This window comes from Serpula lacrymans (genome assembly GCF_000218685.1).
Source record: "Serpula lacrymans var. lacrymans S7.9 unplaced genomic scaffold SERLAscaffold_19, whole genome shotgun sequence".
NCBI lineage: Eukaryota > Fungi > Basidiomycota > Agaricomycetes > Boletales > Serpulaceae > Serpula > Serpula lacrymans.
Genome location: NW_006763308.1, coordinates 483,826 through 554,138, shown reverse-complemented (window position 1 = coordinate 554,138; position 70,313 = coordinate 483,826). Strand labels below are relative to the sequence as shown.

The 70,313-nt window shown below is 42.2% G+C and overlaps 14 protein-coding genes across 14 annotated transcripts; 5 read left to right on the top strand and 9 right to left on the bottom strand.

The window, feature by feature from the left end:
* Positions 1-7,564: 7,564 nt before the first annotated feature.
* On the bottom strand, positions 7,565-8,614 carry SERLADRAFT_443815 (uncharacterized protein; the record flags this gene model as incomplete). The annotated part of the gene is made up of 2 exons (XM_007324438.1): positions 7,565-8,248; positions 8,585-8,614. 2 exons carry the CDS (start codon positions 8,612-8,614, stop codon positions 7,565-7,567), a joined length of 714 nt encoding a protein of 237 aa, XP_007324500.1.
* A 2,438-nt stretch (positions 8,615-11,052) lies between these two features.
* On the top strand, positions 11,053-11,214 carry SERLADRAFT_403600 (uncharacterized protein; the record flags this gene model as incomplete). The annotated part of the gene is made up of 1 exon (XM_007324437.1): positions 11,053-11,214. The coding sequence occupies one exon, from the start codon at positions 11,053-11,055 to the stop codon at positions 11,212-11,214; it is 162 nt and encodes a 53-aa protein (XP_007324499.1).
* A 798-nt stretch (positions 11,215-12,012) lies between these two features.
* SERLADRAFT_412053 (uncharacterized protein) lies at positions 12,013-13,942 on the top strand (the record flags this gene model as incomplete). The annotated part of the gene is made up of 6 exons (XM_007324436.1): positions 12,013-12,040; positions 12,107-12,235; positions 12,263-12,385; positions 12,496-12,936; positions 13,650-13,748; positions 13,875-13,942. 6 exons carry the CDS (start codon positions 12,013-12,015, stop codon positions 13,940-13,942), a joined length of 888 nt encoding a protein of 295 aa, XP_007324498.1.
* An 850-nt stretch (positions 13,943-14,792) lies between these two features.
* Positions 14,793-16,120, top strand: SERLADRAFT_374898 (uncharacterized protein; the record flags this gene model as incomplete). Its single annotated transcript, XM_007324435.1, has 5 exons — positions 14,793-14,976; positions 15,033-15,255; positions 15,385-15,516; positions 15,576-15,768; positions 16,052-16,120. 5 exons carry the CDS (start codon positions 14,793-14,795, stop codon positions 16,118-16,120), a joined length of 801 nt encoding a protein of 266 aa, XP_007324497.1.
* A 3,898-nt stretch (positions 16,121-20,018) lies between these two features.
* SERLADRAFT_374897 (uncharacterized protein) lies at positions 20,019-21,093 on the bottom strand (the record flags this gene model as incomplete). The annotated part of the gene is made up of 4 exons (XM_007324434.1): positions 20,019-20,453; positions 20,552-20,785; positions 20,876-20,938; positions 20,971-21,093. 4 exons carry the CDS (start codon positions 21,091-21,093, stop codon positions 20,019-20,021), a joined length of 855 nt encoding a protein of 284 aa, XP_007324496.1.
* A 5,775-nt stretch (positions 21,094-26,868) lies between these two features.
* SERLADRAFT_443811 (uncharacterized protein) lies at positions 26,869-28,068 on the bottom strand (the record flags this gene model as incomplete). Its single annotated transcript, XM_007324433.1, has 3 exons — positions 26,869-27,036; positions 27,092-27,388; positions 27,436-28,068. 3 exons carry the CDS (start codon positions 28,066-28,068, stop codon positions 26,869-26,871), a joined length of 1,098 nt encoding a protein of 365 aa, XP_007324495.1.
* Positions 28,069-28,494: 426 nt separating this feature from the next.
* On the bottom strand, positions 28,495-29,824 carry SERLADRAFT_443810 (uncharacterized protein; the record flags this gene model as incomplete). Its single annotated transcript, XM_007324432.1, has 4 exons — positions 28,495-28,709; positions 28,925-29,606; positions 29,676-29,717; positions 29,774-29,824. 4 exons carry the CDS (start codon positions 29,822-29,824, stop codon positions 28,495-28,497), a joined length of 990 nt encoding a protein of 329 aa, XP_007324494.1.
* Positions 29,825-32,029: 2,205 nt separating this feature from the next.
* On the top strand, positions 32,030-33,349 carry SERLADRAFT_443809 (uncharacterized protein; the record flags this gene model as incomplete). The annotated part of the gene is made up of 7 exons (XM_007324431.1): positions 32,030-32,130; positions 32,184-32,410; positions 32,519-32,583; positions 32,639-32,715; positions 32,916-32,931; positions 33,002-33,175; positions 33,215-33,349. 7 exons carry the CDS (start codon positions 32,030-32,032, stop codon positions 33,347-33,349), a joined length of 795 nt encoding a protein of 264 aa, XP_007324493.1.
* Positions 33,350-34,133: 784 nt separating this feature from the next.
* On the top strand, positions 34,134-35,661 carry SERLADRAFT_443808 (uncharacterized protein; the record flags this gene model as incomplete). Its single annotated transcript, XM_007324430.1, has 8 exons — positions 34,134-34,251; positions 34,305-34,348; positions 34,403-34,801; positions 34,855-35,022; positions 35,073-35,225; positions 35,279-35,355; positions 35,405-35,497; positions 35,550-35,661. 8 exons carry the CDS (start codon positions 34,134-34,136, stop codon positions 35,659-35,661), a joined length of 1,164 nt encoding a protein of 387 aa, XP_007324492.1.
* Positions 35,662-37,817: 2,156 nt separating this feature from the next.
* Positions 37,818-38,748, bottom strand: SERLADRAFT_443807 (uncharacterized protein; the record flags this gene model as incomplete). Its single annotated transcript, XM_007324429.1, has 3 exons — positions 37,818-37,964; positions 38,027-38,181; positions 38,247-38,748. The coding sequence occupies 3 exons, from the start codon at positions 38,746-38,748 to the stop codon at positions 37,818-37,820; spliced, it is 804 nt and encodes a 267-aa protein (XP_007324491.1).
* Positions 38,749-40,693: 1,945 nt separating this feature from the next.
* SERLADRAFT_340633 (uncharacterized protein) lies at positions 40,694-40,957 on the bottom strand (the record flags this gene model as incomplete). Its single annotated transcript, XM_007324428.1, has 1 exon — positions 40,694-40,957. A coding segment is annotated over one exon (264 nt), but the record flags the coding sequence as incomplete, so codon positions are not given.
* Positions 40,958-41,392: 435 nt separating this feature from the next.
* Positions 41,393-42,337, bottom strand: SERLADRAFT_443805 (uncharacterized protein; the record flags this gene model as incomplete). Its single annotated transcript, XM_007324427.1, has 1 exon — positions 41,393-42,337. The coding sequence occupies one exon, from the start codon at positions 42,335-42,337 to the stop codon at positions 41,393-41,395; it is 945 nt and encodes a 314-aa protein (XP_007324489.1).
* An 18,125-nt stretch (positions 42,338-60,462) lies between these two features.
* On the bottom strand, positions 60,463-60,988 carry SERLADRAFT_374896 (uncharacterized protein; the record flags this gene model as incomplete). Its single annotated transcript, XM_007324426.1, is given in 5 exon segments — positions 60,463-60,532; positions 60,612-60,637; positions 60,657-60,683; positions 60,739-60,855; positions 60,911-60,988. The coding sequence occupies 5 exon segments, from the start codon at positions 60,986-60,988 to the stop codon at positions 60,463-60,465; spliced, it is 318 nt and encodes a 105-aa protein (XP_007324488.1).
* A 6,769-nt stretch (positions 60,989-67,757) lies between these two features.
* SERLADRAFT_412049 (uncharacterized protein) lies at positions 67,758-69,163 on the bottom strand (the record flags this gene model as incomplete). The annotated part of the gene is made up of 8 exons (XM_007324425.1): positions 67,758-67,836; positions 67,892-68,004; positions 68,095-68,190; positions 68,246-68,356; positions 68,507-68,539; positions 68,593-68,676; positions 68,736-68,855; positions 68,909-69,163. 8 exons carry the CDS (start codon positions 69,161-69,163, stop codon positions 67,758-67,760), a joined length of 891 nt encoding a protein of 296 aa, XP_007324487.1.
* Between the last annotated feature and the right edge of the window lie 1,150 nt (positions 69,164-70,313).

Sequence of the window (70,313 nt, the reverse complement as noted above, 5' to 3'; positions counted from 1 at the left end):
GGAATGAAGAACACCGGGGACGTCATAGGACTTTTGGAAGGTCTGATGTAACCCTTCCTAAGTTGTTCATCTATGAAGCTAGATACCTCGTCTCTTTCGGGAGCAGAGAGCGGTATCATATGTCCCTTCCTTGGTTTGAAGGTGTTTTTCAGATCTATAGCATGGTCCCAAGGCTTAGCCTCTGGGAAGCGCTCTGATTTGTGTTTAGAAAAGACTTTCCAGAAGTCGTGGTACTCGGGAGGTACCAGCCTCTTAATCTCTTCCTCAGGATTTACCTCATCATCGTCATCGTCGATCTTTTCCAAAGATCTGAGCTTGTATATGTGACTAGCGTTTAACTTTTCGAGACGCTCATCGTGACGGACTTGATTAGGTTTACCCAAGTTTACACATTCCTGGGGACAACGTGACAATGTGACAACCCCTGTCTGCCAGTTGATCTCAGGATTGTGTTTAAATAGCCAGGTCCAGCCTAAGATTAAATTAATCTTCCCTAGTTGGGTAGCTTCGGCAGTGACTCGTTCTCTGTGTCCTTGGTATTCGACCACAAAAGAACATTTGTGCGTGATACAGCCACCTGCGTTAAGCGTACCATCAACGTTATAGACGGGAATAGACATTTCTAATTTTACAAGGGGGAGTCCAATTTGCTCCGCCCAGACCTGATCAATGAAGATCCCATTAGCGCCTGAATCAAGCAGTGCGCTCGTCGAGTGTACTTTGCCCCTGGCAAGGTTTTCCACGCCAACGTCTAAACGGATCTCCTTTTGGAATAAATACGTGCGCATCAACACACGTCTTGGGATTTTGGGAAAGGGTGGCTCCAAAGAAGAAGAAGAAATAGGAGAAGAAGGGGAAATCTCAAATGACACATGTTTTTCTATTTTTGTTTTACCAGAATCAAGCACCCTAGTGTTTGTCTCGCCGGGGCCACGCTCCGAGGGAGACACTGGTGCAGCGGTAGTATCATAAATATTACAATTGCAGTTCTTCATACAAGTACAAGCTTCTGATAACAAGTTTAAAAATCTATTTATAAATTGGGAAGCCATCCCCGTCATTCCGTTATTGCTCGTGCAACACCCCGGAGCAGGGGCCACCTTGTTGTGGTTTACTTCATTTCGAGGGGGAGCTAAGGTACCCAAGTGACCTAAGCTCCGAATGCTTTTCCCTGGGCCTTCATTTCATTGACCTGTTGGTCGTAGAAGAAAGCCCGGATTTCGTCGTAGGAACGACCGGCTAATGAGTTAAGCCGATCGTCCGGTTTTTCTGATTCTAGTTGGCGCGCCTGGCGCCCTTGGTTATTTTTTTGTTGGGCGGCCTGCGCCCCTTTTCTGCAATCTCGGGACATGTGTCCCTCTTGGCCGCAATTATAGCAGGCCCCCTTGAATCTGCGCGTCTGTCCTCCCTGGACCGCGCCGATATCCATTGGGGCTCCCTGCCCTGGTTGCAGCCCGAACGGCCTAAACCCGTGAGAATGATTTTGAGTTTGGTTTGATGACCCAGGGCGCCTCTGGGATGTGGTGGTTTGTTTGGTGGACCCGCCACCTTGGTGCATAGCGTAGAGCTCTAGGGCCCTACCGACTCGTCGGACTTCCTCGGCTGCCAGAGCCAGGTCGTCACTTCTTGTATCCTGCAGATAGATCTGCTCCGCAATGCGAGGATTGACATTGCGCTCCAGCAGTTCCACTGCGTGTTCATTACCCAACCCTCCTTGGATGGAGAGGGCCAGGAACCGGGTGACGTAGTCATCCGTCCTCAGGTTTCCCTGTTTGAACGAACAGATTTATTGCCGAGCCCAGTCACGCTCAGCCTGTGGTTTAAAGTATTTTTCGATCTCCTTCTTGAGATCATCCCAGGTGGGCCACACTCCCGCGGTGTAGCACTCCTGCAATCTAACTTGGGCGTATCGACCCACCACAGGTCCTTTTAGCCGAGATAACACCGCAGTGGCTACCTCGAAGTCATCGGCGAATGCGTCCCAATTCGCCTTGACCCAAATTTGGAGCTTGATCCACCATTCGGCGAATCTAGCCCTGTCTCCCTCGAAGGCGCCAGGGTCAGCGACGACTTCGACCTTTTTGTTGAATTTCTTTTCAACCGAGGGGGTTGCTGCAGGGGGATTGGCCTGCATCTCGGCGAGTTGTGAGGTTAACGCCCCAATCTGCGTGCGCATTGCGTGCAGCAGGGCGTTGATGTCTTGGGGGGGAGGAGGTTGCGACAACATGTCGACTTGTTTCTGAGGGTACGTAAAAAGTAGGTAACTGGGGGTCCCCGCTTGCTATCTGCGGATCAACCTCTTCCCAGCTGGATATCGGATCTCAATCTCCGACTACCCACACTATAGTATTTGAAATTTGTATATAAAATGTAATTCGTAGAAACCCTGGTCCGAACGGTTGTCAGGGGGTGGTCCGCTTGTTAAGCTGTCAACCCTTCTCCAGACTGGCGGAGGCAAGTGCCCGGCCCGGTCAGAGGTATTCGAAGAAGAAGTTTTGTATTCTAAAACTAATCAACAGCGGTTCCACACCGACTGCTGAGCTAAGTACTCCCCTTAACGCTGGGGGCCGCGTATTGAAGGTTTGGGTTCTTCTCCCTGAGCACTACAAGGCCGTCGCTAGGAGCGCACCTATCTGCTATTTGGGATATTCCTAACCCTAGCCAATCTCCTTCACCCTGGAGTCCGGGTGCCCAATGGGACTTTTGCACTAACGTGCGAGAGAGTAATGAGAGCGAGTCCTAATGTAACAACCAAGAGTGATCTACTCCGGCGCACACAGAACACACTAAAGTGAAGATGAAGTTTGGGGAGTGGTTACCCCTTGAGCTGCAGTGAGTTAGTTGGTAAACAACAGGAGGACTCGCTGAGGAGTCTCCTGGGTCTATTGGGGTATATATACTACTACAGGTTGTTTGTACATGTGTACTATACAGTTGATGAAGGCAGTGGCCGAATGATGTCATAGGGCCTAGCCCGTATGGCCAGCTCCACTGCGTGAGAGAGTTAAGTCTAAAAGTAAAAGGAAGGCAACGCGGCGCGAGAAAGGGAAATGCCGCGTGGCAATTAAAGTATAAAGTTAAAGCGGAGAATAAAAGAGAAAGGAGATGTCCGGAAATTGTGTTATCGTAACAATACGTCGAAGCTTCCAGAAACAAGACGACGTAGTAAAGAAGAACTTGAAAGAGAAGCCGGATACCTGGAAGATGAAGGATAGGATCGTCTGGATCAAAAGAGAATACGCGACGAGTTCCTACCTGATCCCATTAGCTGACTGCGTATACGTTCCCCAAAACCACGAATTACGGGCGCAAATATTGAAAGATCATCACAATGAAGTTCTGGCTGGACACCCAGGAGAAAGAACAATGTTTGAACGAGTAAACCGAGAGCTCTGGTGGCCGAGTCTTTGTACAGATATCAGACAATATGTACGAGGGTGCGAGAGTTGTCAACGCACCAAGGCACATTGGACAAAGCCTAACGCCCCTCTACACCCAAACCCGATACCAGATTGGCCTTGGCAGATTATCACCACCAATCTCATAGGTGCATTACCGGAGTCCAAGGGCTACACCGCCGTTCAGGTCTTTGTTGACAGATTTAGCAAAATGGCCCATTTTGTCCCTACGTTTGTCACCCTCAACTCTGCTGGTTACGCACATCAACTCCAAGACAATGTAATACGGCTCCACGGAATCCCTGAAAAGATCATCTCGGATCGAGGTCCTCAATTCATGTCTCGATTTACGAAAGACTTTTATGATTTAATGGGCATAACACCAGGCCTTTCTACAGGCTACCACCCTCAAACAGACGGACAGTCCGAACGGATCAACCAGGATCTAGAGCACTACCTCCACGTTTTCATAAATCATCAACAAAATCATTGGGCAGACTGGCTTTCCATCGCTGAGTTTACATACAACAACCATCTCCACACCGCAACAAATCAAACACCTTTCTTTTTGAACTACGGACTACACCCCAGAACAAATATCACAACCACACCATCCCCTCAATCCGCTTCTGCGGCAGAATTTGGCGAACAGATGAAAAAACTCCACGACATCACGAAATCTTCCCTTCTTTTAGCAAATGATAATCTAAGAAAATATTCCGACTGTAAGAAATCCCCCTCCCGGGAATATCAAGTTGGTGATAAAGTCTGGATAGAAGGACACAACATCACAACGGATAGACCAATGAAGAAATTAGACGATAAACGCTTCAGGCCTTTCCAAGTCACCCAAAAAGTTGGACCCTCCGCCTATCAACTCGACATCCCTAAGAGCTGGAAGTCCATTCATCCCGTATTCAACGAAGCTATTCTCTCACCATACCACGCTCCCGAATTCCTCAATCAACCAATTTCCTCGCGACCACCACCCGAGATTGTGGAAGGAATAGACGAATACGAAGTAGAGAGTATAATCGCTTCCAGACCAACTAAACTGAAAGGTAGTAAGCTCGACTACCTAATTCACTGGCATGGTTATCCAGTCTCCAAACGCACTTGGGAACCCGACACCAATCTTACACATGTCGCTAATTTACTTGCCGCTTTCCACAAAATGAATCCCGCCGCCCCTCGGATCATTACTGCTTCTCTTCACTTCCGTCCTTACGAAAACTACACCGCCACTTCTAAATCTCCAATGCTTTTTGACTGGATTACCAACAAGTTCCAGAGTGCCACATCCGGACTCATGAGGACACAAGCCTTATAAAAGGGGAGCTAATGTGAGGAATCGATTTTTCTTATTGCATTCCCGTCATGTCGTGGTTAGCAGACTCGATCCCTGTCACTCCTCTTGCCCTTGGACTAGAGATTACAGCAGGTGTCTTATTACTTTTATCCTTTTTCTTCTTATTCTCTATTCACACTCACGTCCTATCGTACCTACAACAAAGGAGACTTGTTGTAGACCCTCAAGAAGATATCCAAATGACATAGTAACAATCCAGTGCTATGTCTGGGAATACTTCGGAGGAATATTGATAAGTGAAGAAGGTTGTGAGTCAGCGCCTTCTCATGGGCTTACTGATACAGCCAATTGCACATCCCTTACCAATACATTTTCTCATACGATTAGTAAATACAATAGATTGGACCACCTTCTCCTTTTTTCTTATTGGTTAGCTGGCTGGTCAGACCACTTTCTCAATTCTTCCCTTTATTGGTCTGACCATCTCCATTCACTATATAAAGAAGTACATACTTGATGTACTGTTCTCTAGTTCAATATTAGTTTGGATTTGCGCTCATACTGATACTCTTCAACCTCATACCCTGATTCACCGCCTTCCAGCAAGGACTTGACCAGGCATTGTGTTTTGTTATATAGCTTCGTATTTGTTGCCTGACAATACTCAAGTCCTGACTGTTGAGCCACGAATGCTTGTTTTCCAACGAATGTATTGAGTCTATGGCTTTTAGGAGTTCGTCAGCTATGAGGTCTATGGCAAGGAAGGTATGCATGGAAGAAAGAGTGTGATACACATGGGGGCAGCGTTTTTTGGTCTCGTAAAAGAGATAGGTATAGGCGTCTTTTGCCGACATTAATTCTATGGCGTCAGTGACGTCGGCTTGGTTGTGTTGTTGCCCACGGGCAAAAGACACTCGTTCGTCGGCTAGCAAGTTGGCATCGCTGGGTATTGAGTAGGTGGTGATAGGGAAGCCGGTGGAGTTAGAAGTAGACATGTTTTGTGTTGAGAGGCATTGGTTAAATGTTCTTCCGGTTCCCATGAGTTTTCGGAATGAGGGTAATGGCGCCATTTAATCAGGTAGCGGCGCCCGCATTTCCAGGGTTTGTGTCTAAGAATACTTTCTACTTCGTATTCCTCTTCTTCGTTGACCAGGTCAGGTGGTGGTCGGATAAAGTTCAGGCCGTGAGTGTTGGTTTCCGTATACGGTGTGAGAAGGGATGCGTGGAAAACATTGTGTATCTTCCAATGGGGAGGCAGGGATAGTCGGTAGTTCACCGGGGAAATCTTTTCTTGGATGTGGAAAGGTCCAATGCGTTTCATGTTGAACTTCTTGTATTCGGTAGCATTTTCTCGCAGGTTGGTGTTCTCTAACCACACCTTTTGTCCTTTGGAGAATCACGTGAACTTTCCGTTGTTGCGTTTCATCATCTTACTTCTCACGAGTTCGTGTGCTTTTAGGGCGTTTTCCCTTGCCCTAAGTAGTTCAGATAATTGTCTTTCCACTGATGGGACATTTGTGGATCTGTGTTTAGTTGGGATTCCTCGGGGTTCATATCCCATGAGGAGGTAGAATGGTGATTGGTTGTTTGTGGAGTATGGTCTTTGGTTGTGACAGAATTTGGCGGTTGTAAGGTATTTTGCCCAGCTATGTGGTTGGTTCTGGCAAAATATGCGGAGGTAGATCTCCAGTTCTTGATTGGATCGTTCTGTTTGTCCATCTGTCTGGGAATGATACGCAGAGGAGAGTGCAGTTTCAATATTCAGGAGTTTGTGGAGTTCTTTGGATACTTCAGAGGCAAACTGTGGTCCCCTGTCGGATATGAGTTTATCGTGCAATCCGAATCGTTTGAAGATAGAATTGTGAAAGATTCGTGCGGTTTTGAGTGCGTCAATGGTTTTATGACAAGGTGAGAGGATTACCCCCTTACTAAGTCCTTGGTCTACCATGACCATTATACTGTTGTATCCTGAAGATTCTGGTAAATCAGTTATGAAGTCTACGGATAGGTACTTCATTGGTTCTGTGGTTTTTGGGGTCTGGTTTGGGATTAATAGTACGGTGGTGGGATGCGTGTTTACTTTTGCTTGTTGACAAGTTGCGCATCCTTTCACATATTCTTCCACTTGTTTCATCATCCCTGGCCACCAATAGGCCTTTTTGATCAACTGGTAGGTTTTGAGCCTTCCTGGGTGTCCTGCGGACAGGGAATTGTGGCGATCTTTGATGGTCGTCTTTTATTCTTCTACTTCGTCAATCAGTAATTTATTCTGATAAAAGAACTGTCCTTCTTCTTTTCTCCAATCATCTTCCTTCGTTCTTCCTGGATAATTATCGTTTGTGAGCATGGCTTGCTTGATTGTGTTTTTAATTGTTTGTGTGTGATACAGGAACACTGAGGTGGGTATCATTGGTGTGTCATTGTTGTCTCCTTCTGTTTTGACGTATAAATTAGGTCTTCTTGAGAGTGCGTCGGGTACCACCATGTGGGTTCCTGGTACGTGCTCCAAGGTGTAATTGTATTGTAACAACCAAGAGTGATCTACTCTGGCGCACACAGGAACACACTATAGGGAATATGAAGATGGGGAGTGGTTACCCCTTGGGCTGCAGTGAGTTAGTTGGTAAACAACAGGAGGACTCGCTGAGGAGTCTCCTGGATCTATTGGGGTATATATACTACTACAGGTTGTTTGTACATGTGTACTATACAGTTGATGAAGGCAGTGGCTTTGATGATGTCATAGGGCCTAGCCCGTATGGCCAGCTCCACTGCGTGAGAGAGTTAAGTCTAAAAGTAAAAGGAAGGCAACGCGGCGCGAGAAAGGGAAATGCCGCGTGGCAATTAAAGTATAAAGTTAAAGCGGAGAATAAAAGAGAAAGGAGATGTCCGGAAATTGTGTTATCGTAACATGTATTGCAACAGTTCCAGCTGCCATCTTCTTTGTTGTGGTGTGAGTTTCCTGGCTTCTTGCCAGTACGTCAGGTTCTTGTGATCTGTCAGGATTTGGATTGTGTGGGGGCTTCCCAAAGTGTAGATCAGTGGACAATATCCACCTTTGGGCTTTATCTGGGGTTCCATCGAAGTCATCAATTTTCCCGATCATTGTGGGTTTTGGGGCTGCAGCGTTAGACATGGTGTGTGGTGGTGGGATGTGGGATGGAGCAGGTGCGGCGGGGAGTATCTGTGGAGTGGGAGGTGGTATTGGGTCGCCGCTTGCTGCAAACTCTTCAAAGTCATTCTCGTCGTAGAGGTTTTCTACAGTTACTGGGGGATTGTGTTGTGTTGTGGGCAGTAGCTGTGGGTGGCTTCCTGCATAGTACTGTAGCCAACGTGTTCTGGCTTTGTAGAAAGTGTCTGCTTGTTCTCTGGTGTGGAGTCGGGTTACGTCTGGTTGGGGAAAGGGAGGTGGTGCTGCTATCCTTTCTTGTCGGGATGACGTCAGTGGGGTTGCTGTTTGTGGGTTGTCTGAGCTTCCTCTTGCTCTCTGGGATCTGGTTGTTGGTTGTTGCGATGTCTTGTTGACTTTTTCTTCCCAAACCTAAATAGGTGGGACTTCTGGTTAGAATACAATTCTTTTGTTATGCACGAAGTGCTTAACAAAGTCTGAGGGTTTGTCGAGGTTTATAAAGAGACTTATCCAAAGACAAGTTCGAGAACGTAGTTCTGAGTGGAGGTCTTCCAATGAGAGTTGGTCTTCTTCTGAGTAGAAGTCTGATCTTAGGAGTCTAGCTTTGTAAGCGTAAACTGCGTAGAATTGTATTGGAGTATACTACTGCTGTTACATGGTATTTATAATGGAAAGGAATTGGTGATAGGAGTTAGGTCCTATCTAGGGCAGGTCCGTCCGTTGAGGACTAAGTACTATAATAGGTACTGTGAATGCGAGAGGAACGGAAGTATACATGAAGGAAATAAGTCATCGGTCCGATGGTATAACTGATGAGTAAAAAGAAATGAGCAGTCCTTAAATGTTCAATAGAGATCGTAACATCAGCTAGTAGACAAATTGGCTGGTGCCAAGATCTTGACAAAGATGGATCTCAAATGGGGGTACAATAATGTATGAATCAAAGAAGCAGATGCTTGGAAGGCCGCGTTCACGTGCCACCGAGGATCCTTCGAACCCCTTGTTATGTTTTTTGCGTTGACCAACTCACCAGCAACTTTCTAGAGCATGATGAACGAGATTTTTGCGGATATGGAAAACTGTGTCGTCATTTACATTGACAATTTGTTAATGTTTACGAAGTCGGATGATGAGGCTGAGCATGACAGGATTGTGCAAGAAGTCCTTCGACGCTTACAGGAACGGGACCTATTTGTCAAACCCGAAAAATGTAACTTTAAAGTGAAGGAAGTAGACTTCCTTGGTATGATCATAGGCCAGAATGGAATCAGGATGGATCCTGAGAAAGTTCAAGCTATCTTGGATTGGCCAGAACCTACTCGCGTCAAAGTAGTTAGGGCCTTCCTTGGCTTAAGCAATTTCTACCAAAGGTTTATCAAAAACTTTGCAAAAATCACGGGATTGTTGAATGATCTCACAAAAAAGGACATCATTTGGCACTGGGGCATCAAGGAACAAGAAACTTTTGATAAGCTTAAACAGGCATTCACAACAGCGCCCATATTGGCATTTCCTGAGTTAGACAAAGAGTTCCGGTTAGAAACCGACTCTTCTGACTTCGCCACTGGGGCTGTTTTATCGATCAAATGCCCTGATGATCTTTGGAGGCCTTGCGCCTATTTATCGCATAGTTTGTTGCCTACAGAGCGCAACTATCAAATTTACGACAAGGAGATGCTGGCCATCATTAGAGCTTTAGAGCACTGGCGGCACTACTTAGAAGGTGCTAGGCACCAATTTGAAATTTGGACCGATCATAAGAACCTAGAGTACTTCATGACGGCCCGAGACCTGAACCAAAGACAGGCCCGCTATGCGGTGTACTTGTCAAGGTTTAATTATAAATTAATTCATAAGCCGGGAAGCTCAATGGGGAAAGCGGATGCTTTATCCAGAAGAGAGGATCATGCCAATGGCATTGAGGATGATAACAAAGGTGTCACCCTGATAGACCAATCCAGGGTTGCCAATGTTAGAATTGGGCAGGATTCTGATCTTTTGGAAGTCTTCAAGAAAGACATCTCCTCAGAAGAGAAGGCGCGCCTTGATGGCAATGAAAACTATTTATGGGAAGATGGGCTCCTTCATTTTAAAGACAAAATCTATGTGCCTGAGTCCGCAAGGATCAAGGCAATAGATAGACATCATGACACTCCAGTGGCTGGGCACCCTGGGTGGCAACGAACAATGGAGTTGATCTCCAGAAACTACATGTGGCCTGGCATGGTCAAAGACGTACAGGAATACGTAAAATCCTGTCTGAGATGTGCCATGGATAAAAACTCTCATCAACCGCCGGCCGGGAAACTTATGCCGAATCCGATACCAGCCGGTCCCTGGCAAGATATAGCGGTTGATTTCACAACAGATCTACCCGAGTCAGATGGGTATGATTCAATAATGGTGGTAGTAGATCGCTTCTCCAAAGAAGTGGTATTCATACCCACCAATAAAACCATTACCACCGCTGGTACGGCAGATTTATTTAAAGATTTTGTATGGTCTATCCATGGGTTACCAGAAATGGTTATCTCCAATAGAGGGCCCCAATTTGCTAGCAAATTTACAAAAGAGTTATGCCGGATGCTGGGCATCAAACCTAAGTTATCAACGGTGTTCCATCCGGGCCAAGTGGCTAAAGATAGCCCAGTTCTCTTATAATATCAAACAGTCGTCGGCTACAGGAAAGGCACTATTCGAGGTTACTAGATTGTACCTCCCCAGAATGGGTGTAGAGCCTGGTAAAAGCAAGAACAAGGCTGCTAGGAACATGGCCAAAGACATGAAGGCTGTCTTAGACGAAACGCGCAAGGCACTATTCAAAACTGCAGAGCAGATGAAAGACAGGGCAGAGCATAGACGCTCTAAGGCCCCTGACTACAAGGTCGGTGACCTGGTCTGGTTAGATACCGACCATTTAAAGTTAAAAGATTGGCAGTCTAGAAAACTGACCAAAAAATGGATTGGCCCTTAACAGATTAAGGAAGTCAAACCAAACACAGTGGAGCTGGAACTCCCAAAACGAATGAGGGTAGTACCCATGGTCAATATTAGCCGTGTGAAACCCTACAAAGGGCCGCTGCTGGGACAGTGTGTAGACCGGCCCGGACCAGTTGTAGTCACCCAGGAAGGTGAAAAAGAGTTCAAAGTTGAACAGGTGGTGGATGCACGCTTGAAGCATGGCAAATTAGAGTTCCTAGTCCTATGGAAGGGCTATGGAGACGAGGACAGAGCATGGGAACCAGAAGCCTATCTGGACAATTCCTGCAATGCTGTTCGCGAATTTTATTCTAAGAATCCCTCAGCTCCTAGGAAGCTTAGAGGCATGGATTCAAAACTTTTCAATTCCCTTTTTCAAACTATGCCCAAAAATTTAACTACCACCTCCGGTATTTGGTTTCGCCTGGAAGTAGAGCCTTAGAAGGGGGGTAGTGTTACAATAACACAATTTTTGGATCTTTCCTTCTTTTTTCATTCTCCGCTTTAACCTTGTACACTTTAACTTTTACACATGGTGCCACACGGCATTTCCCCTTTTGTTCAAACTCCTCTTTCTCGCACCGCATTGCCTTCTTCTTATTTTAGATACAACTTTCTCACACAGTGGAGCTGGTCATGCGGGCTAGGCCCCATGACATCATCAGCCACTAACTTTATCAACTGTACAGTACATAAGTACAAACACTCTGTATTAGTATATATACCCCAATAGATCCAGGAGACTCCTCAGCGAGTCCTCCTGTTGTTAACCAACAAACTCTCTGCAGCCTAAGGGGTAACCACTTCCCATTCACTACCTTTATAGTGTGTTCCTGTGTGTGCCAGAGTAACTAACTCTTGGTTGTTACAGTACCCCTCTTGGCGATATGGTCGGTCCTAACATTTTCATCGGTTTCTTTGAGCTGTACTGTAGCAGTACCATGGTATTACCACACAGTACTGTACATAGCTACCATACTGGCACTTTGTTGAGTCACAGTGCTAGGAATATCATGTAAACTAAAGATGGACTAGTCCAGGCTCGGGCTACCCTTTTTTTAATCTAGCGAGTCAATCAATCAATGGAAATTTGTTTCATATTTTGTGTCATAATGTCGTGAATGTAAGTGTTCTGCTGGTAGCGGTAACCTCATTCCCTCTCTCTCACAAACTCCTTGCCAGCCCATACAATCCAAATGGATGTCCCTACTGAACAAAACCAAGGTGAGGATAGCTGTGATTTAAAGAAAGACAAGTCAGTAAACTAATCTTTTTTTTGGGGGCTATTAGAGGCACAACCTACCCAGAAGGATCTGTGGGATGTTGTTTTAGCCTTTGAAAAAAGAATCACTGAAAAAAATGCTGAAATCAAGGAAATCATTAGTAAGAGGGATAAGAAACAAAAAGGTGGTGGAGTAGGTATAATGTTTGACTTCTGCCTTGCAGATTCACCAGCTGACAATATGAGCTCACCTGTTGAAGGCTCTTTGAGTATTGCAAAGTCCGAACTTGTTACGCTTAAAAATGGCTGTGAGAGGGCTAAAAAAAAGTTAGAAGCTGCAAAAATAGGTGAGTAAGAGATGATCCATCTGAAGGGTAAATTACTAATGAGTGGACGTAGCAGGGGCCAAGTCTAGGCAGGTAAACACCGCAAGTCTATGCGAGGGATAGTAGCTGAGAGCAAGACAAGGGCGGACCAACCAACAGAGGGAGCGAGGGGACTGGCGGTTGTAGGGGGGGCGGTGGAAGGGGCAAGGAAATTGATACAGAGCCGGGGGAGGTGGACAAGGAGTGTGAAGGAATAGCTGATAATGTAAGCCAGGCTCATGAGGTGGAGACAAGGGAAAGAGCGGACAAGGGCAACAAACACCACAATCTAGACCAAAGTCAAGACAGTCAAGCAGAACAGCAAAGCAAAGTAGAGCATCCTGACCTTCCAGCAAAGTTGGCAAAAGCTGAAGCGGAGCTTGAAAGGATGAGAAAGAAGGTGTTGAAAAAAAAGAGAGGACTGAACAAAGATTCCAATGGCAAGGGAGACAATGAAGACGTTAGAAAAGGTCTGAAGAAAAAGTTCAAAAAGGACGGGACCTACACACCTCGAAAGGACGAGACCCCCAAAGGTAAGTACAAGTCAAAAACAATGCTACCAGTGCTGAATAGTGGTCATAGAGAAGGAGAAGTGTGGACGGCTGGAGATTGAGAAGTTCCTGTTAGTTTTGGTGATTCTGCACCTTTGTGCTACCTATATATTTTCATTCCTTTCTCTATCTATTCTTCTATCATTCACTATTGATTGTGTTCTCTATTATTTCGCCTTTGTGGCTGCTTTGTTTACCTTTGTTTACAAAACTTTGGACAGTACTGCAGAGTCCAATGCTTCCTATTCTCTAGTTACTCACATTGGACTCTAGTTCCAGTCCCTGATTGCTCTCAGCAAGTGGCTAGACACTTCCTTCAAGCTTTGTTCTTAATAGAGTTTTGGGGTCCTGTCCATTTCTCACATATACAAGTAGGGTGTTGCCCATTGTGATATTAGTACAAATATCCACCCAAATTGGGAAGACTACAAGCTCACCGTATCTGCACCTTAGCACCTCCCCTCCTAAGCTTCTGATAACCATGTCTAAAACCAGCAATTCACAAAAAAAGAGCAACAGCCCACTGACTTGTTAACGTCCACGCAAGAATTCCACTAGTACTCAGTCTACCCTGAGTCCTGTGTCCAGTCCCCATGCCAGCTTGAGGGGTGTGAAATCCTCGCTGAAACACATAACTGCACCTCTAGTTAGTCATCTCTTTAGATGTTTTTGATCATATGCTTACCTTTTAGTAGGCCATCCCACTTCAGGTTGGAGCCAATGGTGTTCCATAGAAAACCTGATGATCACTTACCAATTTAGAAACTGGTGGGAATTTTCAAAATTGCAGTGGTGTATGTTCTACTGGGGCTGTAAATTTGCAATCATCATGGCCTTATCATGTGTATATGCTGCTGTATATAGACTCCAAGGTCTTCATTTTGTTTGAATATGTGTTATGTACTCCCTTTTTTTAATAGTTCAAGTAATGCTGCAATGCCTGCTTGGCCAACTTGAATTGTATTATCAGATCAAGGATTATCTGTAGAACAAACTTGAGCGGAAACTGTCATGGTTGGTGCATTAGTCCAAACTCCTTCACCTACCCTACTGGGATGTGACAAAATTTACCATGCTAGATGTTATGCATAACTTGTTTTTAGGTGAATTTCAGCATTACTGTAGGCAGGTGTGGGGTATTGATATCAAAAGCAGTGAAAAAAACCCAAAGAAGATAAAACCTCACAGCCCAAAGCAACAGGCAATTAAAATCAAGAAGGGTCAATGAGGTATCAAGAAGCTGTCATCAAATCTTTGAAACAGCTGCGTAAAGGCTATGTGATGGCTTTTGTTATCCTCAATGAAGTCATAGTAGAGTGAAGTCTGTTCAAAAAAACAGCATATATAAATGCCCTGTTAAACTGGGTGAGACATATTTATGCTGACATCTGAGCACTACTGACTACTTTTCACGCTTTTCATTCCTAGTACTATGAAAATCCAGGCAGAAATATTTGTATACCAATAGTGCTGAATGATGCAACAACCAATTTTGTATTGCAAGGAATGGAACATCCAGACATGTACAAGTTCTGCCTCCCCCTAAGGAGCACCTAAACAAGATCCAGGCAAATATAAAAAATGTGTCATACCCGTCATGGATGGTTCAGCCACCCCATAATTTTGGAAGTCCCAGTCACGGAAAGCTGAAGGTAAATTAGTGGTGTACTGTATGTATTGTGAGCCTTGTCCCATTTCTCATACCAACATGGGGAGTTGCTACTTCAATCAGCAAGGAGAAGTTCCTCCTGCGTAACTTCATTGATCTTGTAATAGCGGTTGAAATCTCTGTCAAACACTTGACATCCTCTACCTGAATCACATTATACAACTTCCACATGACTTGCGAACTCAAGACTTTCTGTGAGCTCTTTGCCAACCATCAGCTGCAACCAAACCACCATCTCTCGCTCCACCTTGATAAATGCCTATCATTATTCAGCCCCATCCACAGTTGGTGGGCTTTTCTATTTGAGCACTACAATGGGATCATTCATAACCTAAACTCCAATCAAAAACCAGGTTTGTATGGACATAGAACTCTAGTGCATAAAAACTGATGTGCCTGCTATTTTCAGGAGAAATGGAGAAAAGCTTCCTAAAATATTTCTGTATAGGAGCAAATCTAAGGGCATTTGCATCCCACATCAAATTTCCACAGACTGAACTTTATGATTTGATGATGAAGTCTTTTCACCAAGCTTTTATTGAGCCTAATAGCTCCCTTCTCAGCAATTTCCTCAGCTATGAAACAACCTCAATCTTTAGTATAGCTGACTGGATGGAATTATCTGAAGATGTGTACAAAGCTTTATTGGACAAACTCAATGCTGGATCTTCACCATATCAATTATAATTTATACAATGGGATAATGATGTCAAAGGTACCAACATATACCTTCTAGATCACAAGGCTTGATCCATCAAAAGTGTGAAATTGGATGGAGTTTCATTCTCGACTCCGAAGAGTTCTCTCAGAAACTCATTTGTGCTGTTCAAATTTCTGACAGTTGCTGGAGCCATTACCGCCGGACAAACATGCCAGATATTTTACATCACTGTGTTGCAGTCATGGACCGCTCAACCAATGAAAAATTTCTTGTAGTTTAAGAATATGAAAGCTTTTCTCCATCAGACAAGGATAAGGATCTATTTCTCGCCTTTGAGAACCTGGGTACCCAATTGTATTACAATCACTTCAAATTCCACCCATGCATACTAAAGCTGAGTGATATAGTTTTGCACTTCAGTTGCTTAGCATATGTACCTGAGGATATTGGGCAAGAATGTATCATTGCAAAATTGTTGGACAGGGTGCGTACTCTTCTTTTTTTCCAAGCTCTTTGACTCAATTCTATTTAGTCTTGAATTCCAGTCTTGGATCTTAGTTTCAAATACAACCCGTAGGTGCATTGAGATAAATTGAATCTCCAATGAGATGTTCAGACCAGTTGCTACTATAGCTACCCCTTTTTACTGGTAGTTACTTTATTTTGATTTTTCATGCCGTACAATGAGAAGTAATGACTACTCAATAACTCACAGAGTAGAATCACACCTCCTTCACTTCAGTCAACCTATTTCCACGGCCTCTTAGGTTGATCAGTTACTGTTCAATGATATGCCTAAGAGGCCTTTATCCTGGGATTATCCCATAGGCAGGTAATCCATACAGGACTCCCTTGAGTTAAGGTCATCCAAGGACAATTTGAGAATCCTGGGACTCCCAACTGGTGTCAGGGGTCCTAGTATTGATTTAAATTTTGAGATTTGTATATCCTATATTATTACAAGGTAGGACTATCCTAGGATGTTATTAAAATCAAAGTGTTCCATAATAAGTGGCAATGTGTACTTTAGGATTTATATACATGGTAGTCCAATCATATTCTGGAATGTCCTAGGGGAGTATTTCTAAAGACTATCCTTGTAAAATATAGTATCCTGACTGGAAATTTTAAATAACATTTAGCTAATCTCATAGGATATACAAGTACAATAGGGACATTCTGGACAACCATTGGGAAACTAACAGTACTTATATTAGTTTCCTTGGATATTCTGGGATGTAGTGAGATATAATTAGTACCCAAAGTAGTCATATTAGATGCTTTTAACCCTATTTGGTACTCCCAAAGGATATCCAGATACAATATGAATATTTTTTAAGATTATCAGGACACTTGCAGTACAAATATTAGTTTTGTTGGGTCTTCTGGATACCATGTGGGTATAGATACTCTGAAAGGACATCCTATAGGAGTATCAGTGGGACAAACGTAATACCCAAAGTAGTTACATTAGATGCTCTAGAGACTATGTGGTACTCCCAAAGTATATCTAGGTAAAACCTGACAATTTTGTATGACTATTGGGACACCAACAGTATGAATAGTAGTTTCATTGGATCTTCTGGACATATTGTAGGTAAAAGTAAAGAATATCCAGGTACAGCAGGGACATCCTATAGGAACATCAGGGATACCCAGTGGTCTCATTGGATGCTCCAGACAGTGTACAGGTACTTCTAAAGGATACCTATGTAAGATTGGGACCCAGGATAGTCTTATTGGATGTTGTGAACACCATACAAACACTCCAAAAAAACATCCAGGGCACAATTGAGAAATTTTAGATGACTATTGGGATACTAATTGTACAAATATTAGTTTCTTTGGATATTCTGAACACTGTCTGGTACTTTCAAAGAACATCCAGGTACAAATAAGAATATTTAAGAGGACTATTAAGACACCAGCAGTACAAATAATAGTCTCATTGGATATTCTGTACAACGTGTGGATACTATCAAAGGACATCTAGGGTATAATAGGGACATCCTACCAGAGCATCTGGGATGCCTAGTGGGACACAAGTAGTGCCCAGGATAGTCTTGTTGAGTATTGTGGACACCATACAGGTACTCCCAAAGAACATCCAGGGTATAGTAAGGACATCCTGGTGGAGTATCTGGGAAGTAATTGGACTACTATGTATATAAATCCTAAAGTACACCTTGCCACTTATTATGGAACACCCCAATTTTAATAACATCCTAGGATAGTCCTACCTTGTAATAATATAGGATATACAAATCTCAAAATTTTAATCAATACTAGGACCCCTGACACCAGTTGGGAGTCCCAGGATTCTCAAATTGTCCTTGGAAGACCTTAACTCAAGGGAGTCCTGTATGGATTACCTGCCTATGGGATAATCCCAGGATAAAGGCCTCTTAGGCATATCATTGAACAGTAACTGATCAACCTAAGAGGTCATGGAAATAAGTTGACTGAAGTGATTGGAAACACTTTGTACTTGGTGTACTAACCTTGAGCATTCTTCAACAAAGCCACATAGCATGGCAGCAACTTATACTAACTATGAATTGTTGCCAGGTTAAGATTGGCCCATTCCTCTTATAAAAAAACCAACAGCTCATCTAAATTCCAACATTACAAAGCACTCTGTGGGCACTTACTGCAGGAATTTTTTATCATTGCAGGTCAGATACATCAGCAATATTTTCATTCTTGATGGCTTACTTAGCTTTATGTAGTAAAAATTATTAGGACTTCATTGTGGGAGGTTCAAACAGTGAAAAACTTGTGTCAAAGTTTCTATGTGGAAATAAAACTATACTAATGTCACAGTGTTTATATGCAGTGATTATGATGTACCAACAAGAAATTGAAGGTGAGGAAGGAGGAGAGTATTGTTTATCACAACACACAATGGGATCCGCACCCGTGTACAGTGATTCTGGACCTTCTAGGCATGCAACCAATTAGTATGCTTTCCAAGTATGCCTTGGTAGCTTAGTTGGTAAAATACCAGACCATGAAAGCTGGAGTCCCAGGTTCAAGCCCTGGCCAATGCATGTTTTCTCATACTATAAACAAATATCATAATTTGTCATTGTTAATGGGTAAAATATATATCAAGTGAAAAGGAGATTAAGTGGGAATGGTGACAGGCTTCAGAGTATTAATTCCTCAGAGATCTGACAGGAGATTCCAGGTCAGTATGACCAAGTCCTTAGTAATGTTCAGTGTGAGAGATTACAGCTAAATTCATATTGCTAAACCAGGGTGTGAGAACACAAGTACAGATGGACTGGGTGGTGTATAAAACTAACTGTAGTGCTGACATTGGCACACTACAGTTCAGCCACAATAATTAGCCTTTCATTGAGATTTAGTCTAATATTATTATTCCATGTTACTGGTAACATTTTGGTTCATTATATCATTTGCATACTAATAGTATGATTGAAAAAATGTTGTTTGATCCACAATATAGAATTCAGTTGCAAACCTATGTTGATATATGCATTTACCATATGTCCATACTCAAAGACAGATACCAAAACCAGAGAAGACCTGTATTTTTACCTCCACCTGGTCTCATCCATGAACCTTCTTTATCATATATCATCTGATGCTTGCCTGGAGGATTATCTTCACAGGTTGCAGTTGCTTTTACAGTAGAGACCCTTGTCTCTTCAGCTGGTACTATCAAGTTTTCTGCCAGATGACTCCTTGTACATGCAATGTAAACACTATTGCAAACATGTCAATACCATGCCATAACAATGCTATCTGTGGAGACATGATATTGGTCAAAAATGGTCCTATGGTGAAGAAGGGGGGGAAAAGGTAGAGAGCTCCAAATGGACTCTTTAATTAAAACTATCTGGTGGTATAAACAAAGTGGAAGAGACATTACAACTGTAACTGCTGAATGAAAGATGCTGCTGACAAAACCGGATAAACCCGGTCTCTGCCGAAGCAGCCATTGTTCTCCATGGAGTAACCATTGTTCTCCTAGGAGCACAATTGTACTCCTAGGAGTCATTATACTGTAGCAAGTAGCACCTCCGACTATAAGTAGTAGGGGGTTTAGTATAGGAATACCTCAGTCATTTCTATAGCCTCTCGGGCAGCGGCTGAGGTATGTTACATTACATTTATTAGAGATCACCTTAAACTAACATCTATTGTAGTTTCACTTAGTTTTATTAGCTGCACCCTATTAAAAAACTGGTTTACTAATTAAATATTCCTAGTCTTACACTGGAAACAGAGGACTTTACTATAACCTTCCATTCAATATGTTTGGTATGTGACATTACATAATGCTAAGTTCAGAGATTCATTGATTTCCATGACGATTGCCATGACATATAAGTAACCAACATAGAAGTTCATTATCTTTAACCCAAGGCACTAACAGCAATAGCATGAAGGATTTTCAACTTCTCTTCTATACTGCTTCAGAAGGTTTGTTATGTCATTTTTAATTCTATCAAAGTTTTAAACCTAGCTTAGAATCTCAGTGAGTTGACCAACATTAGATATTTGTATCTACATAGTACATAGAAAATAAGTAATCCAGTGACAAACATAAGGTCATAAGAATATTGTAGAGATTTAACCTTAAGCTCATTGTGGTGTAACAAGACATGAACTGAGCTCTGTACCATTTTGACCACAAATAGTAATTTACAGAGCACTAACCAAACCCATTTTACTAATCCCTAAGGTAAACTATGGGGCACAAAATCATTCCTCTGCAAACAATAATCTGACTCTTTTCCTTGGAGAGCTTTTCACTGGTGAATGAGCTGGGCTCAAATCTTGACCGACACCAGTCTCACTTCTGCCTATCCCCCAATGATACTCATCCATAAAGGCAATATCTTCAACTGCCTCAAATAACTCACCATCTTCAGAGTAGCTTCCATCATTTTTAATACTGGAGACGGTGGCAAAGCTCGTATCTACAAAAGACACTTGCTCAAGTGCTTGATTAGTACTGTCACATAATGCACGGTATTGAAAAAATGAAGCTATGCAAAGGTCTTCTTTTGATGGTCCCCAGCTCTCGAGCATAACCCATGTGCACAAAACAGCGCGGGTCTTAGTTTGCCATGTTATGCACAAGTTGCAGATATACGCAGCATAGCAATCCAGGTGATACATTACTACTGAATCAAACTAGATCACTAACATCAGTTGGCTGTCTGCGGAAACAAAATTTAAATTTTTACTAAATGTTTTGTGAGCCTTGTAGAGATTTTTCCATTCCTCGTCACCCACCGCTGCATCATACATCTTTCCTCCATCAGATGTTTCCACTCTTTTTTGCATCGGTCAAGCTCCAACATGGCTCGAATACTTTCCTGTATGTTGTTATTCACAAGCCAAAGAGGTACTTCATCTATTGGCTCATCATTTAGGCCGGTGTCTTGCCAAATATCATCATCCACATCGAGTTTGAAAAGGCCTTCGCGGGAGATAGATTGGGGGGGAACCGCATTGCGAGGAGCCTAGTTTTGTCAAATCAGTGTCTGCAGTTGATCACAGAGTCGGTTATAGGAGCTCGTGAGTTTTACAATACCAGGCTCTCATCTTTTGACAGATGCTTTGATTTGTTTGTGAAGCTTGCGACCTGGTAACATCAGTATCACACACGGAATTAACTATGAAGATGAATGCAATACTTATGGCTTACTGTCCGTCTATAGGACCGCTCCAACCTTTCCAACTCAAACTTTTGCTGACGCAAATGCTCTCTGATACGGTGTTTCAATGCAAGCGTGTTCATTTGAAGCTGTAAATAAGTATTTTTCTTCATGCTTTCTAATTTGGCTCTGTGAGCCCAAAGCCTATACACTTGCATGGATGATAAATAATTTGGCAAGGCCATTGGTGGCCATATGCGTGGAATACCAATAAATCAAAAGAGATACGTTGAAGGTCACGTCCCAAAAAAATCCCACTTGATGCAAGATCTGTGAAGCTGACACGCAATATCATAAAGTACACCAATCTTCCTGGGACGTGGGAGGTTGTTGAGCAATTTTTTCAGAAGTGCGAGCGCATAACGCTGTTTTTCTCCTGCTGAGGTCATGCTTACGAGCCAGAGTACGCAATTGTGCCTGCAAAGAAGAGCCATCAAACCCGTATCTGCGAGAAAATTTGTACTGGCTTTCTCTCGCTTCTCATCAGCAGCAAGAAATGAATCTGCACATCCATCCAACACCAATTTTGGAATTGCCATGCCTTGTTTGTATCCATCTATTGTAGATGGGCCCGGACAGTCTTCTTTACAAGTTCTCTCTGCTTGACGGCCTTCTCGACAACGGGCTACATAATCCTCCATCTTCATCACTTTGCCTTCTGACAAGAACAGAGAATCACACAATTTAAAGCTGCCTTGAGTGTGAGTATCATTTACGTTACGCCCACGTTTCTGGGTAAAACAAGTGTCCAAGCACACCATACAGTTGGGGCTCAACAAAAATTCAGTGCGACAGCAGAGTAAGAGACATGAGACTTACAATTCTTCACTTGGTGTCAGTCTTGTGCCAAAGCAGAGGGGACAGCACTGGTATAAATATTTACTTGCCTCATCCTCACTGAAGGTCTGATTTGTGACAGCTCAAGCTTCTTCAATACTTCCTTGGATATACTGCTTAATTGACCTTACAAGCACGGTGTACCAATGCAGGGCATTGCCGAATTGACGCTGCAGACTCCCCTGTGTAATCACACTTAGTTCCAAATAGAATGTCAAACCCCAATATTTGATATACCTTGGCTGATAGCTGGTATCCTCTTTCCCTCAAAAAACAATTGAGAGCATCACTTAGGGCTGTTACATTCGGTGGAATCCGTGCAAACAGCACCCTTACAAACTCAAGCAGTTGAATATTGACACCAAGGGTGGGAGCCACAGGGGAGCAGGGGAAAATGCCTCTTTGCAGGAGCTGCAATGCAGCAGGTTGGCATTTGCACCACAAAATATTGACATCTTCTATGCCTGGCCACCAGTAAGCGAATGTACAACTGCTTCAGATGATATTTTACTCACCGCAAAAGGAAACAGAAGTAACTGTTAGTTTTCTCCCGAGTCCGCATGCATAGCTAACATTCTCCCTTAGATCATTGAAAATAGGAGCATTGCGGAGAGAATGAGTTTGGGATAGTAGCACCTATAATATATTTTATAGCTTTTGTTGTACTTTTGCTGTACCTCAGTACACAACTTTGTTAGTACTTTAAGATACCGAGATACTGAATATAAGGCCAACCAATATTTAGACTTTTATGTATGTGTGTGTGTTTAGCTGATATAGTATAAAAATGTATATAAACTTTTATACAGTAAACTAATATTAAAGCTAATAAAACACTAACAAAGGCTATATACTAAGGTATAAGAAAACTGTAGCAACAATTATTATTATCTATAATCAAACATAATAGCAAGCCAGGAATGACTATAAACTATAAGAGTAAAATAAATAACTAAAGTAGTATTAGTGTCATTCTCTGAGTATTTGTAAGTAGGGACTTTTATCTCAGTACAGAGGTAGAAGGCTAAGGTCCACAAATAAATGTAAAACAAAATTATACAAATTAATGGAAAAGTTTGAAAACTAATGTAGAAGGAGTTTTATGTATGTGTCCATAATGTGCCACAGTAATTTTTCTGTTATAAAACTAGGGCCATACTTGCACATGACTATTTCATTTATAATATATTTAATATTATCTGGATAATCTGATAAAACACACATACTAGACTACCTGTCTGGTTCAGAGCCTGCTGGTTGAAGATAACCTGGTTGGGCCAGAGGATACTGTCCAAACCAACTGTTAGGACCATAACCTTCAAAATTGTTGGGGTTCAGAGGATGGAGTTATAACATAATTGCAAAATAGAGTACAAGGTTAGGTATTGGCTTAGCTTGTGCACTAAACCCTTCCGTGGACCTTGGTCCCTACCTTGATAGAGTGAATAAGGGGAGGGTAGAGGATGAAAGTAGGAGGGGAGTAAATTCCCTTTGGAGAAGGGCTGGAAAACTTAGAAAAGGACTTGGTAACAAGGTGTGGGGAATTTATTAATATTGGAACTACTGCAACAGAGTACAGGAATTATAAGTTATATACTATTGGTGTTACAACCAAAGTTTTTATACTCTGGTGCACAACTCAGACAAAGCAATAAATAAATGAGGGGAGTGGTTACCCTTTAGATAGGACGGGGTTAGTTATAGGTAAACAACATGAGGACTTGCTGAGGAGTCTCCTTGATCTATTGGGGTATATATACTACTACTGTTTGTTTGTACATGTGTACTATACAGTAGATGAAGGCAGTGGCTGATGATGTCATAGGGCATAGCCCGTGTGACCAACTCCACTGCGTGAGAGACTTGTAGCTGAAATAAAGGGGAGCAGTGTAGCGTGAGAAAAGGGCGGTTTGAACAAAAGGAAAGTGCCGCACAGCATAGTGTGTGAAAACAAAGGAAGAAGGTTAAAGCGGAGAGTGAAAGTTAAATGTCCGGAAATTGTGTATTGTAACAATTGGAGGGAGTGGAGTTTGTAGTTACAGAGTTCCATGCCAACAATTATCTAGCTAGGAGAAATTGTAACAACAAAATTTTTTATAAGTTGTTATACTCTGGCACACAATAATGACAAACAAAAAGGGGTGAGTGAAAGAGAGGATAGTTTCCCTTTGGGTAGGACTAACTTACAATACACAATTTTTAGACTCTTAACTTTCAGTCTCCACTTCAACTTTCTTTCTACAACTGTCTCACATGGTAGAGCTGGTCACATAGGCTGTGCCCAATGACATTATCAGCCACTACTTTCATTGACTGTATAGTAAACATATACAAATATCTTGTAGATGTATAAATACCCCAATAGACCAAGGAGACTCCTTAGTGAGTGCTCCTGTTGTTTACCCACAATAAATTTGGTGTTACAACTAAAATTTGTAGACTCTGGCACATACTGAAGACAGGCAAGAAGGGTAAGTGGATAAGTGGATAAACCCCTTTATATAGGATCAAGTTAGTTGAGGATAATCAACAGGAGGACTTGCTGAGGAGTCTCCCTGATCTATTGGGGTATTTATACATTTACAAGATATTTGTACATGTTTAATATACAGTCAATGAAAGTAGTGGCTGATAATGTCATTGGGCACAGCCTGTGTGACCAGCTCTATCATGTGAGACAGTTGTATCTACAAATAAAGGAGAAACAGTGCAGCATGGGAAAGTGAAAGTCTAAGTGGAGTTTGAAACAAAAGGAAAGTGCACATGGCACAAGTGTCCAAAAAGGAGAAAAAAGTAACATCAGGAAAAAGCCTTTTGCTATATAGTAAAGGGGTTTGTACATATGTGCAAATAAAGCCTATTATAGCACCTATAGCACTTATAGCACTATAAGAGCAACTATAGTATGATCATAGTGACCATAGTGTTATACGAGCAATAAGAGCAACAGGAGCAACAAAAGCAATAATAGTATTATAGATGCAAAATTTAAAATGCTATATATAACTACCATAATGTTTGATATGCATATTTTCTACTAAAGTTATTAAGATAAAATTTGTGACAAACATCCAGAACATTACTATGAGCCCAATGATGAGAACATGTATCGTGCAAACCACCAAAAGCAGGGATAAGTCGACAAACTGGATAAAGATATGATTTGTCCTGGAGGAAAACCTTCAGTGTTTAGAGGTACCTTGTCAACAGCATACATTAAGTGGTCCTTTTCAGCTGTGGATTTGAGGTTGCTATACCACTCTACATATGCCAAATGATGTTTTGGCCAATTATTGGGGGATGCGTGGAAACCATATAGTGTTTTAGGTAGTTTAAATATTACTCTCAATCTCCCAATTCTTGTTCCTTGAATACAGTCATTAGTATTAGACGTGCTTGTGGTCATAGGGTAAGAGAAACATTACCTTTTATTCCTGTAGCCTCACAATCAGGAGAATTCATCACAACCACTGTGTCAAACTGCGACAATGGATTGTTTTTTCCACTTGGCCTGGCTTTGACAGAATCTACCTGGTCATTCTCCAGGTTGACATCGTTGCCTAGGCTATCTAAACAGAATTTGAAGCCATGGAAGATATTGAGGTTTTGAAATGGAAGAGGTAGTAATCTGGTTTCACTACGTGTATTTGAGTGAGTTAGTTTGCTGTTAAGGAAGACTTTGAGTGCTGATTCAAATCCAGGACACTGATGCTTCTCCATGACGTCCAAAATGCTTTGCTGACATTTATTAGGATATTTTGCGACAACATGTCTTTGGTCTTAGAATTTGGAGTGAGGGAATTTGTCTTCTTCATTATTCATGGTCATTTTCAGATAGCTCTGGAAAGCGACCACCTTTTCACAACGCAGAAGCCATGTCACCATTTGTGGTGCTTCATTTCTTTTATTAGAAGCCCTCCAACCTTCTTTTGCAAAGTTGATATGGAAGCGCTCAAACATCTTGGTGTTGTAATTGTCGGTGGTTCCAAACCATGTGATGAACTGGCAGTAATGGAGGAGAGAGTGGAATTTAGGGATGTTCAGGTGTTTTCTTATGTTGAGTCGTACCAATATATCTTTGTGTTTGTGGAAAGTGTCCAAAGCATGTGAAAGGTAGCCCAGAGTGGTGTCGTCATGAGTGGGATACTGTGCTATCTGGATGAAGTCCAAAAGGGATTGGTATGCAAGTATAGCGCTCCTGGGTATTTTTCCAATCAAACATCCTAGCAATATGCGGGCCATATTCTTTCTCTCTTTTCCTCCAATCTGGCCTAATGCAGAGATTCCATTTCTGAAATGACAAACACCATAACAAGCAGGAAGGGAGGAAATGCGCTGGTCAAGCTCCTTGGGATCCATAAGGTTCTTGCACCAGTTCACCATATGCTTAAAGACACCTTGGCATAGTTGATGGAGAATGTCAGGGGAAACAGATAAATGAATGTCACAATGAGGGAAGTTAAGCCAGAATGGCTCGTAAACACCACCAGAGACCTCTTTTTCCTTGCACCACTCATGAAATTGATTGAAGGAGTTTACATTGACTTTAGCATCATAAATGACTTTCTCAGTCCAGGTTTGTGTACGTGGCTCCCCAGCAGTAGATTCTGAGAGCTCAGAAGCAGGTCTTTTGCATTTGGGACATGTTCCGTACTTTGTACATGTCACAAGACATTGTTCTGGATAATCTGCAACGTAGCAAGCCAAGGTAGGATGGACTCTCCAAGGTAGGATGGACTCTCCTTATAGCACCATCCCCCCCAGTGACATTAATTCCTTCAATACCAGCTCTCTTCAAAGGCTCTAGTATAATCTGCATTGACTCATGAAAAAGGCACAAGGTGGCCATGCCCAGGGTCCGAATAACGCCTGGCATTCCATGCCAACACAGAGGATCATCTTCTCTGGTTGCCTCTTCACCCTGAGAATCAGGTGCCTCTTCAAAGGCTCTAGTATAATCTGCATTGACTCATGAAAAAGGCGCTGAACCCTTGAAGACTTTTTCTTTGCAGTATGCTGAGATCCTGTGACTTTGTTGACGGACAGATATCCTATAAGTATGCAAGCATGTTGGCTTGGCTTACGACGTATAGCTCTGGGTATGTTGCCAAGTGTGAGATAGACAGGGTAGGCTGATTTAGAATTAGAGAATTGTGTGAGCTGGGTTTTGTCCATTGCAATAATAACAGGAGCCAAGGCTGCCCAGATGGTAGACGAGCCTATTCCGAAGATTCTGTAAGTCACTGTAAGTGGGAGATACATAACCATGCTCACCTGAATAGCATGCCACCATTTTCCCGTCCACATTTCATGATAAATCCTTGATTCTTTCCTTGCATTGGTGAAAATCTTTTTTGGGCAATAGACTATATGTTTGGCATGTGCAGGGTTCCCAAGGAGAGTCCTGATGGCTGAAAGTACATTTCTATACTGGACAAGGTATGTATCATTCGGAGTATCAGGAAAAGATATCATAGTTGATTTCCATTCAGCCCTAGACGGTATGCTGTAGTCAACAATTTTGTGTAATCCATGTATATTATGGTAAGAAAGCCCCAGCTTCTCCCTGACCTGGCAATAGTATAAGCAAGATTTGTAAAAATCATAAAATCACTGACACCTGGGATACTTAACAGCCAATTAAAAGACTGGTGCCCTATACCATCTTGAATTGCCCAACATGCTACTCTCCAATCCATCTCCGAGGCAAAGAGGAAGAACTTGGGGTCTGAAGCTTCACCCATTTCTACGTCTTTGCCATCCCCACCTGCTGCAATGAATTCTCTTCTCCACCTCTGATGTAAAGTCTTGTCCATGCTTATGACCTTGCCAGCTGTGGGATGTTCCACCTCTATACGTTCATCCTCATTGTCATCCAGGACTATTGAGTTCTGATGAAGGGATGGGCCTGCTGTGTTCTCACCATCATCAATAATATTAGAATGTGCAATTGGAATGAATGAAAAAAGATCCTCTTGCAACTCCTGTATTACTTCACCAATTGTCTCCTCCATATGCTCATCATCTATTAACATGTCTAATCCACTAGCTTCTTCTCCATTATCTTCTTGTGGCTGCGGGATAGCGAGTGATTGTAACTTTCCTTTGCGGTACCACAGGCATTTTTTTGCAGAGCCAAGATGCGTGTTAACAGCATGAGCTGTTGCAAATGACCTTCCACATTCAGCAGGACACATATAGGGAGCATTTCTGTTAACCAATGTACGATGATGATATATAGGCAAGGACATAATAGAAGAAATGGAAGTCTGAATAATAATGGTGCTCCGAGTCACTGATAAAATAAATCTGTAATGGGTCTTGCTATTTGGGGCAATGCACCAGTTACGGTCATAAGTTGTCCATTCATGTGCTAGTTAAAGTATAGAAGATACAAGGTATAAAACAACCACTAGTATAAAGAACACAATTCAACATAGATAAAAATCAATTTAAGAAGCATGGCGTTGGTGTTTATGACGAGCAGAGTCTGGGAGGCTAGATCTGTAAGCAGCCAGAGCACTTTCTTTTCTCTTAAGAGCATTAAGTGCCCGAGTATGTGCCCGAGTTGTCCCCATGACATCTGATGAAGTTGATTTGGAAGGTTTGACTGATGCAGAATACCTCTCAGGGATGAACATCGCAGAATCGGAAATTGTGCTACGCAACCGTTCAAATTAGGGGATCATGAACTTGAAGTAGGTTGAAATATGTCCATCAAGGAAACTACGGAGGTTATCAGCCTTGCCAAATGTTGTGAATTTGTGATGCACTGCATCTGCATGGGCGAACTTGGTGTCAAATTCAGGATTGAGCCATTTCCTGATTAGCTCCCGCTCCATAAACACCTCATCCTTGAATTGGTAGGGCTGCTCCATTATAACGCACATAGCTAAAATAATGTAGTAGAAGGACTCAAGATCATGATGTGCTGCGTGCTGAATGGGCTCTCCAGGTTGTGCATTCTGTATTTCTACAGCCATGAAGGGCTAGCTGTGGCATCATACCCCATGCAAATGTCTGTGCTGTGAGCAAAACCCAAGACAATGTGTAAAAATAAAAGTGGCTGCTGATGGACGTCAATTTCAGATGTTACAATAGAACCACCTTGATCTATGTAAAGGAGAGTGAATGATGCTCCACGTAAAGCAAAGCCTAAGATATGCATCTGGCAATCTTGTGCAGCTCTGGGAAATGATGCACGTCCTATCAGCTGAAAAATCTGCTCGTGGAGGGGCACTGAGTTTTTCTCCCTGTCCTTGAGCTCAGCCAGTGCGTGGACACTTCTCCAATTTGCTGGTGGAAGAGCTTTGGCATTCGTGGGGTTGTCAGAGCTAGCACTCATCAAGACTAGGTCAGGACGCTGTCTGCCACCGCCATCTTCTACTGAACGGACTGAGTTGGCAGCGGTCCACCATCTCAAGGAGGCAGTTTCTGTGCTTGGTAATGCAGAGTAGACCTTCAGTACAATATTGTTAAGGAATGCCGCACACTCATCCTCCGAACCTGGACTCCAAGGTTTTGTAAAGTCTGGACAGCCACTCATTGTTGTCCAGGATCTATCCTTGGTGCTGTAATAACCTGCATCATGTAACAAAACCAGCATATTGTATAGCATGGCTTTTATCCCATATTGACCTGTGAAAATGTGAGATAAAGGGAAAATTACTGGGAGCAAATCCTCCAGTGCGCAGTACGCTTTAAGGGGCGTAGCCTCTTTCTTCAAAAGAGGGTCCATAAACCTATGGAAATATTGTTGTGTCGGGCCTTTGATAGCGAACCCACTGAACTAAATAGCAAAAAGGCAAAGGCTAGGGAGTCAGCGTGGGGCAGCAAAGTCAAGTGAAGTACATATTACCTTTGGATGTGTGAAAGGCGTGGTGCAGCAGAGCAGCGGCAGCTATTGGAGTAGTTTATAAGCTACCCAGGCGCAATGTGATCAAAAAAGAGACTTACCGAAGCATTTAGAGACGAGGTGATGACAGATGTTGATCCAGTAGTAGACATCTCAGGGATGAAGCTATTTCAGAAGGGCGGGTGAAAGCTAGTAAAAAAGGAAGAAGACTCATCTACCACCAGCATATTCACTATTCTGCCTTTGCCATCTCCAGAGGGAGTTCCGCATTGAGCTTAAATTAACCTGGACGTTTCCCATGTCTGTGGGAGGACGATTGGCAGTGTATTCATAGAGCTTTGGCTTTAGCAGTACATCCTAGAAAGGGAAGTGCTCGAGTGCATGAGCACTTCCCATATGTATTAGTGGAGAGTTTTTGGTAGTAAGTCCCAGAAAGGAAATATTTTGATTAGATTAGATTCTGGGTGTTTCCACTGTACAAGCAAAGCAAAGTCGGGCGCAAAAGCAGCAGGAAAAATGTCATATTGGTCAACCAAAGCCCAATCCCCCTCCTCAGTAAAAGGCCAGCACTTTTTGCTACGTGTTTTTTCAAATTTAGAGTGCCCATCTGGGAGGGTGGATCAAACTTTGCTAGAAAGGTGTGTCTTGGCATTAGGATGTGCTTTTTGTATGCGTCAGGGAAGTATGTTCACTTATATCCTGTATCTTGCCCACATCCCACAACTTCTTGTTGTCTTCTTGCAATATGGGAGTTGTTCCGTGAAATTGAGCACCTTTACCAACATATTCTGCTTGCAATTGGTGCTTGTGCAGTATATCCCAGAAAGGAAAGTGCTCGAGCACTCGAGCACTTTCCTTTCTGGGACATATTGCCAACTGCCAACTACCAAGCCATGAAATTGTCCATATCCGATACTGAGGTATTGCTCTGTATTCTTGACATGCATACCCATGACTTGGAGCTTCTACTTCTACTTCAACTGCTCAACAACAGCCCAAACCTACCACCAAACCTTGTGATTTTCCGCTCAAACTTATCTGTACTGGTCACTTATGGATCATCATCATGTTCTGTGCTATCCATGGGTCAAGGTGAACACACCAACAATCCTATCCCTCAACAGGAACTTTCTTCCTGGGCGGCAAGCCAGAATACTACCTATTCCAGCAGTGTGGTCAATTTGAATGCGACAAATATATGGGATGAGCCCCTGCCCTAGCAGTCTTCACCACAGAACTTGAACTGGAATCGCTCTCTTCCTGCTACAATCAATGTACCTATCAATGTCTCCCTTTTCACACCTCATTCTTCCATATCCTTGCTTCCATCACCTCTCATTGCTACCTCTTCACAATGTCCCATTCCCAACTTCTCACTTCCACAGGTTGATATGGGATCACCGCCTTCTCAGTGCGTACCAAGGACTCAGATGGCTACTGGTCAACATGAGATAGATAAAGCAAATTTTAATGCTACAGCACCAGTATCAGCATCAGCAATGCGCCACCATTGCTTGAAAAAAAAACAGAGTCACCGCTGCAAAACTGGGGGAGAATCTTATGATGCTGCCAAGTCCCAAGCTCAATTGGCGTGTCCAAGGGGGGGTGTTGCATTTGTCCTATCACGGAGAGATGGCGGAAGTGTCTGCAGAAGACAAACAACTGCTTGGCACAATTCTAGCAACAATATTAACGCCATTGTTGCAACTCTGGCATCTGCACACTGGGACTCAGATGTTCATAACCCCAGTGTTTGGATTGACAGTGTAAAATCGGCAATAGAGGGGAATGGATATGTGGATGAGAGCTTAGGCTCAGTGGTGCAGAGATGCAGAGGTATTAGTGGCAAGGATATTTGTGTCAATTTTCTGTTGATAATAAATTCCATGCAATTGGTGACAAAGTGCCAGAGGTGAGGGCCTGTGTTATTCTTATTTCACTAACATCTGATTTACCATCTCTTCTCTAGCAGCAAATTGCATACCCAACAGTCTTTCAATGCTATCTACAATACAGAAGTTGCACATCTCCCAGGAAAACCTAGCAAATGAACCTTTCAAGATTGGCATTCAATTGGCAGTAAATTTGCTGCAATTGCTGGAGGGGGGTCAGTCTATATACTGATCCTGGTTGCGGGACTTGGTCTTAGGGTATCTATTGGTGGAATGGAGGGCTCCTTGCCTTGGGACTTGGCTAACCTCCTACAATCTCATATCCCGGGTAAGTATGATTTGTGACAATAAAAATTGGTTGAATAACTTGTCAGTCAGGAGCTGTTGGAGGGTGATTTAATCATAAATAGTATCATACCAACTATCAGTTGCATGTGTCATCTGTTCCCAATTAGTATGGCATCAATGTTCTCCCCATCAACACTTTCAGAGCACCAAGTTTCTGGCGAGTTTGATTGCACTGATATTGCATCTTCTGATAGATTTTTTGACTCTGTTGTCTTCAAGTGAGCATCACTCATTCATCACTATAATCCTTCATTTTTCTTACATGGCACAGCAACTTTACGTTACACAATCGCAATATTCAACACTGGGCATCATGTTACAATACTACCATTGACGTCAATGCTAATCCTCCTATCCCCCTCCATCAGCTTGGCTATGAGCTGCTTGCACCAATGTCGTCTTTCCTGCCCAGACCATATAGCCCTCCTCTATCAGACTCACAAGACTTTTTGGATGCTGAAGAAGACCCAGACCCGCCCCCCGCTATCCAACCAAAAGGTATAGGGATGGAGAAAACGATTATACGCACAACTTATGACCAATTTCTGCCTCAAAACAAGTGTTTTTGAGCTAAGCGTGATTGTCAAGCTAATAATGTATGGACAGAGCATAAACATGAGCGTGCAGAGAAGGGTGCCCAAGTTAAAAACATAAAAGATTTGCAATCACAGGTATGCAATCAGTTTTCTACACTATTGCCCTCTAATTGTTTATTTGCATCGCCAGCTCGATGTGCACTACAAGGAAGGAACAAAGGTATCAGATGACGCCTACATTTGTATCCCTATGGATGCTATTCCCAAGTAAGTTTTCCATAACTTTCTAATCACTGATTGCTCACTCACTTATCGGAATTCTGATGAGACACTCATGGCATTCATATGTACCAATCTTCCAGCAAAAATTTGTAATTCTCTCACAGGTAACCTACTAGCTGTGTTTGGGAAATCTGACCTATTGGCAGAGAAGAACACTCGAGTAGATGCTGACTCTACATTTGAAGCACTTCACTTGTCATGGTACAACTGTCACTGTACCAAGGTAAAGTAATTCCTTACCATATGTTCACTTAATGCTAATCCTTTACAGGGTCACAAAGCCCCATCCGGTGTGCCACCGTCTATGCTTGACAAAGTAGGCTGCAAATGTACCAATCACAGCCAGATGATCCCCTATATACCCAAGGACGTCAATAATAACCAGGAATTATTTCAGTCCCTCAAAGTTGTCTTTGAAAAACTGTTTAACTGGATACATTGTATTGTAAGTGGTACTCCCTCTTTATTCACAGCATTGTATCAGATGCAAACCCACCTGCCTGAAGAGTGTCAGATGCTTGAGCAAGTTGCATCTATCTTACCAGGAAACCATTGCTCCCCAGCCGCCCCCATCTTATCAATTGTCATCAACATCAACGTGCAAACAAAAGCTCACTGAGATAGCAAGGATCAGGAGCTTTGTCTTGTTCTCCCCATTGGAACATTTAAGGGGGCTGTTCTTGCCATGGTTGAGACAGGCTTTGTTATTGAGCTGAACCATGGGGACTTATTTTTAGGTCATCTGATATCACTCATCTCAACCTTCATTATGAAAGTAAACGTGCATCCGTAGTGCTCCATACTGACCATGAATTTGTTTCTTGGGCTGCTGATAGAAATGGCTGGATGGAAAATGAAGCCATGAGGACCTTTGTATAAGTACATTGTTTGATATATTGCTTTACTGTACACATTGTTTTTCAGCCAAATCTCAGTGGCACTTGTCAGGTATAATTGTATTTGGCCTAGAAGGCTTGCCCTAAACTCTGCAGAAAAATGGTGACTTCTCATTTGCGCTCCATTCTCTTTTCACTTATTTCTCACAGTCTAATTTTTCAATGGCAGGCAAAAGAAATTCCAAGGGTAAATTCAAAGCTCCTGGCTCCAAGGCTAAAAATAATACAGTTACTTTGAATGCTGAGGAGTATCAGCATATTGTGGATGCTATGAATTCTGGTGTGCAATCTACCTAAGCAGCTCAAAAAGAGGCATTGGAAGCCAAACGTTAAGGTAACATATATATTCTGGTTTGGTAAAATTATATTGATCTCCCCTCTCAGAGACAGGAAAAGGGCAGCTGTTGTAATAGAAGAAGAGGATATTTACGACTATGATGTGAGGATATTTACGACTATGATGATGTCCCAGTTACATCACTAAACCCTCCTAGAAAATGACAAGCCATGGACTCAGACCATGGTTCCGATGAGGATGATTTTCAAGGGATTGTAACTCAGAAAGCACCTACAGGGGATAATGATGAGTATTACGAGGATGAGGATGAGAAAGCTAGAGCTGAAAGTAAGCAATCATTATTTCTAGACAAAAATACTGATATTAAATTGTTACCCAAGATTTCGATGACGGGGGAAAAGATGGACCAATTCTGGATGAGCAAGTACGTCTTTAAATTAGTATCTCTTATATCCATAGAGCTAACAGTTTATATTAGCCCAATTTCAGACCCATTATTGGGCATGAAAAGGCTAAATCATTAGTGTACTCCTCTTCTTCTAGTTTTTCCAGAAAATCTTCCACGCTTTCATCCAGGATGTCTTCAACTTCTACTTCTATCTCAACACCTACGGCTGTCTCTTTACTGTTGAAAATTGGCAAAAGACGTAGAATCACCCTGGATATGTTTCCTAGTTCTCTTGTAGACCTTGCTACAGCTGGGCATACTACAATGAGATTATACATTGCGACTCAAGAGGGTTCTCCTCCCCCCATATCACGCTTCAAGTTTACTTGGAACAGACTTATCAATGCCTCCCAAGGTTGCAGAGAATTACAAACCAAGCTTTTAGAGGTTCAAAGTAATGAAGAAATCAAAACCATATTGATTGACTATGTACGTATTTCCACCTCCAATAATGTTATACTAATCAAGTATCTTGTTGCTAGGTTTGGTCTGCTGTTGCCCAGGTCCAAGGAGAAATTGTTGCCAAAGCATGCATCATAATCAATGGTGCTTATCAAATTCCTGGTGATATGGCCCCAGTTCAAATCAAGCAGGCTGTAATGTGGCTTTTAGAAACTGGTGCATTTGCTGACGGTGATCTTAATATCAAAGTGAGCTATCATTCTCCTATGTTTATGCTAAATTGAACTATTTCTTCAAGGCCAGGACATTCAACAAGCAGAAGCCATTTTGTCATCAGGTTCTCAAGGACTTGATTTATAATCAAGGGTATGGGCGTAAAGGTGAGGGAGTATACTATCCTGAACATTTCAAAGGCATTCCTTTAGCTTTACTTGTAATTACCACAGTAGCTGTATGTCCTCAATCTGTGGTCTGTATTATTTATTTATTCCATTTTCTTTTCAGATTAAATGTTCCCTCAGGGGATATGTGAATGGTAATAAAGCTACCCAAGAATTCTCAGAGAGTGTTTTCAAAACCAGGTACAATATCATTTATTTATGTCAAACTTGGTTTTTATTTTATTTAAAGGTGGGAGTACTATTTCAAAAAGCTGTTGGTGCTTCAGAAGAAAAGCCCTGTGTGGATGAAGCAAATGAGAGATGGTCTGTACCAGGATATTCTGTAAGTACCAGTATTTTGGCTGCTACCACCATCACTCATTTTACTATAACAGAAATCTGGCCAATCTCCATTATCTAGGGATTGATGAAGACCAGATGAAGGACGAGGATTTTGGTATTGATTTTGAAGCTCTAAAGGTGATTATCATTGCACAAGCTGCTTGATAGTATTTGTAGTCACTCTCCTATTTACTGTTGCATATAGTACAATTGCTAGTATAAAATATGACTGCGCTGTTTTTATTTCATTATTTGGTAATTGAATGCAATACGTGCTATGAGTGCTATAGGTACTATGGATGTTCTAATTGAAATAAGTGCTATGGCTACTCCAAATGCCATTATAGTATTAGCATTACTATATGTGTGCTATAAGTGCTATAATTGCCATAAGTGCTATGGGCCCTATGTCTACTCCAAATGCCATCGTAGTATTGATATTACTATAGGTGCTTCTTGGAACTATAGCCAACTATGAGATCACTATAAGAGCACATTGTGCCTAAATAGATGATAGGGTCTCTCTTACAGCTATGATCACTATGACAGCTATTTTTGCAATTATAGTACTATAAGAGCCTATATAGCCAAAGTGTTTTTCCTGATGAAGAAGGAGACAGAAGTTGAAAGTCCAAAAATTGTGTATTGTATTAGTGTCTGAACCCTTCAACATCTCAACCATGCAGACAATACTATCTACATCACATCACTCTGGTACACAACTCAAACAAGCAAAAGCTGAGTGAAGGAGTGGATATAATCTCTTAGGTGGAACCGGGTTAGTTGTGGGTAAACAACAGGAGGACTCACTGAGGACCCTCCTTGATCTATTGGGGTATATATACTGTTACAAGGTATTTGTATGTGTGTACTATGTAGTTGCTAAAGGTGGTGGATGATGATGTCATTGAGCACAGCCTATGTGACCAGCTCATGTGAGAGAGTTTTGACTAAAAATACAAAGAAGCCACGCAGCACAAGAGAAAGCAAAGATACAAGTGGAGTTTAAAAATAAGAGGAAAGTGCTGTATGGCATAAGTATCTAAAAGTGAAAGAAAGTTTAAAGAGGAGAGTGAAAGTTGAAAGTCCAGAAATTGTGTATTGTAACATTCATTACCCAAGGAAAAATCTACCAAGTCAACTAGCTGTTATGCTTAGAATGTGCAAGCCTGGTAACACTGCTCCAAAGTCTCCTAGTTCTCCGTCTACATTGTATTGTGCGTCTTCATCAAGATCGTTGTGCTCATCATCCAATCCCCAAGAGTCTGCCACAAAGGGTAAGTTGCGTTGCCGGTTGCATCAGGAAAAACCCTTTTGCTATATAGCCACCACCTATATATATAAATGCATTCATAGAAACTATAGTGCAATCAGTGCAATCATAGCTCTTATAGCTCTTATAGCACAGTAGTAGGCAAAATTTTAACCAAGGGGAGAAGTATCCTATAATTCCCTTAAACTCTGGATTAATCTGATAAACTTGTTCAATAATAGAAAGAGGCCAGAAGTGTTTGGAGTCAAGTATATTATTATAGGCAAGGTACTATAAGTGCTTTTATAGCCTATAGCAGCCTACATAGCTCCTATAGTTGTAAAGGCCATAGCTATAATATAGTTCAAGGTGCTTAAAAGCGCTAATAAATCATACAGTATTAATCAATTATGTATCCTGTATTAGTGAAATAGTAGTTTGTATCTTTGATATTTATAAAAATAAGAATAATGATTTATCCAAATATAAGTGGTGACAATGAGTAAAAAAATAACCTAAGTCCATGAAAGGTCAATATATAACACCTGTATAATACATTTTATAAGCTCTCATGGTGTAGTGGATAAATGTGTGATGTTGTGGCTATAGGTTGCTTAGTCAACCAAAAGCTGACTACTAGGTTGAGAGTTCAAATCCTTTCTGTGTTCATTTTTTTAATCTGCCACACAACAATTTCCAACATCTATTAGAGCATTTATAGAGCTATATGAGGCTCTATAGATGGCAGAGGTTCTATAGCAGGTTTGACCGCTATAACAGTTTTATGAGTACTTATAGTGCTATAGAGCTCTATATAGCTACCCCCATTTTTCCTGATGTGCACTCATTAGCTCGGTATCCGGGCGCGCCTAAACCACACGCAGAGCAGGTATGGTATTGGCAGTAGATGGCACAATGGCCATATTCTTGACAGGCATAGCAACGTCGGATACGAGGGCGACGGCGTTGTTCAGAAGAGGATTGCAAATGGGTAGAATTAGAGTAGTCAGAGATGGGTGAGGGCTTTTTGCTCCAACACGGAGAAGCCAAGGTAGCTCCTTCATTGCTCCTAGATGGCCTTCCAACCTGAGGCAACTCGTTGCTTGACGTAGGTTTCGACCTCCTGTTCAACTCCTGAGAGCGATTCATGTGAGCGGATGTGCGCCCCAAAGGGATAAGGAGTACCGGCTTTGGGCACTGCCTGCGTAATCGGCGACTGCGACAAGGTGGAGGGAGTTGGAGGAGGGGTGTTGTTGGACGCGTAGGAATTGATATGACTTGCAATTCTTCTACTGCATTGGCTTTGGGGACTATTGAGTTGGTTGCAAAGGAACAAGTTGGGGATGGTGGAGCGGGCGCGGGTAGAACAGGATCTGGCGGAGATGGGGGATATGCTAGTTGAGGTGACTGCGGTGAGACTGGGGGGTGACAACCTGGAAAGGGGTGCCTTGTAGTTGCGGGAAGGTTCAGCAAATCGGGGGGAGGGGAGGTAAGGTACCCTCATTGGGCGAGCAGGTCTTTGCGTTGGTGCATACGGTTTGGCCACCTAGGTGTAGGAATGCTTCGACTGCTTCCTTCTCTCCACTCTCACAATTCTTCCTCAAGCGTCGTTCTAGGGATTCTATCTGCAAGTGTTCCATGAGCAAAGTCGCTCCAGTACTCAATATGGAATTGTTGTCGCGTGTAAGCTCGTCTACCAATGAACCCAGTGAGACGGTGACTGCATGTAGTTCGTCAGCAACAAGGAGTGCGTTTCGCCAACGATGAAACATGTCCAGTGGGTATGTGGCAGTGGGGCATATAATGTTAGACTGGTGAAAAAGATAAAGGTAGGTGCGCCTATCTGACATCAGTTCGGTGGCGTCGACAATGTTGGTCTGTTCACAAGTAAGGGCTAGGCAGTGTGCCCATTGTGCTTCAGTGAGCACTTGGGGTTCGGCGAGGTATGGGGGAAAACAGGGGGAATGGGTTTGTTGGTCGATGGGTGTGGTCTGGGACATGGTGTTTTTGGAAAGTGGTTGTGAGAGGGAATCCTGTCCATTTGTTTCACAGTTTATGTCTTCTTTTATATTTGTTCAGGATTTTGGAAGCATTCCGTAGGTTTGCTTCTTCTTCCCAGGAGTTTTCGGCCGATGGATAGTCCTTCTATTTGACTAAATATCCTCTTTGGTTCTTTTTGTTACGTAGAATTGCTTCTACTTTGTATTCCTCTTGGTCATTGATTATCTCCACTGGTGGTCTGATGTAGTTTTCTCTGTGAGCTTCGGTTTGTTTGTACGAGGTTAGAAGGGCGGCGTGGAATACGGGATGGATTTTCCACACATCTGGGAGTTTTAGTCGGTAGTTAACCAGTGATACCTTTTCAAGGATGATGAAGGGTCCTTCTCACTTCCAATTGAACTTTCTGTAGGGTGTTCCTTTCTTCTTTAGGTTAGTTGCTTCTAGCCAAACCTTTTGTCCATTTGTAAATATGGGTAACAGATGTTGTGAGTATTTTTGCATGCGTGCTCTTGCTAGTTTGTGGGCTTGCAAGGCTATGGTCCTTGCTTCTAGTAAGCTAGATAGTCTTTTGCTTACGGCCGGTATGTTGGTTGTTATTGGTGTTGAGGGGAGATCCCTAGGATGGTATCCCATCATGAGATAGAATAGGGATTTATTCCGTGCCAAATGTGGTCTATGAATGTGGCAGGATTCTGCCATTGTGAGATATTCTGTCCAAGAGTGTGGTAAATTGTTGCAGAAGATCCGTAAATATGTTTCTATCTCTTGGTTTACCCTTTCTGTTTCTCCATCAGATTAAGGGTGGTATGCCTTTGATAGATTAACTCCGGTCTTGAGTAATCTGGCTAGTTCCCTGGTAACTTCTGATGTGAACTGTGGTCCTCTATCGGATATGAGTTTGTTGTGTAGTCCAAATCTTTTGAACACGTGTTGGTGAAATAATTTAGCCGTTCCTAATGTGTCAATAGTTTTCCTGCATGGTGATAGCTTTACTAGGTCCATTTGCACCTGGTTGTGACAGACGATCATGCCGAGATATTTAATTTTGGCTACATCAAACGTGCATTTTTCTAGTTTCAGGTATAGGTCGTTTTTGCTCAGGCGTTGCAATACCCTTTTTGTCCGTAGGCTGTGTTTTTCTGGTTCCTTGCTGAATATGAGCATATTGTCCATGTATATGATAAGCTATCCTTTGTCTATCATGTCCGTGAAGAGGTCATTCATCATGGCCGGGGAGTTGCACATGCCAAAGAACATCACTGTCGGTTCAAAGAGTCCTTTTTGGGTTTTGAATGCCGCCTTCCATTCATCTCCTTCTTTTATCCTGACATTGTTATATCCCCAACATAGATCTAATTATGTGAAGTGGGACATTCCGCGGAGTCGGTCTATGAGGTCGGGGATCATAGGTAGTGGGTAGGGGTCTCATTAAGTTGTCAATAGTCTTGGCATGGTCGCAAAGATCCATCCTTTTTGTCTATGTAAAAGAAGGGGGAAGCCATTGGAGATTTGCTTGGTCTGATATATCCTTTTCAAAGGTTGTCGTCAAGGAATTCTTCGAGTGCGGTGTTTTCTTTTGGTGATAAAGGGTAGATTTTACAATCTTTTGGTTTAAACTCCAGTTTTAGGTTTATGGCATGATTGTAGATCCTTCTCTTGGGTAGTCTTTCCGAAGCCTTTTTTGTCAAAGACCTGTGCAAACTCTTTGTAGGTTCCGGGTAGTTCCGTTATCTTTTTCCCAATGTTGTTCTGGATAGCTAATTCCATTGCAGTGTTGGTTTTCGCAAAGATCCGTGTTTCGTGTACGTAGTTGATCAATAGTTCTGGTTGATTGATTGTGATGGTGCAAATCATGGATCGGTTGGAGTGTGATTGGATGGTGCGGATGGCGTGTTGGGTATTCATGCTTTTTGATGTCCAGTCTATTGTGGGGTTAACCTTGTGGAGCCACGGGTATCCTAGGAGAATGTCTTCTCCTCCTAATCCGGTGATGAGGAATTTGCACATGGCATTCCTTCCTCCTGCTTCAATTTGTTGATATGTGTAATGGGTGATTTTTCCTCCGTTGCTGATGGTTCCATCTACGTTTTTGCACGTGATGGGTGTTTCCAGTTTGTTGAGTGGTAGGCGATGTTTGATTGCAAATTTTGCGTCCATGCAGTCGTCTGTTGCTCCCGAATCTATTAATGCTTTTGTTCCAATGGTTTTTTGTCGTAATGTGGTATCAATTCATAACAAGTTTGAATTGATTGTGGCTATTGTTACAACGGCTATTTTGGACAAGTACCAACATTGGTGTGGGTCGTCCTTTCAACAACCCTCTTTTTCCAATTCATCAATGATGCTGGCTCAATCTGCTTTGTTGAGTTCTCTCCACATTTTGAGGATGTGAGAAATCCCTTTTCCGTTATCCACTACCGTTTCGGCTTCATCCTTTTCAACTTCTGCTGTTCTGATCCTTTGATCTGGTTGTTTTCCTTTCTTCTTTTCCGGACAGAACCGTGAGATGTGTCCCTGTTCTTTGCATATAAAGCATTGCCCTTCTCTTTTGAGCGAGTCTTCTTCATCTTTGGTTAAACATTTTGCCGAGGACGATTGGCTTCTTCCTCCTTTCTCCTCTTTCTTCTTTTCTCCTTTTTTCCCCTATTTTCCTTCACTGATGCTGTTTGAGTTTGTCCAGTTGGCATCTAGGCCAGTAACTGTGCTTATCCATCCTGCAATATTTTTGGGTTGTATGGAGGAGTTGAGTACATTTTGAAGAAGGTATGGGCATATAGAGCTTTTGTATACCATGATTAGTCCTTCATCGTTTAAGCTGCTCTTTCCTGCTTTTACCATGAAACTAGAGTTGAACTGTACTGCTGTTTCTCCTGTTTCCATTCTCATTGTCATGAGGGCCGCACTGGCCGCCCCTTTTACGTTTGCGGTAATGAATGTTCCGTTAAAGTTGGTTTTGAAGTCCACCCATTTTGGGTATCTGCCCGATCCCATATATTCCGTTAATTTGGTTTCTTTCCATGCCAGGGCTGCTCCTTCTTTCATGTGGGAAAGTGCTTTGAAGACCTTTTTTTTGTCCGAGTCATAGATGGTGTCATTTACGTCAAAATATGCTTTGGCTGATAACATCCATCTGTTTGCTCGGTCGGGCATGCCATCAAATTTATCTATTTGTCCGAATTTAGCGGGTTTGGATGCTGTAGCGTTAGACATGGTGCGTGTTGGTGGAAGTGGGGATGGATCGGGTGCTGTGGGAAGGATCTGTGGTGTGGGAGGTGGTATCGGGTCACCATTTGCCGTGAATTCTTCAAAGTTGTTCTCATTGTAGAGGTTTTCTACGGTTATTGGGGGATTGTGTTGTGTTGTGGGTAGTAGCTGTGGGTGGCTTTCTGCGTAGTATTGTAGCCAACATGTTCTTGCTTCGTAGAAAACATCTGCTTGTTCTGTGGTGTGGAGTTGGGTTACGTCTGGTTGGGGAAAGGGAGGTGGTGCTGCTATTCTTTCTTGTTGGGATGACGTCGGTGGTGTTGCTGTCTGTGTTGGTCCTGCTCTGGTTTGTGCCCTCATGGTGGGCCTTCTTCCTTGCGACATTTTGTCGTCTTTTTTGTCCCTTCACTATAAAGCGTGGGATGTGGATGAATACAATTGTTTTGTTACGCTTGGAATGTGCAAGCCTGGTAACACTGGGTTTCGGATATACAAGTGGTTTCTGATAAGCTCGTCGACGAGTTTGAGACGTATTCTGATGATGAGGGTTTTAACTAATGAATACCAAGTTACACTGTTGAAGTGTATAATCATATTGGAGATAGTAACTATAATACAGGTCTGTATATATAGTGTCTACTTTAGGGTAGGTGTTTGTGTTGAACAAAAGAGGATGGGTGGTACTGTAAAAGGCAATGTGTGTGGGAAGGTATATGCAGGTAGCGGAGTGTAGCCACTTGTGAAGGGAAATAAAGTCTATGTTTAAGTACAATTTGTAACACTAGCACATCAAGGTGGCTCTTATTTACTGGCCCTGGGTTCCTATTCAAAAGGGACCAGGAGGTAGTGAGTGGGACAGACACAATAAAAGACAGAAACAAAGCCTGGCATTACTCTGTCTATGATCTGCTGAGAAAATGAGACAGTAGAAGGATTTGTCTGGTTTAATCCCAAGAGACAGACTCATGAGAGCACAGAGGCTCGTGATAATAGGTGGTGGATGGAAAGAGAGTTTTCATCTTTTGATTCTTTTTCAATTACTTACTGACTTTTTTTTTTAACAGTGATTCCATATTGTGGGTCTGCCACCTTACATATTGCAACAACAGCAGAACAACCACAGAGCCCCCGGCACCTGCTACTGGTAAAAGAAAACACAATATTGCTTGCATAACAGTGGTGTTATTGAAGTAAGCAAAGAGGGCAGCTCTTCCCCAGTGTTTGCTATCCATGCCCCCTGTTCCCAGGCCCTCAAAGCCACCTTGCCCCAAGTACATGCTATTAAGAACAAAGCTTGAAGGAAGTGTCTAGCCACTTGCTGAGAGCAATCAGGGACTGGAACTAGAGTCCAATGTGAGTAACTATATTATTAGAGAGTATGACAGGTATACAGTACCTAGAGTCCAATGTGAGTAACTAGAGAATAGGAAGCATTGGACTCTGCAGTACTGTCCGAAGTTTTGTAAACAAAGGTAAACAAAGCAGCCACAAAGGCAAAATAATAGAGAACACAATCAATAGTGAATGATAGAAGAATAGATAGAGAAAGGAATGAAAATATATAGGTAGCACAAAGGTGCAGAATCACCAAAACTAACACATGCACCCACGCCCCAGGATATCAAGCGGTCAGTACCTGGACCCCCCAGCTCCCATGGACACAATAGCACCTCCACATAGCAAGGGGAAAAAAAAGCCAAGGGTGGTGGTAAAGATTACCGGGGGCGTAGAGGATTTGCAGAGGAAGAGTATGGGAGAGGGGTGCAAGTGGTGCAAAATAAACAAGTATACCTGTACTATGAGAAGGAGTAAGCAGAAAAAGAACTAGAGGATATCCTGCAACAAGTGCAGCTGGGAGAAGTACAAGTACGTCTGGGACAACGATGCAAGCCTGGGGAGCAAGTCCCAGAAGCCAGTAGCCTCAGAGCAGAAAGCATCAGGGGCTTTATTCACTGCTCTTCACCATCCCATCAAGGTTTGACCGCCTTGGGGAGCACACAAGCTGGTCTGCCAGCCCCATGAAACAACTGGGACCCAATTCACAATCAGGGTCCCCCACCTTCACAAGCAGCAATCCCAGCTCCTACTCACCCATCAGGAAAACACGACTTTACTATAACTGGATATACTTGGATGTAATTGGGTAATAGACCAAATATAGCATTTGTGGCAAATACTGCACTATATCAGTATAGAAGCCACTGTGCTGCATTTATACCACTATTATTGCAATTAAAGCAAAACAAAGCCACCTAGATCAGCTCAAAGTAATTAATAGTTTTATAATAGAATTTAAGTGATTATACTACAACAAATGAGGATTTGACTTGTGGTGCTTATATTGCATGCCAAAATCAACAATACCATATAGTAAAACCAATGTGGGCCATTACCAGAGTATTTAAGCATGTGAGCTGGAGTCACAAAAAGTATCAGTACAGATCTATAAGTGTGAGGAATCGATTTTTCTTATCGCATTCCCGTCATGTCGTGGTTAGCAGACTCAATCCCCGTCACTCCTCTTGCCCTTAGACTAGAGATTACAGCAGGTGTCTTATTGCTTTTATCATTTTTCTTCTTATTCTCTCTTCACACTCACATTCTATCGTACCTACAACGAGGTAAACTTGTTGTCAACCCTCAAGAAGATATCCAGATGACATAGCCACAATCCAGTGCTATGTCTGGGAATACTTTGGAGGAATATTGATAAGCAAAGAAGGTTGTGAGTCAGCGCCTTCTCATGGGCTTACTAATACAGCCAATCGCACATCCCTTACCAATACATTTTCTCATACGATTAGTAAATACGATAGATCGGACCACTTGCTCCTTTTTTCTTATTGGTTAGCTAGCTAGTCAGACCACTTTCTCAGTACTTCCCTTTCTCGGTCTGACCATTGCCGTTCACTATATAAAGAAGTACATACTCGATGTATTGTTCTCTAGTTCAATATTAGTTTGGATTTGCGCTTATACCAATACTCTTCATCCTCATACCCTGATTCATCGCCTTCCAACAAGGACTTGACCAGGCATTGTGTTTTGTTATATAGCTTCATATTTGTTGCCTGACAATAAGTCTAGTTAGTGTCTTGTATCTAGTACCTCAGTGACTGCTCTTGGAGGTATTCAGGCTCCCCTCAAATATGTTCCAGCGCTTTGAGCCACTTTGCTCAAAATATCACACAGTGGCTGGCTTAATGTGCAGGAACATATTTGAGCGGAGCCTGAACTGGAGAATTGTGTCAGGCTGTTATGTAGTTGAGGTAAGGCTCCAGAATATTGTTTGGCTGATACTACTAAAAGTCTAGGTGAGTATGATAGATTAGTACTTTGTGTCTTTATGTCCTTCTATCACAGATAATATTAATAATACTGCCAATGGTATGTCCTCAGCATGCCTGCATTTGAAAGGCTTCACTTGTTACAATTGACATACCAGCACCTACTTACACTTCACTTTTTCGTACTTTTACTTTTACTTTTTCCAAGTCACATGATCAGTCATGTGACCATTTACTTTACTTTACATTTTTGACTTTTCATAGTCACATGACCGGTTATGTGACTCATCACCTGTCCAATGTCTAGACTCATCATGTGACTGGTCACATGCTCAACATAGGACTTTAAAACCTTACTTACAACTGTATAGTACATATGTACAAACAAACCTGTAGTAGTATATATACCCCAATAGATCAAGGAGACTCCTCAGCGAGTCCTCCTGTTGTTAACCAACTAACTCACTCCTACCAAATGGGTAACCACTCCCACCTCTTCCTCTTCTTTTGAGTGTTCTTTTCATTGTGCTCCAGTGCCCCAAGACTGTGTCTTGTTGGCGTTGTCATATCAGTTGTGCAGATCTGTAATATGAGATTGCAGAAACATATATTTGAAGGCAGGTATTGTAGCCCTACAGGTGAGTAGGAGTGTGGGAAATTAATAAAACTAAGTGAAACTCAGCCGCTGCCCAAGAGGCTATAGAAACGACTGAGGTATTCCTATACTAAACCCCCTACTACTTATAGTCGGAGGTGCTACTCCCTACAGTATAATGACTCCTAGGTGAACAATGGTTACTCCATGGAGTGGTGGCTATGCTCTATGGAGAACAATGGCTGCTTCGGCAGAGACCGGGTTTATCCGGTTTTGTCACTCCCACTTGAGTGCAACTGTAGTCCCATAGCTTTAGAGAATTTCCAGTGTTTTTCGTGAGTAAGGGGTTTAGTGAGAATGTCTGCAACCATATCTCCTGTAGGAACGTATCTGATTACTGCTTCTCCCTTTGATACTAAGTCATCTCGGATGAAATGATATTTGCGTTGAATATGTTTTGTGCGAGCACGGAACTGCGGATCTCGTGTAAGAATGATAGCTGCTTGATTGTCACAGTGCAATATTGTAGGTCCATTTTGAGCATGTCCAATTTCTTCAAAAAATGTCCAAAGCCATGCAAGGTGTTGTCCAGCATTGCTCAATCCAATGTACTCTGACTCCATGGAGGATAAAGCAACCATGCTTTGTCTTTTGCTTGTCCAGGAGATTGCTCCTCGGATGGTGATAAAGACAAACCCTGATGTTGATCAAGACGTGTCTGGGTCTCCAGACCGATCTGCATCTGAATATCCATAGAAATCCATGTCCATGGAGACATCTGTGCCATCATATTGTAGTTCCATGTCCTTGGTTGCTTTCAGATATTGGAGGACACATTTTGCAGCTTCCCAGTGATGGCTCTTTGGAGCTGAGCTATGCCTGCTTAGTATTCCAACAACATAGGCAATGTCTGGGCGAGTTCCGAGCATGGCATACATGAGGGAGCCTACAATTGAGAGGTATGACACTTGACGCCCTTTAATATGCATCTCATGTTGCACAATATCTTCCCCTGGAGCATTTGCAAGGAGTTTTCATCCATGGGCCATTGGTGTCCATACAGGTTTGCAGTTTTTCATTCCAGTACGCTCCAGGACTGTGTCAATGTATTGGCGTTGCAATAGGGATATTGTTTTGTTTGAACAATCACGTTGGATTTCTATTCCAAGGATGAATTTTGCTTCTCCAAGGTCCCACATTTTGAATATGGATTCAAGTTTAGCTTGTGTGATATCCATGAATTTTCGGGATGAAGCTCCTAGGAGGAGGTTTTGCTACATAGACAACAACAAAGCATATTTGTTTGTTGTCCCGGAATACATAGAGACATGTTTCTGCATTTAGTCTTGTGAAACCGAGCTCCTGGAGCTTGCAATCAAAAGTTTTGTTCGGTGTATGACCAGCTTGTTTTAACCTGTAGATGGATTTCTTCAATCTCCAGCAGTATCCAGGTTGGATAGAAACACCCCCTGGAGGAAGCATGTACAGTTCTTCCTCAAGTTCTAGGTTGTACTTTGCTGCCAGGGCTAAAATAATTCAAATTGACTCTAAGTTTGCAACCGGAGCAAAAACCTCCTGGTAATCAATCCCCTCCCTTTGAGTAAAACCTCGTGCAACAATCCGGAGTTTGTATCTCTTAATGTTTCCGTTTTGATCAAACTTGATCCGGAACATAGGTTTTGATGTAATGGGTTTTACTCCCTTCGGAAGTGGAACAGTATCATATACTGCATTAGTATTGAGACTTAGGAGTTCCTCCTCCAAGGCAGACTTCCATAATTCTCCATCCGGACATGATAAGGCTTCCTTTAGTGTCCTTTAAAGGTCTGTATTAGATGGACCAGTGCTTGATATTCCAGCAAAGAATGTCTCCTCTGTATCAGATGTTTCTTCATGAACCTCAGGAGTGTTAGGTTTCTACATGGATTTGTCATGCTGCTCTTTTCAAGACTGTTCCTCATCTAGAGTCTTTTGATAATCTCAGTTTTTGTCTGCAGGACGAGTCTGGCAACTGCTTCTGCGTACTCCTAGGACTTTAGCAGGCATGACTGCTCTTTTAGGCACTTGTGTAGGTACTCCAGGGAGTAGACGCATTTCTGTGTGTATTGCCCCACTCACTCCTGAAGGTGTTGAATGTCTCCTCAGAGGTGTTTGATGACTCCTTGGAGGTGTTGTATGCCTTTCAGAAGCTGATCCAATGGACAGGCTGCCTAGCTGTATTCGGACTTTTTCCACATCAGCTGGCTGTATGTTGAGGAGCTGTCCTCCCACTGACTGTGACTCTACTTTGGGTTTCCGTTCCGAAGATGGCCAGTATTCGGGTCTTGGTTGTAGAGACTGTTGTGGAGGGTGTCTTAGCTGATCAGGTGCTCCCACTGCTCTCAGAACATCTTCACAGAGGTAATGCCCCACTGCTCTCGGAACATCTTCATGCTGATATGGTTTTATTGCTTGTGGAACATCTCCTTGGAGATGTGGTTCCATTTGCAATTCATTTGGATTTTGGATCCGAGGGTCAGGATCATCCTTCTCCAATGTATTTTGGTCTGGATAGTGAGCATTCTCTGGAATGAGTCCCTCTCACTAATCTGTGCTAGTGTCTGTGTTCCAGGGAGCAGTATTTGTTAGAATATACTCTGACATACCAATACCCCATAGGATAATACCTCTGATTTGTAAGCCAGCACAGTATGCAGCAGCTATTCTGTGTAAGACGTCTGTGGTTGCATGTCATGTTTAAGATCCTACATTGTATAACCTTGGCCATATAGCTCAATTGGTAGAGCAGCTGGCATGTATCCAGAAGGTTCCAGGTTTAATCCCTGGTCTGGTCAATATCCAATTTTATCAGTGTTGTCCTTTTGTACCTTTCCGGATTCATTGAATATGACATGCCGACTGGAAAACACAGTCCGTTTTTCAGTGTCTAGGAGTTTGTAGGCTTGCTTTCCATGTGTGTAGCCAATTATTATGGCTTTGCCCCCCTTGGAGTAAAACTTCCCTTGCCTTTTGTCTTTCAGAATCAAGGCATATGCTTGGCATCCGAAAGGGCAAAACAAGATCAACTCTCCTTTTAAACAGTATTTCATATGGGGTCTTTTCATGGAGTACTGATGCTGGGCTGTGTGCTGTGATATATGCAGCTGTTTGCATGGCATCTACCCAAAATGACTTTGGGAGCTTGGAATCATGGAGCATAGTGGTTGCTAATGTAGCCAATGTCTGATTCATGCGTTCTGCAATGCCATTTTGTTCCGGAGTATCTGCAGCTGTAGTTTCTTGGATGACACCATCTCCTCAGAGTTGATTTTTGAATGCATTGCCAGTATATTCTCCTCCCCCATCACTTTGGAGGAATTCTGTGCATAGTGGAGTAAAGTCTTTTTCTCCCAAATGAGTCCGGAAGAATGTTTGGACATCTTCTTTCCATTGCTTGTATTGTTCCAGTGCTTCACTTTTATATTTTAGGAAATATATCCATGGAAATTTGGAGAAATCATCTACAATGATAATCCAGTACCGAAAACCCTCCTCGGAAGTTGGTTTGATTGGTCCTTCAACATCTGTGTGCACAATTTGTATGAGGCGCTTGGCCCGGTTTCCTCCAGTGGACTTGAAAGGTAATTTCTTCATCTTTCCTAAAGCACAAGGTTCACAAAACTCCGGGGTTCCGGTAAGGGTGTCTATATCCTGGAGCTGTCTTTTTGTAACCATTTATTGCAAGCGGTCCATTCCAATGTGTCCCATTCTCCTGTGCAATAAATTTACATCTACTGCTGCAAAAGCTGACTCCGGGTTAATTTCGGGTTTTGCTTGGATGTGATAAAGTCCTCGCTTGTGTAACGCAGTGAGGATAAGTTCTTCCTTTTTCCGAACTTCACAAGCATTTGACCCTGCTGGAAAAAGTGTTGATAACCCCGTTTTGGACAATTTGTGGACAGAGACAAGTGCTAACGTGAAGTTTGGCACAAGTAAGACATTTGACAGTGCAATATTGTAGTCTTTTTTGCCAACAGTTGCTTGTAGGATTACTGTTCCAATGCCAATGGCATTTACAGAGGATTCATCCCCAAAACTGATTGTCCTAAGAGGATGCAGAACATGGTATGTTCCTGGCTCAAACCAGGAGCGGTGATGTAACAACCAAGAGTTAGTTACTCTGGCGCACACAGAACACACTATAAGGAAGATGATGAGGGAATGGTTACCCCTTGAGCCACCAAAAGTTTGTTGGTTAACAACAGGAGGACTCGCTGAGGAGTCTCCTGGATCTATTGGGGTATATATACTACTACAGGGTTATTTGTACATGTGTACTATACAGTTGATAGCGACAGTGGCTGATGATGTCATGGGGCCTAGCCTGCATGGCCAGCTCCACTGTGTGAGAGAGTTGTGTCTATAATAAGAAGAAAGGCAACACGGCGCGAGAAAGGGAAAGGGCCGCGTGGCACCATGTGTGAAAGCTAAAGTACAAGGTTAAAGCGGAGAATAAAAGTAAAGGGAAGGTCCGAAAATTGTGTTATTGTAACAGGTGAGAGACCATGAGGGATGTTGCTCCGGAGTCAATAATAATTGTTGTTTTGGTCTTATTGGGTTCTGACGCAAAGTAAGCTTGAATGCGTTTAGCAAGGGGCTTGGAAATATGTACATGTTCCAATGCAATATGACTCTGTTCCTCCTCGGAGTCAGATCCAGATGATTGCTCCGCTGTATTTGCCTTTTCCTTCTCTTTTCCTTTATCCTTGTGTCTTTCCTTTCCCTTCTTCCTTTGACCTTTTTCAGCTGACTGAAGTGTTCAACACTCTGAGGTGTTGTGTGATTTGGCTTTGTGGAAGTTACACCATTTCTCCTCAGATTTGAGTGCTGATTCAGAACCTCCAGGGGCCTTCCCTGACTGTTGTGCAACTTCTGCATTGATTAGGATCTCAACTGCATCAAAGGTAAGTTTATTTTCTTCAATTGTGTTGATTACTGATGACTGAAATATTTGCCATTCAGGAGTGCATGGGAGAGATTGGAGAAAAGCGAAAGACATGAGTTTGGTATCAACTCCTAGTTTCATTGCGGAGAGGTGTGAATCAATTGTCCGGATTTTTGCAATGTGGTCCTGGATAGGTGATGTCCTATCCCAGGACAATTTGGTGAGTTGCTGGAATGAATAGAAGGCCGAGGCAATATTGGACATTTGATGGAGTGAAACAAGTTTGTCAAATAACTCCTTGGAGCTGGTGAGGTCTCCAGTCCTCATTAGGAGGGCATCAGAGATGTGGTCCTGGATGATTCCATGTGCCTTCTCATCCTTAAGTATCCAGGTGATTTCAGGATCCTCGGAGGAGGTAGGTTTTCCTGGTGAAGGCTTAAGCTCCTCTCCGGTAACAACCCGGAGAACTTTTTCCCGATGTAGCTTTGAGATGATCCGGAGTTTCCATATCTGAAAATTGTTGGGTCCAGTGAGAACTGGACATGCAGATGTATTGCGTGCTGTGGTTATGGTTCCGAGGTTGCCATTTCAAATAAGAATTATTTCCTGCGTAGCTTTTGCACACCAGGGCTCATAACCTAATAAAACTATGTGAAACTCAGCCACTGCCCAAGAGGCTATAGAAACGACTGAGGTATTTCTATACTAAACCCCTACTACTTATAGTCGGAGGTGCTACTTGCTACAGTATAATGACTCCTAGGAGTACAATTGTGCTCCTAGGAGAACAATGGTTACTCCATGGAGTGGTGGCTATGCTCCATGGAGAACAATGGCTGCTTCGGCAAAGACCGGGTTTATCCGGTTTTGTCACCACTAAGTAGTGCTAGTCCCTTGTTGGAAAATATAGGTCCTATCCCTAAAAAAAGGGCCTTGCCCCTGCCTGTCTGGCTGGTAAAAATTTTAGTAATACTGAGTATACTTTTATTAGAGTTGATCATTTTTCTGCAGAGTCCAAAGCATTTTTGGCTGATGTATTGGCTTCTTTGTTGCTTATGATACTGTTGTATCCCACTATCCATCTGAGGGTGAGTCTGTAATTATTTTAATGTTCAAATTTGATCTTCATAATATTGGTGGCCTGAGTGTCTATTAGGTATGCGGCTGGCATGTATAGCTGCTTGGTTGTTGCTGAAGATGGAGATAGGGAAGACTGGACTTTGAAGACAAATTCTGAGTTTAGCTGCTAGTACCAGACTAACAACTTCTGCATTAAATGCACTCTGATAGGTGTAATCCCATATATCCTTATAATCTTGTCCCTATGTACACTAGTAGGTCTGATTCCTCAAGTCCTTATCATAGGTCTTGTCCCACACACTTTGTTAGGTCTGATCCCACACATCCTTGTGGTCTTATCCCATGTACACTAATAGGATCTCACAAGTCCTTGTGGTCTTGTCCCTTACATTCCAATAGATCTTGTCCCATGGACACCATTAGGTCTGATCCCACAAGCCCTGACGGTTTTCTCCCATGTACTCTGTCAGGTTTAATCCCACAAGTTCTTATGTTCTTGTCCCATACACTCTGATAGGTCTCATCCCATGGACATTTAAAGGTCTTATCCAAAGAACTGTTATACTCTTATCCCATACAGTCTGTTGGGTCTTGTCCCAAGGACACTGATAGGTTTTATCCCACAAGTTGTACTGCTGGTGTGAGTATCCTTTCAAAACACCAGGGAGCTCCAGCAGGTATTGTAATATTTTTCTTATATCAACACCCACATCTTACTATACTCACCAACACAGCAATTATATATCAACTAACAGTAATCACTGATTACCATAACCTCTGGTTTCATCTAGACTACGTGTCATGCAATTGCCTCTGACATCTTCGACAATGCCAGACATAATCAATTTGGTAGTATCAAAGTCACTCACACCTGTTCCTTATGTCATATGCATTTGTCACCCCTACTGATTATGTCAGGAAATGGAAGAAGGTTTATAATATATAATTTAGAAGTAGACTGGTACATATAAGTAGTATATATGTTGGTGTAGTTTATTTCTTCTCTCACTTTCCAAGGTACATGTGCTCTATGTATATTGCAAATTTTTAAATTTTACATTATTCTTGATTCACAGTAATTTTGGGCTTTAGTGTTATTGTCAAGCATCATATCTCTCATGTTGCTCTTCTAGGGCACATACTATCACAACACAATGGGATCCGCACCCGTGTACAGTGATTCTGGACCTTCTGGGCATGCAACCAATTAGTATGCTTTCCAAGTACACCTTGGTAGCTTGGTTGGTAAAACACCAGACTATGGAAGCTGGAGTCCCAGGTTCAAGCCCTGGCCAATGCATGTTTTCTCATACTATAAACAAATGTCATAATTTGTCACATACAGTCTTGGAGGTTTCTATCACTCCAATCAATCCAACAGTTATAAAGCTATATATATATAGTAAATAATAAAACTCAAAATTTTGATATAATGTAGAGTATATAAGGTTGTGAAGAAAATGTTGTAACATTGTGTATAAAATTTGCATGTGGTTGATTGAGACAAGATATTATAATATTTTTCAGACAATCATATATGCTCTACAATATCACTTTTTCTGATTTTTGTTAAATTTTTCATTGAACTATTTTGTAGGAAAACCATTTTGTATAATACTCATGCATGATAGCTTAGAAATCCCTATAAAAACCTTTTGAAAAGTGTGATAACATTTTGTAGACAACATTCTTCTGTATCCAATTTTTGAATTTATCAGCATTTTCATATTCAAACCTTATATGCAACATATTCCATACAAAATATTGGGAGATTCTAGGCTATTTAGCACATCATTAAAACAGGACCTATACCCTACATCTGGGAACTTGCTGGATGAAAAAGTCTGATAGTTTTTGGGGAAATAGTTCAAAAACATCTAAAGAATGGAGTTTTTGTTTTTTGGCTTGTTTCTCAGGAACTTTTTTTTAATGTGTTTTACCCAAATGTTTTTGTGAAAACATTGGCAAAAACATAGAAAATATATTGTCACAAGACATTTATAGTATGTGTTTCATGGACACTATACTTTACCACCAGCAATTAAACTTATATATTGAGATGCAATCAATGCATAGAAGAAAAGTCTGAACCTACTTACAGCGACTACACCAGTTTGTTCGAAGAGGTCCTACACTCTACAAACAGAAGTAATACCTATATATTGGAAAAAGAACTAACTTTGAATAAAAGGGACTGGCCCTACTTGTGGGGAGAAATCCTCTACTCAACTGGTAGAAATAAGACCATTTTATTGGGACAGGTCCTACACCCTACCTGTTTGGACTATCCCTATGTGTTGGGACAGGCCCTATGTGCTACCAGCATATGGGACAAGATCCATACATCTGGAGTAAAAAGGGCCAGCCCTACTTGTGGGGAGAAGCCCTCTACTCAGCTAGCAGGGATAAGACCATGTTATTGGGACAGGTCCTATATTCTTCCTGTTGGGATTAGCCCTATGTGTTGTCACAGGCCCTATATCCTCCAAGCAGGGGTAAAACCTATATATTCAGAAAGTACCTAACTTGAAGTAAAGGGGATTAGCCCTACATGTGGGAAGAAGCCCTCTACTTAACTGGTAGTGATAATACCATTTTTTTGGGAGAGGTCCTACACTCTTCCTGTTGGAACAACCCCTATGTATTGGACAGGGCCTACAAGTAGGGGTAGTACCTGTATATTTGGAAAAGGCCTAACTCTCAATAATAAGGGACTAGCCCTACTTGTGGGGAGAGGTCCTCTACTTAACTGGCAGGGATGAGACTATTTTATTGGGACAGGTGACAAAACTGGATAAACCCAGTCTCTGCAAAAGCAGCCATTGTTCTCCATGGAGCATAGCCACCACTCCATAGAGTCACCATTGTTCTCCCAGGAGTCATTATACTGTAGTGAGTAGCACCTCCAACTATAAGTAGTAGGGGGTTTAGTATAGAAATACCTCAGTTGTTTCTATAGCCTCTCGGGCAGCGGCTGAGGTATGTTACATTACATTTATTAGAGATCACCTTAAACTAACATCTATTGTAGTTTCACTCAGGTAAATAATAAAGTCGTTTCTATAGCCTCTTAGGCAGCGGCTGAGTTTCACTTAGATTTATTAACAGATCCTATACTCCACATGTTGGGATAGGCCCTATGTGCTACCAGCATATGGGACAAGACCCATACACTGAGAACAGACCTAATTCTGAATGAGGGGGGCTAGCCCTACTTGTGGGGAGAAGTCCTCAACTGGCAGGGATGAGACCATTTTAATGGGAAAAGCCCTTGACTTGGGATGGGACCTATTTCTGTGGAACCCCTGACACCACTATGTGACATGTAACAATGGGGCAGCCTTACTAACCCTAAAGGGCTGATCCCTAAATAATCAGGGGGACAGTCCCATAGGACCTCTGAGACCGTATCTGAAGGGCTCTTAGCCCTGATGGTTTGGTGATTATGATCAAGCTAAGAGCTACCCACATAGTGGGTGACTGAAGTGTAAAAATTATCCCTGAGGCCAGTAAGGGTTGAAAATACTGTTCCATTTTGACCTTAGGTTCATCCAAGTTCCACTATGACATTAAATGATGGTAGGTTTACATGTTCATCAAAGTTTGTGGCATGTAATGATTTACAACACAACACATATGTATATGTTGTTAATATCCCCAGTGTGATCACAAAATGGTTGTCCCCAGGATCACAGTATGGTTGTCCCTGGGGACATCCCCAGCTATTCTGACAGACCGGGGAAGACCAGCATATTATGACCTCTTGGGTACATAGGTATATAAAAATATATGAAGCTAACAGGTATGTCCGAGAGGGATGACTGAAGTGGATATTATTATGGGCAAGTCACATAGGAAAAAAATATTAGATGATCACATGAGTGATTCCAATTGAAAGAAGCTTATACAGATGAGTAGGTCCCGGGCTTTAATAACTCACCCATATTCATGACTAAGTAGTGTATGCCTAGTCCCGGCCCTTGTCAAAAGTTCAAAAAGGTTCAACAAGGCTTGCCATCAAGCAAGCTTGCATTTGAAAACATCAATTCTATGGCAGACTCTGAGGATACAGAGGCCTGGACCGCCCAGGAAAAAAAGGCACAGTGGAACTGGCTGCATAAAGAAGACACCATAGATATATATGAAGTCTCTTTGGCAAAATTACCCAGCAAAGCAGAAATCCAGCTGCATTTACCGCAACAGGAAACAAGAAATAGAGTGGTTTGAGGAACCGCTGCTTGGTTATTGGTGGGTCTGAAGTTGGAAGAGACTCAGTAAGCCTCTGAGCCCCCGGGATCCTGTGAATATATGCTTTTTTGAATACTGATTAACTCTACATAACAGGATACAGCCACAAATATATGCAAAACAAATTAATAAAAAAGGCACAACCACAGAAAAACTAGAGCTAGAGGAAAGTCGTCAACGCCTGCTCTCCTGCGTAGATGCTTTCAACCTCAAGGTTAAAAGGTATCTAGGCAATATTGATGTTGCTGAGTTCTTGAGGAGGTCCTGTGGTGGCTAAACTCTGACAAAGACAACAATCCAGAATACATAAATCTGTTTGACCTCCTGGGTTCCTTTGATGGCAATGATGAGCTTATTGAGAGGAGAAAATTGGTGTTACTCTAACTTAGGAAAAGGCACTTGCAAAATCGAAGGCCTACACCATCTAGTAAGTCAGGAGCTTACACTCCGGGAAGGTCAGGCCAATGATGCCTTGCATCAGATACATATCCTACTGGGTCAAAAGTCTTTTCTGTTCAGGACAAAGGTGAGAGCAGCCTGGGGCTCTCAAAAGAAAAAGTTGAAGGCTTGGGCAAAGGTTACCCACATGGAAGCCAACATCAAAGTCCACTCAGCCATATATAAGAAAGCCCAGCATGCAATCATATCTATGGGGTGCCAGGCAGAAATATTACAAAATATGAAGAGCTCAAACCAGACCACCTCAGGACAAGTACCCAGCTCATGAATCTCAATGTAACCGGACTCTGCAACACTGCATTGCCATGGTTTTGGAGTATGGATCTGAAAGGTGACACCTCCCAACAGATCTGGATATCTGAATGTATATGCCCCAGCCAGGTCACAGTTTCACGGTATCAAACAGCTAACATTTAGTAATAAAATACAGTTTACTGGGTTCACTGGCTAAAAGCAAAAACCATGTACAATAGGTGGATAGAAGAAAATATTCTGGTGCGCCTCAAGATAAAGCGGACAGTTTAGTATTTTCAACATCAAGGGTGTGGAACCTGTTCTCAGAACAGGCAAAAGACTTATTCCAGAGACTAGGCATAGTGGTTTGAGGGAACTAGAATAGTGGACCACAATTTAATAGAAATCCGGGGTCCATTATACTATGTAATAGTAATCTAGTATTCCTTGGCTTTGGAGTATTCCAGAATTCCCGGGCTTTGTAGTAATCCAATGTTCCTGGACTTCATAGCAATCCATTACTCCCCGGGCTTTGTAGTAATACAAGATTCCCGGGCTTCTACTCACTCCCGGTATCCAACTGCAGGGTGCCCAGGTTTCAATCTTTTCATTGAGCAAGCTATTACAAATAGCTACAAACTTGCAGTAGTGATGTACCCAGATCAAAACAGTTCTACTGTTATTCCACATTTATAACTCCATAACATAATCATGTGAAGGTACTGACTATTGCGGGATCTCCACCCCACACATTGTATATATATACTCCCTCATGTAATATGCAAAACATATTCTCTCACCACTGTAGGACAAAACCCCATAATTCAGTCCGCCTTGAACCACGCCAATATCCATAGGGGCTCCCTGCCCTGGTTGCAGCCCAAACGGCTTGAACCCGTGAGAATAATTATATTGGTTTGATAACCCAGGGCTCCTCTGGGAATAGTTGTTTTTAGTGGTGGACCCGCCACCAAATTGCATTTTGTAGAGCTCAATGGCCCTACCTATTTTTTGAACCTCCTCTGCTGCTTGTGAGAGTTTCTCGCTCCTCATATCCTGCATATAACGCTGTTCTGCAATGTGGGGGCTCACATTGCATTCCAGCAGCTCTACTGTGTGTTCATTACCTAGACCCCCTTGGATAGAGAGGGCCAGGAACAGGGTTATGAAATTATCCGTCCTTATGTTTCCTTGTTTGAAGGAACAGATTTGCTGGCATGCCCAGTCACGCTCAGCTTGTGGTTTGAAATATGTTTCAATTTCAATTTTTAGTTCATCCCAGCTAGGCCAGTGACCAGCAGTGTAGCACTCCTGGAGGCTTACTTGGGCGTATCGACCTGCCACAGGTCCTTTGAGTCTTGATAGCACAGCCATTGCTATCTCAAAATCATCGGCAAATGCGTCCCAGTTTGCCTTGATCCAAATTTGGAGCTTAATCCACCATTTGGTGAATCAAGCCCGGTCTCCTTCAAAAGTGCCAGGGTCAGCGACACTTTCAACTTTTTTGTTGAATTTTCACTTAACCGCTTTGGGGGGGTTTGTCTGAATCTTGGAGAGCTGTGTGGTTAATGCCAAAATATGTGCACGCATGTTGTGCAACAGAGTGTTGACATTGGGTTGGCTGGATTGCGACAACATGTCAACTTGTTCTCTCTGGTAATGTAAAAAAAAAGGTAACTGGGGGTCCCCGCTTGCTATCTGCGGATCAACCTCTTCCCAGCTGAGTATTGGATCTCAATCTCTGACTACCCACACTATAGTATTTGAAATTGTATATAAAAGGTATTCATAATAAACCCTGGTCTGAATGGTTGTCAGGGGGTGGTTTGCTTGTTAAGCTATCAACCCTTCTCCAACTGGTGGAGGCAAAGGCCCAGCCTGGTCAGAGGTATCCGAAGAAGAAATTTTTGTATCTAAAACTAATCAACAATAGTTCCACACTATTGCTGAGCTATTGTACTCCCCTTGACACTGGGTGCCATGTATATTTGTTTGGTTCTTTCTAGTACCTCGGAATGAGGAGCTTGCAACAAACTTGTGGTACACGCTCAAGTTTCTGCCAGCTAGCAAATGCTCAATACCGGTCTGGCTCCCAAGTCTTACTGTTTGAAAGGCATCCACTTAGCCCTGTGGTCTGGGTTTGCACAAAGTGTAAGAGAGTAGTAAGAGCGAGTCCTAATGTTACAACCAAGAGTTTGTATACTCTGGCGCACAACTCAGACAAAACTATAATGAAGTGAGGGGAGTGGTTACCCTTTGGATAGGACTGAGTTTGTTGTGGGTAAACAACAGGAGGACTTGCTGAGGAGTCTCCTTGATCTATTGGGGTATATATATACTATTACAGACTATTTGTACATGTGTGCTATACAGTTGATGAAGGCAGTGGCTGATGATGTCATAGCGCGTAGCCTGTGTGACCAGCTCCACTGTGTGAAAGACTTGTATCTAAAATAAAGGAAAGCAGCACAGTGTGAGAAAGTGGAGTTAGGCAGAAAGGAAAGTGCTATATGGCACAGTGTGTGAAAATACAGAAAGAAAGTTAAAGTGGAGAGTAAAAGTTAAAGGTGTAAAAATTGTGTATTGTAACAAATATGGCCTTGCTGGTACACTCTGCTGGACTCTGCTAGCCCTGTCTGTACAGTAATATCATCAGGTAATAATGCCCTGTTTAAGGCAGAAGGTACTATGTGATGTACATGTAAATTCAACCTCTGAAGACACCCTTGGCAGTGAGTTTGGCTATATTCCAAGTATAGTATTCCAATTGCTACAGGGGGGTACAGAGGCTGCATGGTGGATCTATGAGACCTATTCTCACATCATAAAAACTGTTCAATTGAGAACTTCTGGGAAGTGTCTAGCCACTTGCTGAGAGCTAACAGGGACAGAACTAGAGTCCAGTATGAGTAACTGTATTATCAGAGAGTACAGAATGTGTACAGTACCTAGAGTCCAGTATGAGTAACTAAAGAATAGGAATACTGGACTCTGCAATACTAGTCCGAAGTTTTGTAAACAAAGGTAAACAAATCAGCCACAAAAAGGCAAAATTATAGAATGCTCAGTGAATACTGAACAATAGAGCAAAAAGAATAAAGAGGAAAGTGATTTAGAAAGAAGGGAAAATAGATAGCACAACTAGGTGCAGAATCACCAAAACTAACAAAAACCCCATCTGTAAGACCTAAGAGCCTCTGCAAAGTGCTGCCTGAGGTGGGTAGTATTTGAAAAACCAGATAAACCTTGTCTCAGCTAAAGCTGGTAAGCAGCCATTGTTCTCCTAGGAGCACAACTGTACTGCTAGTAGTAGGGGGCTTAGTATAGGAATACTTCATGGCATCTATTTATTTCTCTGGGTCATTGGCAGCAACTGATAATTAAATCATCCTGTAAAATCCATTTATAATCCTAGCTCATATAATCTGATGCTCAGGGTGACCATGGCCTTCACATGTTTGAAACAACTACTCTTCTCTTCAGAGTGTATGACACTTGGGTTGTCCTTCAGCATACTATATATTCTATTTGTAACTTGATAAAAGGCCAGGACTGTAATGGAAGAACAGACAGTTCCAGAGGGGTTAATAAAAAAGTTGATAGTGCCGAGAATTAACCTAAGCACTGGTATGCGACATAGTGACATTATATCATGCCAACAAACAAATTTCATCCTGGCGAGTTATTTCTGCAAGCACCCAACACTTAAGAGTAAACGGTTTAGGCTAACGTTTGTCACAGGACAAACAAAACTGTAGATGATGACGTGCGGCACCCAGTTGAAGTAAGTAAACGCAAAGGCACGACATCTTACGGGTGAAAGCCACTCACAACACAGTCATGAAAATATAGTTAGGCTGTTGCAGCAAGAGCCACATTTGAGGCGTGCAGAAAAGCAAAGGTCTAGGGATCTGGCAGTTAGCGCTCACTAGCAGGTTCTAATTTGATAAATACGAACAGCAAAGAAGATGATACCATCGGAGCGAAGAGCCTTGTAAAGCAGCAAATCGGCTCTCCTAGGGCGACTGAGGGTGTTCATGACGATACATACGAGAGCCATCAGGTCGAATACCATCTGTGTATGGACGTTATGTAATCACGGAGCAGGTATTGATGCACCGGGCACTTACTGGTGCTACCCAAACACCAATAAGCGACTTGGATACTGTGTGCATTACACATATATGAGAAGAACGGTCATAGACCATTCCAGCTGAAGTTATATTGAGAAAAAAGTTCCAATCTACAAGAGCTAGCCGTACTCACACCACATTTCATCAATTGCGACACCTAACGCAATTGACATTGTGCAAAAGCTCAGGATAAGACAACATGAGAGTACCCAAACCACAAGCTAAAGAGTTGTAAGTAATCAAGTATGATCAAATGAGCTATAATGGACGTACTCTGCAGTTCTCCCATATTTGAACTACCGACATGAACATCAACAAAAAGACCATGCCTGTGAGGAGTATACCCAATATAGCAGGGATAGATATTAACAGCCGGCATCTAAAATTTGATGAATACACAACAGCGTGAAACATAAGTTTATATGAACTTGCCCCTGCATATCGATGTCAAATACCATATGTGAGTCAGATAAGGTACGAGACATACCGTGTGTGTTAAGGAAGAAGTGAAACCACACATATCTGATATTACAAAGTGAGTCATAGAAATTATATAGAAATCCAACTTACTATAAGCTGCCGTGATGAGTACGGCGGGGATAAGATATCGGTTGACAAGGAAAAGAGACCTTGAGAGCGAACGAGGACTCTTCCAGAATACGTCCACCTCTTCTGATAGTGATAACAAGTGGTCATGGATAACTATGACCAGACCCGCAGCTAATTGTTGGTCTAGATATTAGCAAAATGGCTGGACAGAGATATGTATCACCCACCAGCAAGATATCTCGTGATATGGCTACTTTCAGGCTTTTCATCAATTTTGTAGGTTATTCTTGCTGTGTCTGTTGTCTAGCCTTGATGACATGTGGTTGCTTTGGTTGGGATCATCATAAATCATTGAACTATGGACTGGCAAGTTGGGTGCCTACATTGTACATTGTATCTACTTTTTGACCTGTCTAATACTACCTACTGTACTACTTTGACTGTAGGTTCAGTTACTGGTCACAAAAAAAACTGAATTGTATAATTGGTGGTTTTGTCACAGGTCACAACCCACAATGAACTACTGGCAAATCTGTCCATGGAGACATCTGTGCCATCATAGCATAGTTCCATATCCCTGGTTGCTTTCAGATATCGGAGAACATGTTTGGCAGCTTCCCAGTGATGGCTCCTTGGAGCTGAGCTGTGTCTGCTTAGCATTCCAACAACATGCATCTTGTGTTGTACAATATCTTCCCCTAGAGCATTTGCAAGGAGTTTTGATCCATGGGCCATTGGTGTCCATACTGGTTTGCGGTTCTTCATTCCAGTACACTCCAAGATGTGTCAATGTATTGGCAGTGTAATAGGGGGATTGTTTTGTTTGAACAATCTTGTTGGATTTCTATTCCAAGGATGTATTTGCTTCTCCAAGGTCCCACATTTTAAATATGGATTCAAGTTTGGCTTTTGTGTTATCTATGAATTTCCAGGATAAGCTCCTATGAGGAGGTTGTCTATATAGACAACAACAAAGCATATTTGTTTGTTGTTCTGGAATACATATATAGAGACATGTTTCTGCATTTAATCTTGTGAAACTGAGGTCCTGAAGCTTGCAATCAAAGATTTTGTTCTATGTACAACCAGCTTATTTTACACCATAGATGGATTTCTTCAACCTCCAGCAGTATCTAGGTTGGATAGGAGCACCCTCTGGAGGAAGCATGTCACGATTTGAACAGAATCTTATCTAAATCTGAAACAATCTTATCATTATCGTCATGTGACCTTACTATCATGTAAAATTTACTATCACATGACCCATTATGTAAGCAAGTAGTTAATTATATCTTGTCACGTGACAATCACCTGACAAAGCCTGGACTATGACGTAGAGCATCAGTCAGCGCCTCATGGCTGACCTTCAGAAACGTATATATACCAACACTTATGTACATACATTTCCTCAGTTGTTGATTACTTCTTAACATCAATATTTGACGCTACCTGTTTGATTTTGAGACTTACACCTCCGTTAGTTTGGCATAAGGTGTAGGGATCTTACAAAGCATGTACAGTTCTTCTTCAAGTTCTCTATTGAGATAATGTTGCGATAACACAATTTTTGGACTTTCCCTTTACTTTTATTCTCCGCTTTAACCTTGTACTACAGCTTTCACACATGGTGCCACGCGGCCCTTTCCCTTTCTCGCGCCGCATTGCCTTTCTTCTTATTTTGGACATGACTCTCTCACACAGTGGAGCTAGTCATACGGGCTAGGCCCCATGACATCATCAGCCACTGTATCTATCAACTGTATAGTACACATGTACAAACAACCCTGTAGTAGTATATAAACCCCAATAGATCCAGGAGACTCCTCAGCAAGTCCTCCTGTTGTATACCAACTAACTCTCTGCGTCTTAAGGGGTAACCACTCCCTCTTCATTTTCTTTATAGTGTGTTCCTGTGTGTGCCAGAGTAACTAACTCTTGGTTGTTACAGATAAGCTGTGAATATATTTATTCGGTCAAGTTCTAGGTCATACTTTGCTGCCAAGGCTAGAATAAATCAGATTAACTCTAAGTTTGCAACCGGAGCAAAAACCCCCTGATAATCAATCCCCTCCCTTTGAGTAAAACCTTACAATCTGGAGTTTGTACCTTTCGATGTTTCTGTTTTGATCAAACTTGATCTGGAACACAGGTTTTGATATAATAGGTGTAACGACCAAGAGTTTCTTACTCTGGCGCACAACTCAGACAAGCATAAGAGAAGAGAGAGAGAAGGGATCGCCCCTTAGGTTTCAACAAGTTTGTTGTGCTAGACAACAGGAGGACTTGCTGAGGAGTCTCCTTGATCTATTGGGGTATATATACTACTACAGGTTTGTTTGTACATATGTATTATACAGTTGTAAGTAAAGTTTAAAGTCCGATGTTTAGCATGTGACTATGAAAAGTCGAAAATGTAAAGTAAAGTAAATAGTCACATGATTAGTCATGTGAGCTGTCCTCCCACTGACTGACTCCACTTTGAGTCTCTATTCTGAAGATAGCCAGTATTTGGGTCTTGGTTGTAGAGACTGTTGTGGAGGGTGTCTTAGCTGCTCAGGTGCTCCCACTGCTCTTAGAACGTCTCCATGGAGGTATTGGCCCAGTACTCTTGAAATGTTTCCATGCTGATACGGTTCTATTTGCAATTAATTGGGATCTCAGATCTGAGGGTTAAGATCAGGCTCCTTCCCATCCACTGTTGCAAGAGAGGAGGACTTAATCCTAGAGCCAAAAAAATATGACTTGCAATAAGATATGATTAGATAATGATAAAATAAAAAGTTCAAAGTCAGCATAACCTTGGTCCTTGCGCTCTCTCCATAGTAGCTGGAGTTTAACATCAGTAAACAATGGTTGCCACAGTGACTTGTAACACCTGAGATCAAAAATTGAACACCACAAAATTACAATTTTTTCAAACATAAAATAACTATTCCATGCAACTTGTTTCCATTCTTAGTTAAGAAAGATAGAGGTAGAATAGGCTGATGTGAGGACACGAGGCTGAACATCAGTGATCATTCCATCACCATACTCAACAACCATCTTTAATCCGTCATTGAGTTTTTTACTCAAACTAACACCTAGCCTTCCCAGTTCCTCCTCTTGATCCTGTAAGACCCTCACTAAAACCACCACCTAATCATTCAAGATCTCTGAACACTGTTCCCAGCTATCCTTGCTGCGTTCTTCAACCACCCCTCCATCACAATCTAAACAAAAGAAGTTGTTCTGAAATGGGCCAAACATATTCTTGAGAAGCAGTGCATCCAGGAGATACAGGTTCTGGTCCACGAGAATACCAGTTGGCACTTTAATGCCAGAAAGGCTATAACCAACCAACTTGAAGAGTTTTGCATGAATAAAATAGCAACAGAGTATAAAAGTGATGCACTGGTACTGTGGGACATACTAGATATTCTACTTGATGGGGACCCAGACAGATCAATTGATGGCCCAGACACCACTATGAGTGAACACAACATGACAAACTTAAAGCAGAGGATGCTTATTGGGCACAGGTAGACAAGATAGATCTAGAGGAAATGGCCAAGATTTTGTTCCAAGTCAAAGAGTCTCGGGGTTCCAAAGCAAGAGAGCATTAAAAAGCAGCTATTGTAGTAGTAAGTAAAGTATTTTCCTCCCTCTCCAATATTGCATTTATACGGTATGGGGCTAGAAAAAAGTTATTTCAGTCAGTATAATTATGCAAAGCACCAGCCATAAATAAACGCCTTGCAATGTATCATAGGCATTTTCCTTCAGTCTGTGCATACTCCAGAAAAAGTCATCAATACTCTCACAAGCATGGGCATCTCCATTTCAATGACCACAATACATGCCACCATTTGGTTGCTACCTATCCAGAGTGCAAATGCCCTTCATAAGCTAGGGCAAACATTTTTTGGCAGCATATGCCTATGATAATTTTGATATAGAGCTTAAATTGTGCATTCCTACTGTGGAGAACTCAGCCAATTCATTGAAACATCTGACCTCAGGCTTGCTGTTTCCACTCCAGCACAACATCACTCCACAGAATCTAAAATTCTTCCAAGATCTATGGATTAAATTATTATTAAACCCCACTATCACAGCAGTGGATCCAAGGCAGAAATTAACTTACAAAGATCTGTTAGCCATTATCTCTCACAATGGTGAAGAGACATCCACCAAAGCTACAACGCCTAGAAGTTCTTATGCAATCTGTGCCACTATGGCCTGTCCTATTTATCATTTCAAGTATCAGCTCAAAGGACCACCAGTTATCAAACAGATACCAGTGGTCAAAACTCCTATACTTGCTGCTCAAGCCATGAACATCAATAACCCCACTATTTCAGGAAATATATGTGCTGTAGTAGACACTGGCAGAGGGTGGGTTTGATGTGGGCAATGAAAGTGAACCTGAAGAGAATGAGGACTATATAGTATTGTTTCATGAAGATCTTGGCACGGGAGAATGTCTCCAGGCTGTCCAACAACATTGAGCGATTGAGGAAACACCTTGGGACTGGTTTCAACATGTGATTTTTGTGCCTGGTTGTTTCACCTAAAAATGGTGGCATCAGATGGACTTTGGCGAGTTTTTATACAGCCTGTGGCTGCCAGGGAAGATAAGACAAGCTTGATGTGTAATGTGGCAAGGCTCCGCCCAAAAGAAACTGGGATTTTTTGCTCAAAACCTGGTTTCCAATGGACACATGAGGTTCATCAGGAAAAACACTTTTGGTATGTAGCGCTATATAGCCACCACGTGTATATATGAATGCTTTCATAGCAATCATATCCCTATAAATGCAATTATAGCCCTATACAAATATTGTTATAGTAATTATAGCCCTATCAATGCAACTATAGCCTTTATAGCACAAGATTTAGCTAAAAACAAAATAATAACATTCATAATTTGAATTTACCATAGTGTCTGATAAGCATATTTACTACTAAAATTGTTGAGATAAAATTTTGTACAAACATCCAAAACATTACTGTGAGTCCAATTGAGTGGATAAGTATCTCTATTTCCCCCAAAGACTGGAATCAAATGACAAACCTGTCTAATTGCAGAAAGGGGTATAATATCACCAAGCAGGTAGCCAGAAGCATTAGGCCCAGGTTTGGTGACAGAGTACATCATATGGTTGTCAGCTGTTGGCCTTAGACAATTAAATCATACAACATAAGCCAAATGATCTTTAGGCCAGTTAGAAGGGGCACTATGTGTGCCATATAAAGTTGTAGGTAACTTGAAGATCACTCTGAGACGTCCAATTCTTGTGCCTGGTACAACTTTTAAACAGATAGTAGATAGAGCTTTATATTGTGGAGCTTACCTGCCGGACCTGTTGATTCACAGTCATTGGAGTTCATCACTATAATAGTATCAAACCTAGGATGCTGTCCACCAACACTTGAGGGTTTTGCCTTTACAGCATCTATTTGGTTATCAAGCAAGTCCACATCATTTCCAAGAGTCTCAAGGGAGAATTTGAATGAGTGGAAAACATCAAGGTTTTAAAATGGAAGAGGATAAGATCTTGTTTGTGCTCTGAAACGGCCTTGAGGGATGGGAATATTAGGTAAGCATCACACACTTTTGACAGAGGTTGCCCACCCCCAAGGTAAAGCTTTCTAACTATACACGGCTAGTCCAGCAAAACGTTACCCAAAGGACCAAAGTCCGCTGTGACTGTGAAATATAGCCCGAGACCTTTGTCGGAGGTTTTTTGTCTTCCTGCTGAGCAATGTACTCTGATGGGCAACATAAGCAGATTTAGCCAAGTGTATGATTGATGACACAATGAGCCCCGACAACATGAATTTTTGATGTGTAGCGAACGAATAGCCTCAAGGGTAATATGGCATGAATCAACTTAGTGATAAATTAATCATTTGACCATTCTCTGAGTAACGTTAGTACAAGCCCCATAGTAATATACATACAAGGGATATCTGTTTGACCAAGACATGAGAAATGAAAAAGGTTTTTGTCCCTTGGTCCGAGAGACAACTAAGAAAGGTTCCAAGGAGGATAGCATTTAGGTAGCGGAGAGGTCTATCAGACAACACGGCAATATAATATTGGCATTCAAAAGACATGAGCTTATTTTCATTCACACAATATCAATTTAAACAGCAAATAATATGTATTATATTTGAAAGCATGAACAAAACTTTGCAATCATCACAAGGAAATGAGAACTATGGTATTGGAGACAAAGAGTAAGGCCAACCCTTAAAACAATTACTCACCAAATCAACTACGCATGAATAGCTCTCTGCCATTCAATGCTCACAGTGTTGACGGGGGAATGAGCTTTCCAGGCTCAGAATATGTAGCCATATCCACTTGGAGGATCTCTGTGAACAAACTAGGTACAACATCAGGTCATGGAGGTCCGAGGTTTCAAAAAAAAAACTCCTTACTCTTTCACTGTATCCTCCCACTCCTCTGTAGATAAAGCACCATTCCGAGTCTGTTTGCGAGCCTCATCCAGCAGTTGATCAACATATACCCAGAATTGTTCATCCTTCCAGACCTATGGTTTGTCATCGGGTCCTTCTTCATCCTTGGGCATCCCTCCAGAGTCCCCACTAGTGTTTGTCTCAGTATTAGCACCCTCCGGTACATTGTCTCCATATTCAAGAGCACTGTTTTCATTGGCTGGTCTTTCTTCAGATCCCTGCAAGGCAATTAATCTTCGGAACTCTATAAGAGCTGAACGCTAAGTGGAAAATTAAATTGTCAGATAGCGAAAACAATTTGAGACAGTCACTTACTAAGAAAGCTATTCTCGCCCAATGAGTCAATGTCATATCCATCAATCCAGCGGGCACCAGGGATTTTGCAAGTGTTGCTATATTTTGTTTCTTTTGTATCCCGGTCCATAACTGGAATAATTCCCATTAATCAAACAATTCATAAAAATGGACACAAATTACCTTTGGCTTTATGTTGCCCCTTGCAGCCATGAGTAGGTCCTTGATGAGACTTGCTAGCTTACTTTGTAGTGCTGGGTCTCACAATATATTGGGCCTCACTTTGAATAGACTTGGATTTTTCTCGAGCATATCCTACAACATCAAGCGGTTATGTGTAGCGCACTTTATGGACCGGGGTTACTTACAAAGACATGGTCAGCCAGGTCTGTAATGTAGGCAGTCAGGTCCGGGGAGAGTAAACGCACACGCAAACGATCATTGAGGAGTTTCTGCACATAAAAAATAATAAGTAAATAGAAAAAAAAATAACAAAGTATGAAGTACTCACCCAAAAGTCCACAGACTCGAGATGGACCAATACCTTATTGCGTTCTGAAGTGCAAAAAGCAGTTTTGAGTGAGATAAGGTGGCACTTGATATCCATTAACATCTTGACATCTGTGGCAAGCTGACAAACAACAGTGAAGTTGTGACGTTGTTGAGAAAGAATCACATACTTACCTCAGCAAATTTATCCAAAGTTCTCGGCGGCAGCTTGTGAGTTCTGCACAGATCCACTCCAAGAGACTTCAGCCGCTTCACATTCTCTCTCACAAGCATGTCCTCTGCAGAATCAGAGCAGGGCCAAGAAGTTTGTGCTTGTGAACGTGAAGGTGTGCTAGGAGTTGACGGTAGGAATAACAAGTTGTCCCCAGAGTTCCTGGTAGGAGTAAGACTAGACGAGGATGTCACCCGGGATGACATTAAGCCTGACATCTCATTTTGAAGTTGTTGTTGACATCGAAAACTATGAAAATAAGGATGGCCTCACAACAGACATAACACCGCCTGGTGAGGAAGATTCCAATCTGAAATTTTCATAGTGTCATGTCCCAGGAATCTTAAGCAATGACTTTAAGCTCCAGGCCTCCGTGAAACACCTCCAACCAACATCTCATATGAGAACTGAACTTATAATTGATTAGCCAGATCTGCTGAGAGAAGCACCTGAGGCTTTAAAAGACGTTGAAGGAGGTCAAGAGAGAGCATTTGAGGACATACTCAATGGGGCCTCCCCATGAGAACTATTCATGTGGTGATACTAGTGCATAGGACTGGAAAAGGGTTCATTTGATGGGATAGTTGGTGTGTCCCCCCAAGAACCACCCATGTGGCGATACTGGTGCATGGGACTGGCAAAGGGTCCCGACAACATTAAGAAAGGAGACATGGGACTCCAGTGCAAAGAAGTGCTGTATGGATTGAGCTGTGAGGGGAGTGGAGACATGGGAGACACTGTGGATAAAGGCAGGAGATTCGCAGGGAGTCTGGAAGGCGGTTCTCTTTGTGGACTTGGCTCGGAGCACAAGCTAGGGCCTTGTCAAGAGCCACTTGGTTTGACGGCTGCCCCTTTTGTGGAATGAGCTGACATATTCTTCTTTTTTGCTGTCCTCGCTGGTGTTTGTGCAAAGGCTGAAGCTACTTCCTCAATGTGAGCCTCACCATCGTTTTCTTGATCTCTTTGCTGATTGGCTTGTGCAGCCTTATTCTCTTGTACGTGTTTTGCAGCTTTGAGGCGAACTTCAAGGACATTGGGAATGCAAGGGGTTTTGATTAAAAGTTGAGGGGGAAGGACAGATTTGATGTGACAATAGTTGTGAAGGGAGTACATGTTGACGAGGTACTGGTTAACTAGCTCACAACCTTGGTAATTCTTGTTGTCTCACTATTTTCCTGTCGTGTGGGGATCATTTCAATTTGATGACACTTCGCAAAGGTGCAATCATGTTCATCAGGAAAAACACTTTGGCTATATAGACTCTAATAGTACTATAGTTGCAAATATAGTTGTCATAGTGATCATAGCTGCAAAAGAAACCCCAACATCTATTCAGGAATAATGTGCTCTTATAGCCTCTTATAGCAC